Here is a 72089-nt window from a genome sequence, read left to right on the forward strand (position 1 = left end):
AATTTCTGGAACAATTAAGTGCTTAATAATTTTGTAACCTATATCCTTGAGCGGTACACTTAGGTCAGGAAACTTTCATGGACTTTGTTTTTCTTTAAAAATAGAATAATCTATTCATTTTGTAAGACTTTGAAAGGTTTCCTTTTCAAAAGGGATGCAGGCGAGATGGAGCAATAGAGCTTCCCAGCAAATGTTGGGGACTAGTGTGCAGAGTTCCCACGTCCCCTTTGGAGACTTTATCATTTAACAGCCACAACTCCCCTTTATTAGATCACTATAAAACAAGTGCCTGGAGGGAGTCAGAAATGAATTGAATTTTGTAGATTTAAATGATTGTGTGGGACCTTTTTGGTTTAATGTATACCCTGGAGAGGTTTGCTACTAGAACTTGGGAACTTTATAATAAGAATAATTCCTTAGCTAGAGATCTTTATCTTGTTACATTAATGATTCACTGGGGGGTTACACAGGAAAATGAAGGGAAATTTTTAAAAAGGTTATTAGATCAAATGTTCTTATGGAGACATAATGTTCTTATGGTCAACAAGGATTTATATGTTGGTGAGATAAGGAGTTTACTGTCCTTGTGCTGTATATACAGGGCAGCTGGCTGCTTCGGAATAAGGTCCTCTCTGCACTCAGTTGGTGTTGTCTCCAGCTCACCATCAGCAGGCAACAAGGCTTTGCAGTCTGCCTCCCAGTTATGCATTGCAAAAGACACGTGTGGTAAGGGAATTCACATAACAGTGGTTGCAACTACCTTGGCTTCAAACGTCTGGACCAAACTCTCTATCCAGACCCAGTTTTTCACATGTCTGTCTTTATCCCAGAAGTTTTACAGCATGATTGCTCAGCTCTAGCTCTGCCACATCAGTCCCAGCATGTACTATATATAGTACCCACTGTTCCTGCTGGAATTGGTGACCATTCAAAGTCTCTAAATAGCAATTGTGTGGTCTCCAAGGTTGTGCCATTTGAAGAATGCAGATTCAGCTCATTTGCTGCCCATTAAAAACATTTATCATGTTTCTGCCATTTATAGTTGCCACTGTAAAGGACTTTGAAGGCCTGTTTCCTTTACCACATGGTTTTACCTGTGATCATGACCCACCAGTTTTAATGATATTATCAGGGAATTGCAGGATCAACTACATTCCCCACAGCTGAAGCTAAGCATCAAAAAATAACAAGGCAATTAGGAACATGCAGAGTGGTGTTTTAGGCTTGAGGAGGGTGATTTTTTCATCCAGATAGGATGAATTCCACTGGTAGTCAACAGAATGGAAAATTAAACAACCCTGTAGCTTTTGCAAATCCAAACCATTGAAGCAAAAACAGGAAGAAATGGGGAATGTAGGAACTTTTGCATGCACTTTGCCATAAAGTCCCCATCAGGATCTGAGAAGGAATTGCTGGCAGTGGATATATTTATGATCACAGCCAGTGCCTGGAGCTTAAACATGGCAGTGGGGAAAGAGAAAGCATGTCAGCTTTTACTTGACAGGGGCTGATGAGAGAGTGGTAGCCACCAGGAGGTGACCAAGAAGCCCAGTTCAGCCCATCCACTAACAGCATCTGTTGCCACTTCTGTAAAAGTGTGGATGTTGTCCCAAGAACCATACACCAAGGACCCCTTTGTCCCTTCTTTGCTGTTGTTACCTTATCCCTGTGCTCATGATGGGTGAAAGGTAATGCACTCAGCTACTTCCTCTCTCCTGTGCACAAATATCTCAAGACAGCTGTGAAGAAACCCAGGGAGAGTTGTGGAGGAGAAGAGCCCAAGGCTAAACTCTGCTGCAACAGATAGGAGGAGAAGAAAATCTGTAGTGTTCCTCTGTAGCTCAGTGGGAGCTGAGGAAATCTCATACCTCTTGGGATCAAGCCTCTTGAGAAAGATTTTGGGATAATCCTGGACAAAGAACCCCCTGCACTTAACATTTTTATGAAGACAGAATGAGAGCATTGTGAAGAGACTAACATGCACTTTGCTCAGTAGAGATCTGGAAAAAAATGTCAAAGGAAGTGAATTTAAATTCCTCTAAATGCAATTAGAGGTGACAAGATTTCTCATGGTGAGAGACTGCTTTAAAGCAAAAGCTAAAAGTTCCCATCCAGTTCATAAAGCCTTAGGTAGCTATTGGTAATATGAATTAAATTAATCAAAATGGGTAAAAGCTAATGATCCTCTTGGGAACAAAATTAGCTCCTTAATGAAAGAAATGGAGTTCAGAAATTATAATAGAATATTAGCAGATGTGCCCTTTGGAAATTATAAATTTGCAAAATCCCCTTATGTAGATATTAGTTTGAGTCAAATTATCACTAAATCTGACCCTGGAGATGTGATGTGAATACGCGCACTACGATCTCTTCAGGAGGACCTGAAACCCTCTGTCAGCAGTTCTGCTGGGCTGGGTTGGGTGCCACAGAAGGCTTTCCCAAGTTAGCAACAGGGCACTCTCAAAACCCAAAACTTCTACTTGCAATCTGGTAAGGTCTTGCCAAGGAGTGTTACTGCCTTTTGTGGCCTCTGGGTTGCTGAGAATAATTATCCTACAGGAGAGATTTTTTAGGAAGACACATTTCAGTAGGACGCAAGTGGGCCTTGTCCTTGTGGCCATCCCAGGCAATGGATGTTCTGTTCTGAATGTGGGTCACTGCCTTGAAAACAAAGCATAAACAGTTTATCAGTGTGGATGAATGTGTAGAGAGGAATAAGAGACTCATTAGAGATCCAAGACATGCCAAAGTCACAGAAAGCAAACAAAATCCCAGAATACAAACAAACAAAAATATGATGAATTGCTCATGTTAAGACTACAAAGAATTTATTGCATGTTTTTATGGCTCTTTCCAGCCAAGAACTTTTCTTAGCCATTTATGGAAAACATAAAAGCCACTGGGAGTAAAATAGGATAAAAACTAGATTTAAATCATCCTTACACATGCTGCTCACATCAGCATACAGCTGTTTTTCAGCATTTGGAGTCCTTGAAACTTTTAAGCCATTTAGAACAGCATGTGATTGGTATGAAAAATAGCACAGGCTTTCTTTTTATAAAAAGAAATCACGCTCTGGGGTGCTGGATGTAGGGACTCCAGAAGCCAAGAAAGATGTTTGAAGTGCTTATTGGCATTCCAGGACCCTGAAAACTCTTCCTGCCTCACGCTATCTCATAGCAATCCCGATGCTTCCATCCTGGGAACAAAAAGAGGAAGACATTCCCTCTGGTGCAGATGGCTAGCGTACAGCACATAGCATGCTTGTGTCCACAATTTGAGGGCATAATGTGCCTAGTTTAGGGAATGACATCTTCATTTTCGTTTTGTATTTATAGCACAACTAGCAGCACTGTAAGCTTCCCTGGATTGTCCTGCCAAAGTTGATTCAGCTCTGCTCAGACTACCAGGAGTTTGCATGTTTTGCTCAGTAAGCCACTAACCATAAAAAGATCTTGGACAAGGGAAAATCCAGTACCCCCCCAGAACAGTAACTCCTCCCCTATCCCAGAAGGGAACAATTCCCAGTTTGCACAAAGGAAAAGACAAACAAAAAATATTAGACAAGAACAGAGAGAAAAGGAGAGGGGAAAAAGAAAGGCCAAAACACGTCATGGGCAGTTCTCACTGAATAAATATGCTGTACCCTTGACATTTGCAAACAAATTAATAGGGGAAAGAGGGGCACAGTTGAAAGCAGTGTGATGGGGATGATGCTTGAGATCACTCAATGTTAGCATCAGACACAGAAATGTATGATTCTTTTGGTGCTCAGTCTGAAAGGGCTTTGCAAAGATGAATCTGTGACATTATCACCACTTTTCAGATAAGCAAACCGAAAGAAAAAGAAAATAGAGAGACTGTTGGGCCAAGTTTTATAGACCAAGAGTCCTGTTTTTTAAAGGTCTTCCAGGTCTTGAAAGTTGACTTTATTCTGGATTGCAATGAAAAGCCCAAATTCTGCAATTCTCAGCAAAGGGGAATGAAAAAAACCTCAACATATTTCAAGTTGATTGACAGGTTTTGTTCTAATGGAAACTGAAACATTCTGTTTTGACTTTGACTTTCTAAAGTTAATATTATGTTGTAACAAAAAAGCTAATAAAAAGTAAAAAAAATCAAGGCAGAAAGTTGTTTCAAAATAAAAAATAGAATGGGATCTTTCAACAGTTTATTGTCAGTATTTTTTCCACTGTTCTTCCGGGAGTCTGCTGAAAACAATCCTTTTTTTGCAAAGTGTTTTGATTTCTGGTGGTAATATTGTCCGTTTGCAATTTTTCTGACCAACTGTGCCAAGAACAAAGCTCTGACAGCTCAATTCACCATCTAAGGATGTATTCTAAATGTCAGGATACTCTAATACAAGAAGTACCATGTCGTACTATCAGCATAAAGACTTTTCTCCGTGGGGTATTGAAACTGCCATATTGAATCTGACCTGAAATTGATTTGGGCCAGTTTGAATTAATCACTTCCAGTCCTGAGTTGCCTAATCTGTTTTTGAACCTATTTTTAGTTGACATCTTCAGTATTCTGTGGCAAAGAGCCCCACAGTTTAAAAGTTTATATATATTATGGGGAAAATAATAATAATATTAATATTAATATTAATAATAATAATAATAATTTTTTTAAAGCTTTTGTTTATTTCAGTCTTGCTGCTTCACAGTTTTCTTTGGTACCTCATGGGCCTTGTACCGACAGAAATAACGAATCATCATTCCAGCTCCACATCACTCTCAAATTTTGAGACTTCTCTTATATTTACCCTCAAAAGTTGTCTCATATTTTATATTCTGACTATTTTTATATTTTCTGTGGAATTTGTCACTTCATGATTCACCAGTTTTGCTGAAAAACACACAAATATGTACAGCAAGAGCAAGAACATTGCTGCCTGCTAACCTCCCTCTCTACCATGTCCCTTGCATGTGAACTCCATGAGAGCCTCCCTTCCTTAAAAACCTGTGGTCAAAGATCTTTTCAAAAGCATTATGAAGTATAAGTTCATTACTTATCAGCTGGATCACATTTATTCAGGTAATTGCTAGCTCCTCTAAGTCTCTCTGATAGGTTTTAAAGGTAAACTTTTATAAAACCTGTGCAGTTCTTCCCCAGCAACATGTATGTATTTTTGTGTATGAGAATTCTGTTTATGATTGTTTCTACAAGTTTGACTTGTCTTCAACGGAGATTTACGGATCAGTAGTTGCCAGTGATGCCTACACTCATTACTAAAGACTGCTGACACATTTGCCACTTGACGTTATTCTGGGGAAAAACTGATAGGTTACACACCACAATTAGTCGTTGAATAATTTCCTATCTGAATTCCCTTATAACTCTTCCATGACCTCTGTCTTGTGATTTGTTCAGCAATCCCCTCTATTGACACTTCTGTTTTAGATAGCTACTTAGGCTCCTCAGCATCAAACACAGTTCTGTTTTGAGTCCCTGAATCACAGGCAGTGAACAGCAAAACCAATAATTCATTTCCTCTTTCCATAACGACCTTACCTCTTTTGAATACTTCTCTTGCTTCTTGATCAGCTACTGATTTCATTCACTCTTCCTGTATCAACGGTGGTTGCACTTGTTATTGCTGATTCTGCTGCCATTATCACCACTACATTTTATGTTCTCGGCAAAGAGCTCCTAAAAATCTTTTTTGTCTGGCTTAATTTAGTTTTACATTTAGCTTTTTCTAGTTTTCTCCTTTTAATGCTTACTCTACTTCTAATATTTTTCTTTTACTTAGAACCAGAGTGGTTTTCTGAAGGGTCGCTCTTGTATTTAGCATGATATCTCTTCTTCCTGTCTGCAAACATTACTTGCTCCTTCTGTTTTTCTGTGCATGAGTGGCTTCAGTGTTAGAGCACATTTAATGACAAATACTGAAAATTACTGTTGGTATTTAGCACATGTATTACTCAATGGTTATGTTGTGACTAGTGTCACCTGAAGAGTATAAAATGTTAATAGTTACTGGATTAATTTACTTTCTTTGTCAATTGCTGACATTATTTCACTACTGTAAGTTGAGAAAGAATAAATGCAATAAATCCCTGATAAAACACACTTTGGTCTCCTAGTACTGTTACTTTTCCTCTAATCCATAACACTTTTTAACCACCTAATTTGCTTTTCCTAGCCCAGAACTCAAACATCTAGACTGTTTTCTATCTCTCTTACAGATTTTCCATCTGTCCATCATCCAACAACTGCATATATCCAGTGAGAATGATAGCACTTCCTCACTTTAGAGAGATAATTAATGTGAGGAGATATATGGTAACATGAGCCATGGAGATACCAGCTCAGTGCATGCTCTGTGTGACAAAGTCTTCATCTCTTCCCATCAGGTGATTTTTTTTTTTTTTTTTTTTTTTGAGGTTTCAAAACCCCAACTCCGTTATCTAGCACTGGACTCAGTATTTAGGTTAGTGGACTCAATGATCTTTGAGGTCTTTTCCAACAAGAAACATTTTATGATTCTGTGATCTACTTATTTTGTGAAAACAGAGTCTACTTGCAATGATATGAGGCCTGATACACATGAAAATGGATGAATATCTGCTGTTAAGGATTGCCCACAATTTGTTGTATCTGGGAGGGGAAATAATTTCTGTTGAAATGAACAAACTTGCCCTGCAGCCTAATGAAACACTGGAAACAAGTTCATACATTAGAGGAGGTGTTGAGACTCCTGCAGTTTAGGGTTTTAGGATTCCTATGAACTGCCTTTGGGAGGAATTGAAGAGTTTGTGAGCCTAGACTGAACCACCTCTGGAGCATGGAGGAGTCAGAGCTGAGGAGCACCCAGCTGGTTCTAGAAGAGCCAGCTGCACACAGGGCAGGTACTCAGGCAGAGCTTAAAAGCAGCCTATAGACAACTCTCATCTATGGCCACCTGCCAGTACCTAAGGGGCTTTCTGGCAGCAAACAACTGCTGGTTCCTCCTCACCTGGGTAGAAAGGCTTTCTCTTCTGGCAGCAAACAGCCCAGCATGGTCATGCACTGAGGTGGTGGCAAGGATTTTCTGGGGCAATGTCTATGCAGCATGAGGCTGCTCTGATCTCTGCTCAGGCTTGAGCTGCCCTCACCTGCACCACAACATGAGGAGATGCCACTTCACTGTTGTAGAGGCAGTGTCTGGAAATCAGATGCTTTGGAAGATCTACGCCAAAATGCTCATTATGGAGCACAAGTCTGAAACAGTTTATAAGTATGATTTAATGTTCATCCTAACAGCAGTACTTGAAGTATTGCCTCCAAGGAGCTCTGGGTTCCTATTACAGGCTTGGAGACTCCTAGAAGTTATTTAGATCTGACACAGGGCTGAGAGGGACAGCTAGAGAGAGTCATTTGTACTGGGAAATGCTTGCTGTCTATTCCCATTAGAAAAAAAATAGTGTGGATATATATAAGCAAAAAAAATGTTCTTAAAAGGGTCAATAACTCACAGATTCAGAGAGAATAATTCACTAAAGTATGTGCTGCTTTGTTTATCTGGAGACCCTCCGGGCAAAAAAACTTCAAGGATAACAAGCATGCTAAATACTAATAGTCACCATCATCAAAAATTACATGCATGATTAAAGTATCTGTTGCAAGGCACTCTTAGATTTGCTAATAAAACTCTCCTTACGAGTATCAAAATACAATTTTCCATACAAAAAGGACAAGCAAAAACCAAGTGACCATTCAGCCTTATTTACAGCAACCTTGCAAGATTTCAAAAAATCTGACCACCTTATCTTTTAAATGCATTGAATGTATGTAAATGATTTAGATAAGGATGTCAGATGCGAGATACCAACTTTGGTTGATAGCACCAGAACTGGAGAGAGAAAAAGTGAGTAACAAACAACAGTGTAACTGGATTCAGGGTGAAGCAGATTTTTCAGGCAACTGGGCCAGTAAAGAAAAAAACCCACTATTTAAATTTAAATTAAATGTTACATAATAATCTAGGGGCAGTGAGCCCAGGCAGCGGGAGTACATTTTAAGAAGAGTAGTTCAGAGTGAGCTGGCTAAGAAAAGAATTTTCTCCAGGGGTTACTTTAGCAAAGCCCTCTGAGCCATCCAGCTGGAGTCCGACTCCAATAGAGAAGGGGAGACTGGATGAATCAGAGAAAAGAGGCTATAAATCAGGAGAAGGGATAGCACTTCTGCACAAGGCTTTTGTATTTGAAGCACTGTGCTCGGTCACCTTTTCACACACAAAAAAGGGCATTACTGCCCTGGAGCAGGTACAGCCTCATCCAGCCAGGCAGACAGCAGATTTTTGGAAGATGACTTATGAAGGGTGCCTAGAGTAGGGGATCTGCTCGGGGGGAAGCAAGCCCTTTCCAGCAACCACATGAAATTGCCCAGATGATGAAAGAGTGGGGCCATCCTAGCTACCCCATGGCAAGCAACATGTAAGCAGAGCTGAGGATCTTCTACTTTAGGCACCGTGCAGCTTGCTACAAAGAAGCTCTCCAGGAGAGGATTCTCAGCCTCGGGTTACCAGACCAGGTCTCAGACCCTGGAAATCAGAGGCTGCAAATCCTCCCCTGGAGAGCAGGGTTTGCTCTCCTCTGATGTACTATGCCCTTTGTATCCCTTAGCTCGGGGTTTCACCAGCTGATACCAGAAGAAGACAGCTGAGAAACGGGAGGGACCAGACACCCAGAATACTCCCAGTTTTTCCTTTTACTCTCAAGCCTCTGTTACAACTCTACCAATTTGCCAGTGTAAATGCAGGCACCACCACCTTCTTCCAGATGCATGATCAGACATTTTAACATGTTCATGACTGTAGTGCAGTCTGACATTGGGATGTAAGGGGGGATACAGGCTCCTAGCTGCTATGAGCTAATTGCTCATCCCCTTTAGCCCAGACAGCAGAGACCTGTGCTAGGCAGCCAGGGTGCAGCCAAGCGTTATACTTTCAGCATATGGACCATTTAAATTCCTAGCAAAAAAGAGCAGTTTAAGCCACTCGGTGCTCGGGTAGGATTTCTGCCATCTGGTACCCCATATCTTCTTCTGGCAGAAGCTGAGGTTGGATGCAGCTCTAGGATAGTAATTGTAGTGTCATTTCCATACAAATGGTTTGTAACTGGTGAGTTTGGGACAGGCTTAACTGAAAGCATTTGCCTTGCAAACATTTCTCCTGCCTCTTGCTGTGTATTAGGAGTCCAAAGGAAACACGGGACCCTCACAAGAATACACAATGTGGACCTGGAAGGGATGAGCTGAAGATGCTGATGCTTATTCTGTTCATTCTTGCTGAATAATGAACCAGGGATGCTGAAAATATCCCTCCTTTCTGATGGGAGGAACAGCCAGTGAGACCTGAGAGGAGATTACTGACCTGGTCACTGGTGGGGTTTAAGGCTCAGAAACAGACTTGGATCCCAGATCATTCGCAATGGCTGCCAAAAAACCAGGCCTTTAAGGCAACCATAAAATCACAAATGAAACATCAGAGCTGGCACACTTCCTTAACAAGCAGATGAAACCCCTGTTTCATAATAGTAGCTCCTGGCTTCTCTAGAATAAAGCCTCTAAACGTGGTCCAAAGCCACCCTCAGACAGAGATCCCTGCTTGATGTGAACCTGAGCCCCAGCACACATGCTCAGCAGATGCACATTCATTCTCTGGAGTCCTTGATCAAGGGTGCTTTACTTCTTCGGGGCTATAGGAAAAAGAGAGTCTTGCCCTCCTGAGGTCAGTGAGGCTACCTGTGTGACCTAGTTCTCAATTAATTTGCACAGGTAAAATTGAGGTAATTAATTTTTCCTCTTTTAGGCTGAAAAGTACATATATTATACCTCCTTTCCAGTCCAGAAAGGATCTATGCATAAGACTGGTGTTACTAGCTGCATAATAGAAGCGTTTCCCAGGAATTATGCTGAGGATGCCGGGTGAGCATGAGAGTTGTCTCATAGAATGAGGGCAGAATTATGCTCTGCTCTGCTTTACAAGAACCCTGCATCCTCCTTCAGACAAATCTAGTGTCTCAGTGAGACACATCCTCAAGTGATGCCTAAAAGCTTCTCTGTGGATGGCTACATATACCTCTGAGGGCAACTCTGATCTTACATCCCTCGTCAGCTGAAGGAGGTGTACCACCTCTTACAGGATATTTACACTTAGGCCACATCTAAATGCATCCTGTTCAAAATGCAGATTGTTCCAATGTCTAACTTCAACTTAGTAAGGGCTGAACTGTATTATCAAAACAAGCTTATTTTGCATTGGTACCTTTTTCTGGAGGTCCAACGTTAGCTGTTAAATGATGTGATACACTATGGTTTTTGTCAGGGAGACTGAGGGAAGCCAATTGCTGGAGTTTGCTTTGACCACAGGACTTGCTAGAAAGCCAGGGTGACAAAACCCTCATTATTTAACAATTAATTGTTGTTTTGGCTGTTCAGAAACCAGTAATGGGATTTATCCTACTGTCTAAAACTTTATCCACCTTAAAGTTAAGCAACTAGTCAGTGCCAGCTGGTTAGGCTAGCACAATGTTGAGGGTGAGGGCAATGTGTGGAGAGTGAGTCACTACACTCTAGGGTGGGTATTTAACACAAGAGGGACATGTCTCCATGTCAGGAGGAGCAGCTTCTATCTACTGACCAGCTGGAGCCGGGACACTGGTTTGGTATTGATGCCTGCCTCATGGATTGAGTTTGATGGACCGAAGTGGAGGCAATGATTGCCATTCCCTACTGCTACCACTTTTCCCCACCTCTACCTTTGGTTACAGAGATGGGCTATAGGGAGGCCACTGTCTGAGCTCATCTCCACACCTACAACCCAAGGAACCTGAGCCTGCTCCATCACTAAAGGCTTTTTCAGTGTAGGTGGACAGAGAGGACTGCTGAGTAAGCTGCCTATAGCCTTTTCACAGTGAGAGATGCATCAAGGAGCATCCCCCTACTCTGCTAAAATCTTCCACCTATTCTCGTATCTATATGGCTATTGAAAGCTCCAGGGTTTTGTTAAGTAATTTATATTAAAGGATATGAGAGAAAGCAGCCCTTGTTCAAGACCTAAAACATCCAGGTAAACCCCAAAGGACATTTATTGTGGATGCCTGCAAGAAGTTTTCCACCAGAGAGACCCAAAGGAAGGACCCTGAAAACAAGACCTTTCATGATTCTTTACACTTAAACCCCAAACGAGTGGCAAAAGGCACAGAAATTACTCATTTCTCCCCATTTGCCTTTTCTGTCCCATGTAATGCTAGATGTTAACCTGGCACCTGAACAACCACAGCTGTATCTGCACGCCAAATGATTATCACGTGCTTTTCACCTCCAGCCAAATATAAGTGGACCTACAGTAAGAATGTAGAAAGGACTGAGACTTTAATCAATCCACCACCAAGCTTTTCTCTTTACTTTTTCAACTTCTGCTGCCTTTCCACAGAGGTACACCACTGTCACTTTTATAATTCTCTGAGGATATGTTAGATAAATAGGCAGCTTATTTAAGCAGCCCTACCATCCATTTGAAGCCGATGAAAGCTTCCTACCAGCTGGAAGGTGTTTGCTGTCAGTCCATGTCACCCTCTCTCTCTCTCAGCCCTTTGGAGGCTGCTGGCACAGGAGAAGGAGGCGTCGAGAGGATTTTCACAAGGCATCTGGCACAGTCTCTGTGTGACAGGCTGGCTGAAGGAAAGGCCACCGCACCTTGGTGGCCACTGCAATAAGAGCAGCTGTGGTTGTGTACTCCCCAGATGTGTACTTTGAACCAACTATGTATCTATTTACTTTCAATTAATTTCTCAGTTTGTGGATTTTGCTGATTTAAAAATCACATTAATTGTCCCCAGGTGTTTTTATTTTTTCAAAGATAAGTCTAAATAAAACTAATTAAATAATCCTCAACCTCCCCATCTCGAGTCCTTTTATTCAAATGACCTTAGATATCATCCCTCGTCTTCAAGTATCCTGGAATAATGTGTTATTCTGACCTGAATCTTGTCGTATTTGGTGGTTTTCCTTAGACCTCACACTACTGGAGAATCTCAGGTTCCATTAAACCTATTTTTGAGAGAGATAAGTGGTTTCAGAGAACAGCTTGAAAGCACAGTTTGAGGCCAAGCTGTGAGATCAACAGCCAGGTCTCAAAGTGATGCACGCACAGCTTTCAGCTACTAAGATGTGCTTTGCAGCAGTCTCTTCTCTTCTGAACATTTGCTGCTGGATCAGCTGCAACTCCTCCCATGCTTCAAGAAGCTGCTGTGCCCCCCTGCTCCCACCCCAGCCTTCATGGGGCACAGGCAGTCCCTCCTCTGTGCTGCCCTGACCTGCCTTTGCCAGGGGAGCTGCCAGCTCCAAACTCAAGCCACAGATGCTGAGAAGACATTTGCAACCAAAGGAGGACATTTTTGCTCTGCACTGAAGATGCCCAGCTCATTCACTGGTGCTGGAGAAATCCGGAAGAGTGGCATGGTGTAGCCTGGGAATGGCAACTGTGTTGTTAATAATAAAAGATTTTTTGCAGCCTGGGTAAGCAGATGGGTCTATCAGCTCCTATGTGCAAAGTATGGGGGTGGAGAGCAACCACTTGGTTTTCCAGAATAATTTGGAGAGGGGGCTAACAGTCTTGTCCAGAAGATGAAGTTTGTAAGGGAGGAGGTGACAAAAGTCTTGGGCTAAGGAGACCAGGAGATTTGGCCCAAGGACAGGGCAGTTTTAGTAAACTGGTTACCATAATATCCCTTCTACAAGAAAGACTATGAGTATAAACAAAGGTGTTATTAAGGAATTTCTGACTATGAATTTTTCTTTTCTAGATATGAATACATTTCTTCTACCTGGATTTGACAGGAAAAAGAAACCCAGCCCTAATCTTGGTTCTCTTGTTGCTAAACAATATGAGTTCAGGTTCCCTATTAAATGTCATACACTCAGACCCATTTCTGTGGAGCTCTGTTGACTCTACACTCTAAGGCCTTCGGCCTGGCACTGATATACTCTGCAGGAGCACACAGCTGACTTGCTACCTTTCCACCTGTGCTCATTCACAAAAAATACTACTGGGCTTGATAGTAAGATTATTAGCAGGTTGTGGTGTTGGGTTTTGTGGTTTGTGCTTTTTCTTCCCACCTTTTCTATCTTTCCTTCCTCTCTCTCCCTCTGTCAGAGTGACAGTCACCATCTCAGGGATCTGGCACGAAAGGCTGGAGCAGCATGATGTGGTATTGCCTGGTATGGGCAAGAAGCTAGGACATTTTGTGTAGGTTAACTGTCTTCCTAGGCAGAGAGCATCCCTCAGCTCAGACATAGGCCAACAGCCAGCCATTCTTCCGCTCCTTCTCCCCTCCCCAGCTAGTACTCACCTCAGACTTTCCTGCTCAGCTCAAGTCGATTAAAACATTGTTGTCATCAAAAGAAGAAAAAAGAAAAAAAGAAAAAAGAAAAAAGAAAAGGTGTGGGGGTGAATTGCATTGCAGCTGCTGCTTCTGTCAGCTGGCAAGTTGCTTTTAAACTCTGCCTGATAGAAAGCAGCAGTGCACTCTGGCTTTCCTTCACTTGCTGCTCAAGGGCTCCTGCAGGCAGACATTCCATGCCAAAGCCATTCAGAGGAGCCTGGTGATGGCAAGCAGGATGCCTGCCAACATCCTTCCCTGTTGCCTCCTGACCATTGCCCCTGACTGAACACACAGGGTGCAAGGTCCTGGTCCCACAGCACAGTGACACTGGGTGGGACATGCCAAGATATTCAGGCCCTCTGTGGGCCATCTGGTGGGGAAGGATGAGGTAGTGATGTCCTGCCTGTTGGCGTTACCACCATGGCAAAACTGGGCATGGTCATCCCTCTTCCACACCATTTCTGATACATTGAGATGGGCACAAGCAAAACCTGCGGTTGGGAACATCCCTGAGCTCTGAATGGAGCTTTTTTGGGAATGTGGACTTGGACCCAGCTGTGGAGCACACAGCTGGCATGTGTCCTTGGAGCTGGCCAAGCCCAAACCACAGATCTGTATTGTACCTCAATGTTCCTGGACCCTGCAGAACTCAACTTGAACTTTACAGCCTGAGACATCTGCTCTTGAGCTTGTTATAATGAGCACAAGAAAGTGATTCAGCTTATTGTCTCCTCTTGGGAGCAAACATCAGCCCTCCACTTGGTAGCCTGCATGAGCAGCTAGTGACCTCCACAGCATGCAAAAAAAAGGAGTTTGCTTGGAGGCTACCATTGCCTTGCTAGAACAAATAACAACAAAATATGTCCCACAGGCATCTCAAATAGAGCCTCATTTTTATAGACCAGGCAGCTGATATTCCTAAAAGGAGAAAAATTAATTTATTGAGATAACTAGCCATTCAACAAGTCAAGCTGTTGAGTTTTTCCATTAGTAGTCACTGCAGCATTTAAGATCAGAAATGTATAGGATACAGCAGATGAGAAAAAGAATAACCAATTTAGTTGCTGAAACAAGAGTAACAAATCTTTTGCTGTTTCTTCATTAATCTGCTAATAAACCATGGATTCCAATATAGCTATTGCATGATTTGCTGCCTTAAAGCTGAACTTCTCAAACCATGAAAATCCCTCTTACTTCAGTATTAATTTCTGTCCTCCATCAAAATGACAATACATGAAAATTTTCTCCTAAGAAAAATTTCACAGGAAAACAGCTCAAAATCAAATGACAAATTTCCTTTGCTAAAAGTATAGGTCATTTTACTTTCCACTTAAAAAAGAATAAAAATACCTTCTAAAACACAAAAAAATGAAAATTAAGAGTACTTAACTCTAAAATACTTTGAAATAAAATGTTCTTACATCTTCAAGACCATTTTTCTTCAATTATTTTTCAAAACAAAGTATTGTCAACCTTTGATGACAGAGTATTGCAGCACATCTTTTGTCTTTTTTTGGATACAGCAGCCCTTTCCAGGTAAGGAAGGTTGCTCTGGGCAACACTAGGCTAGATGGAGCTGCATGTGTATGGGCAAGGATGGGCAGGTGCCTTTTGACTAATAGTTCACAGGCCAAACTTTGCCCTTGGAGGATCTAAAGGGACAGACACAGATGACTGCTGGAAAAATAGTTAACGCAATTACCAGCTGACCCGTTCCAGCAGTGAGCACGTTGATGTTGGAATGATCCACACGACTGCCTGATGAAAGGACGCATTTGTTCAAAGCACATTTGCCTAGCTCACTAATCTCTGTAGCTATCCTGTCGGGAAATCCTTTGCATCCAATATCTGATAAATGAATTTGGCAAGTAAATAAACATCCCACAAGCCTATTTCTGAAATATTACACACCTGTTATGAGACTGCTGCCGTGCATTCATTTTCACACAGTACTGTTGCTCTTTAAAAGTGTTTTTGGATGATGGAGCAAGAAAAGCCATTACCAAAGCTTTAAATACCAAAACTTTAGTGTAGAGTTACAACCCATGCACTTGGATGCATCTCAAGAAAAGGCCACCCACCATGGGCTGGGATCACCATGTGTCCCTGTTTCCAGGACAGCAGAAGTCCACTGGAGGCAATGACCCTGCCCTAAACCTGGACAGACAAATCCATGAATCCTGTTGCCCATACCAAGGTCTGTGTGAACAGGATTTAGCCTAGGTGTGAAGACAGACAAAGGGAAATGCTACAAGGCCAGGGAGCAGGGCTGTTTGCTGGTAGAGGGACATTACATGTGGGATTTAGGATTTTGTGCTGCTTATGAAGATTTTTGTAGTCTTTATGATGAAAAACAGTAAGTGTCATGAATGCTTCTTGGTGGATAAATATCCACCTTTCTGACAAGGACTTCAGCAAGTAGGCACCAGATTATTGGCAATGAGTTTTATGACTTTGACTTTAACAACCGTGCCTCATGGCTGCTTTGATCAGACAATTGATATTCTGGTGAGGTTGCCTCAACGTGGACATCAGCTGAAGTAAAGGACTCTGCACAGGTCTGGTCAAGGAGAAAGAGTGGATATTCCCCAAGCACAGCAGAAGGGAAGGCTCATAAAGACACACCATGTCGGTCACAGGAGGGCAAGTGCTGGACAGACTTTCCAGACCATTGTTCTAGCAAATGGGTTCACCAGCAGAGCTATTTCTATGTCACAGTTAGTAATATTAATGGAAGTTCACCTCTACATTTGTAACAATGAACATTGGGGTTTTGAGGCACATATTAAAAGCCTGTTGTTTAATCAAGGAAGAACACTAATTCCAGTACCTCTGTCTAGTGGAAAACTAAAAGCCTGAGCTTAAATTTCTAACCACGGAGGGGTCAACTACATGTAGAGAAATAATTTTATGTCTAGCATCTGAAAGCAATAAAACCATAAACTTTTCATAGATAATTTGCAAACGAAAGAGAGGCTAAATTAATGGAATAAATTATTTCCTCTTAATCATTCACTCTGCTCTAATTAACAGAAGCTTGTGTACTCAGCTTTTTCTGCAATATCTCCATGGCTGCCCCTAAGGGTCAGAGTCCCTGAGAAATCCATCATTTTACTTTCAAATGTGTTTTGATTAAGTTATAGTTGGAAACAACAACAAAAGAGGTAGTCTGAGAAAGAAGATAAATTATCTAGGGGACTTAGTAGCGGTTCAGCTTCAATTAGGGATGGCATTCCAGTTCTTCACGGAAATATTTGGGTGCTTGTCTGAACTTCTGCTCACACCACCTGGTTGAAGGGCTTCTCAAAAGCTTTCCCCTTCCAGATGCCACAGTTCCCCTAATTAATCCTCCTTTGGACCCTCTAACCCCACAGCTAGCCTGCACACTGATGTCTCCCAGGATTGCTGCAAACGTTATTAGCCTGAACATTAGAACAGTTGCCAGGAAATTAGAAGGGCAGGCACAGATTAGCTGGTGGTGGAGGGATGGGGGAATAAGGGAACGTTAGTTCCCTTATGGGTACCAGCAGATGAGTGCCTGCCTATGCAGCACGTAACAGAGTCATTGCAATGCAGCACCTTCCCTGTCCTCACTTCCAGTTCAGTCAGAAAGGCCTTTGCCTCGATGCCATCATTGCAAAGGTTTTAGCTACAGGGGGTTTTGTTTATTCTGTATTTTTTTTTAATGGTTACATCCGATATGGGAATCACTGACATGACAATAAAGCAAATACTTCATTGCCAAAATAAAGCTTTTACTCCACAGTAATTCTGTGGGCTGGTGGACCAGAGTATTATAGTGGAGAAGCAGACAGCTCAGTTCCCTTGCTGGAGATGAGACTCTCCCCTGCAAGCCCAAACCCTGTCCCATCCAGAGGATTTGTCAGCGGATAAGAAAAGAGAGGAAGAGAAGAGGGAAGTGATGGGGCTGTCGAAAACCACCGATCCTCAATCAGGTTAAGGAATAAGCATCAAAGAGTTAAGCCAAGATCTTAGATTTCAAAGAACAGTTTGCTCCAAACTCAAGCCAGCAAACATTTGGGAATTTGCAGGGTTTTGCTCATTCTCCATCCTTACCACATGCTTCAACAGTTTTTTCCTTGACCTATTAATGACTTCCACCGGGTTTAGTGCCCCAGGGCCCTAACCCACATCAGAGCCCCACTGTGCCAGGCACGGTGGCAGAGCCTGCCCTGAAGAGCTCACACGGTAATTAGGCAAGGCAGCACCAATTTGGGAAGGGGAAGAGCAACGCAAGTCAGGCCTGGAGTTGCAGCAAGGCTGCTGCCTCTCTAACCTGCTGCAAAAGGAGCGGGGATCTGGTCCCCTGGCATGGCACCAGCTGACCTCTTCTGCCGCATCTGCAGTCACACTTCTCCACATTAAACCTTGACATGTGTTGCATGACGATGGCAGTTAAACCCTCTGCAGAAAGAGGCATCATGCAACTCCCTTCCCTGCTCCTAGGGAATGTCAGGCAGTTGTGTTGCTCGGCAGCTGGCCACAGCTGGGCAAGTTGCTTGCAGGAGCCTGGGGTTTTGCTGTTTTTCAGCACGCCGGAGTTTCTTTTCTGTCTGTTGATAGAGAGGATGTCTGAGAAGAGATTTTAAGGGCAAAAAAAAAAGGCCACACAGAAAGATAATTTCCTCTTATAAAAGGACCTTGGGAACCAGTGTTATTGTGATTGGAGAGAAAAAAAAAAAAGAAAAAAAAAAAGAAAAAATTAATTTCACTGAAAAAATGCAAAGGATTATGTTCCTGGAAAAGGCCCAGTCCCAAACAGAGGTCAAAGTAATATGAAAGTATCCATATAGGATGTGTAGAATCCAGTTAGAAATACAGGTAGCATTATAAAAACGTCTTATGACAAGAGACAAAATTATAGGTACAGGATTCCGAACCTCTCTTCCACAGAGTATTCACAATTGTGTCTAATCTGGGAAAGCTGTTGAAGGAGTACATTGGTAACAAAGCAATTATAAATAGGCCCATTGGTTTCCTTGCTTCCTCTGGTATTGCTCTGTTTACTATGGAGACTTCTTACACCTATACAAGCATGAGAGAAAAATCAGGCCATATGTTTTCCTACAAATACATGAGCATACAGGCAAAGCAGAAGTAACTTTGCTCACCAACTTTCTTCTGGCTTTAGTTTGTGTTGCTCTGACCTCATTCTGAATCTTGACCCCACTGTGCTCAGTGACACATTAACAGACAGGATGGTGTGCTTCTTTATTTACCTTAAAAGCCTGGTGTGGGTTGTTGGTTTTTTTTAACCAAAATGGCACAGAGTGAGTCAGCAGTGTACCCCAAATTTCTCCTCTTCAGAGAGACTTAAAAGGATGGTATGTGTAAGCACACATTTCCAACAACTGAAAAGTCATTTAGGGGCAACCAAGAAATCTTGGACCAACTCTCCCAGTTAATGGTTTTATAGCAAGGTCAGTCTGAGCTCTCTCTTTTGTAAATAAGATAAAATCCATATACTTGCCTTTGTTCAGATAGGTCCCATATTCTCAGGTCTCTGCTTTCCTCCAGGCTGGCTGGTGCTGATATTGAAGTTCATATTCTTCAGAATAACACAATAACATTCTGCCTGATTCAAAGGATGTGATTGGTTTTCTGTTTCTTGGTGTAACAAGTACACAAGACTCTCCTGCACTATTTATTGACCATAATCTCCTTTTCTGGGCTCAAAAATTAATAATATACTACATGGGACAGTTTTTATTCTCTTTCCAACCATTCTTTCTTCCTCTATCATGCAATTAAGTGCAAGAGTCATGGAAATATTTCTAGTTCACGTTTCGTTTAGAGAACTCAAGCTGTGTGTACATGCAAGTGGCTTTTCATGCAATTTACTAATAAACACTGAGTTTGATTTAGTAAATGCTCTAGAGACTGGAGATGTTTTAAATACCTGCATAAAGTTACACAAATAAGTGTTTTCCTGATTGCAAATGATCTAAAGTTATTTAAGTACTTTCTTCAGTACTAATCTAAATGCACAATAGAAGATCAACAACATCTATTGTGCTAATGTTCTTCCTAACTTAATAAAAAAAAAAAAAAGGGTGTGTGTGTGTGTGTGTTCGTGAATGTTTCTTCTCAGCTATGGAACAACTTATTTAAACTGAAGTGCTCCTTATTACCTTCTTTTCAGAGCCAAAATATATTTCTGGGCTTAGCAGTTATGTCTATGTTAAAAGGCTTTTGTGGTTGTCCACAACATTTGGTGTTTATTCTTAACACCCAGACAGATGAAACTCAGACTTGCCAGAGGCAGATGATTGAGGGGATATCCAAGTCAAAACTCCTCTGACTGTTTTAATATGCTCCTCCTTACTTTTTAGCTCATTGGTTTGGTGAAAGTGTGACTTTCATTATCTTGCCTTTGACTTGTGTGATTTTGTACTCAGATATAACATTTCCAATGCTGGCCACATTAAAAAACACAACAACAAACAAACCAAAAAAAAGACCCAGCAGAAAACAAGCAACCAAAACCTTACCACATTAGTAAGAATGTCTGGAAAAGATTTTTCAGATTCATATAATAATTTTTTTCAGCTTGACTTCATCGACTGAAGCCAGGGTAAAATCTGCTTCTCCCACTTGGAAATTATACAGAAAGACTAACCAGGATTTAGGACTCTTCAATATTTCCTTGCCTTCTTTACTTTCCTGATTCTTGCTAGACCTACAAGTGTATTCATTCTGTGGTATCTTTGGCACTGGGAGCCAGGACAAGATATTATTTAACACATGAAAAAGAAAAAAAAAAAAAATCACTGTTTAGTTAGGAAAAACTTATTTGCTAGACAGATTAATCTACCAGCACAAGAAGAATGTCGTGGTTTGGGCCTAGCCAGACAACAAAACTCATGGGTTGAGACAAAGGACAAGGAGGGTTCTTCACCGATTAAGATTGTGGGCAAAACAGATTCAACTTGGGGAAAAAAATAATAATTTAATTTCACACTAATCACACACACACAGGACACAGACACACACAGAGCAGGGCTTGCAGATGTTACCCCACCCCTCCCTTCTTCCTGGACCCAAATCCCTTTGTTCCCGGTTTCTCTCCCTCCTTCCCCCCAGCGGCACAGGGGGACAGGGGATGGGGTTTAGAGTCACTTCACAGGCTGGGGGTTCCTGCTGCTCCTTCCTCCTCAGGGAGAAGGATTCCTTACAGTCCTGCCCTGCTTCCCCACGGGGTCCCTCCCATGGGAGAGAGTCCTCCAGGAACCTCTCCTTCATGAGTCCTTCCCAAGAGGTCCGGAGCTGCTCCAGCCTGGGCTTCCCACAGAGTCACGGGCTGCTTCGGGAACAGCCACCTCCCCTGGCGCCGGGGTCTTCCACAGCTGCATAATCCGAGTCCACTGACAGCAAATCCTAGTCCACTAGCAGCAAAATCCCAGTCCACTGACCACAAAATCCAAGTCCACTGGCCAAGTTCCCCCTCCTGGGGCCTTCAGGGAATGTTCCACCACGTTCCTCCATGGATGCAGGGGGACAGCTGCCATCTCACCATGGGTTGCAGGGAAACTTCTGCTTGGGCACCTTCTTCCCCTTCTTCCTCACCAACCACCAGGATCTTAACCCCAGCGCTGCCTTTCACCTCTTCCAGCTCAGCTCTTCTTTTTAAACTGCTCACTCTGCTCAGGTCTTCTCTCAGTTCTTTCGTATGTTAATCGCTGAGGTGCATCTATAGTTTCTCTAATGGCTCCTTGGCTGGGTTTGGAGCAGGGGGAGCTTCTCAGCTTCTTACAGGAACCACCCCTGGGGTACTTTCCCCACTACCAAAAAATCCCACCAAACCAGCATAAAAAATCATACCAAACTTTGTACATCTCACTTCTGACAGCTGTGTCTCCATTTCCATCATGCTTCTGGGCCACGGTCCTTGCTGGCATCACAGCACCACCAACCATGCAACCATGCTTGCACTACGGCCATTTGAAAGGACTCCCAACTGCAGCCCTTCCCCTTTACTTTATATTTTTCCTCTCTTTTCAGGTGCTTTTGCCTGCCTTTCCGTTTCTGCTGCCTCAGGGCACGAAGTTCTCTCCTACCAGCCTCCCTCATCTTGTTTGTCTGCCTGTCCCTCTTAAATTCATCCCCTACTAATCCCACCAAAACCCCATCCCAGCTGGAGCTCCTCCTAAACCAAAAACTACTGTAAATACAGAAGAAAGATGGCAGAAGAGCAGTCTAGGGGTTGCTTTGAGACGGCATCATTAGTTACAACCTGCAAGCAGGATTGTAGGGTGTACTAACTACATGCTGCTTCAAATCTAATGAGAATGGCAAAGGGCTGGCATTCATAGAGGGTGGAGTCTGGCCAAAATATAAGACCCTTTGCACTGCCAGTTGTACAGAATCAGCAGAGTACAAGAACTGGCTTGTTTTCCACACAACTGAAGACACCTGGATAAAATACGCCACAAGTAAATTCTCCAGTTAGATGTTTATACAAGATTTGGTGGAGCAGAAAAGTTGCCAGAAAGACAACACTTGGAAATTGTATTGGGTGTTTCAAAGAAATTATAGACTCCCCCATGTTAATTTTTAACCAAGAATTCAATAATATTTGCACCACTATCAGCCACTTTCAGGAACAGCAATGACAGAGCACAAGCAAAAAAATATCACAAAATCATCCACTTTTTTCTCAGGTTGCCTTTTTTTCACCTCTTCTCAACTGAGCAAGTAAAACAGCAGTGATGTTGTATCTACTGGTATCACCTAACAGTACAAAGCACCAAAGTGCAGAACTGCCTCCTAAAGCATTAAGAGGCAAAGTCAAGATCCTGCAAAGCTAATTCCTATCATAAGGGATAGAAGTAGGTAGGTAGCTAGAGAAGTAGTGGTTCCAGCTGTAAGGCAAACCAGAGCCGACATTCCTCACTTTAAGCAAAGCTGATCCCTTCAGGCACAGAAACCAAACAAAGGAATCTTTTAGTTGAACATACAGGGTAGCAGTGTGGTCTCAGCCTTGCTGCAGCCAGGCCGTGGGGCTTCTGCCACTGACAGCCCCAAGAGCACCTTGCTTTCTGCAGGGCCACTCTCTGTAAAGCCATCTACAGTGAGATGATTCACTGCTGGGACATCAGTAGCCCAGAAAGCCCAGATCTTAACACAGATCTCACCTACAAAAATAAAGGTAATTTGTTTTTAATGAGTAAGGCCTTTTATACTGACAAGGTTTATTCATCCCAGCTGCTGTGCATTCTTCTAACAGAGCCCTGAGGGGTTATTTCCTCCATTTATCTGCAAAGTACAATTTCTGGGCCATTTCCGTGGAATATTTGCATCCAAACTTTAGCAGGGCTACAGTCACTCATCCTTAGCTTAGTTTATTTGTTTCTCAGCCCTGGTGTGGAAACAAATCCTCTGCCCTAGTCACCTTTTCTTTGCAAAAAAAGAGCTGGGCCATTTCCATAGAACCGCTCTCCCTTCCCCCAGCCCCTCTCAGCACCTTTTCTCCACTTCTGCCTAAGTCTGCCCTGCTAATGTGTTTATACAAAACCCTGAAAAAGAAACTTTATTGAAAAAGAAATGCTTGATGAATAACAAAAAAAACCCAAACCCAACCAACCCCAAAGTACTGAGAGCCAAACATGGAGATGAACAAACTGTATTAATGCACTAGCTAGATTGCATTGAAAGCACCTCTTTGATGGACACACATGACGTGCTAAGAAGATTAAAACGAGAAATGAAAATAAATTAGAGGGAGCAGAGAACAAAAAGTAGAGGGGGCCTGGCTCTCTCGGGGTATGTATCATGGGATAAAGAGATTTTTACCTTGAGGTCAGCCACCTGACTCCCATGCAGGCTCACAGCAGCAGAGCCCTCAGATGCCACATGTGATTGGCACTAACTACTATGAAATAAGTTGCAACCCTGAGTTTATCCTCCAAGGAATAATGCTCAGATCTCTTCATCCAGAAACACAGTGTCCCATGTCTCCTTCCTTACCTTCCAGGGGTGAGACAAGCCTGGCTGCACCAGCTACTCAAGCCAATTTAACCCACGTTCTAGTCGTGGTATTTGGTGGGTGCATCATCTCAAAGGCTGAGCACCAGCCAGGCAGTTTATGAGTGGTGCATCCAGAGCTGGCCACTAACCAGACAGAATGTAGAAGAGACCCTTTGTGTGGCAACGTGAGGGTGATGCTTTGCAGATGCTGAATAGGGACACATTCACTGAGCTGGCTAAAAACCAGAAGTTCTGGTTTTTGGGGGGAGGAAGGTGAAAAAAAGTATGATCTGGAACTTTGTAGCCAACAAATTAGGAGTGCAGAAATGCTGAGAATTTATTGTGGTGCAGAAAGTCTGAATTATTTAATTTGTGATGTAGTGAAGTTGAGTATTTAGTGTTGAAAAGCTGAAGTGACTGTATTTTCGTTCTGACCTCTTCAACTCAATTGTCCTTACATTCACTCAGGAAAGGAAGAGGAACTTCAGGTGTTTCTCACAATAACAATGTGGCATAGGCATAAGAAAAACAGATTAAAACAAAAGTAACAATCTCATAGTAAAAGGTAACAAAGTGACCACTTTATTCTGAGCTGTTCCTGTTGGCAAATTACAAGCAAAATTGAGACCAAAAAGCTTGTATTTCTGCAAAGTTTGCATTTTCCCCAGAAACCCAAATGTTTTAAACATGCTCATTTCCCCAGACCAGTGTTTAATCCCATAATAAACCACAGTCTTTCTTGTGTGATACATCACTTGAGTAATTTTAGGTGAAATCTCAGCCCTGCCAAGGTCAGGTCCAGAATTTCCATTTGTGGATTTCAGTGTAGCCTCAATTCGTCTCTAAATTTGTGCATTGTAAATCCCTGTTTGCAAAGGGGGATAATGGTACCTTCTGTAATGGACAGAGAGCTGCTATATAGCAATTAAGAAAAATTAAATAAAAGTGAGAAACTATGTTTTTACCTTATATTGCCTGTATGGGCTGGTATTGCCCTTAATGTCATAGGGAAAAAGGCACATCCTTGCTGTATAGCTCTTTCCAGCCTAGGTGCATATCAGTGGCAGAAAAACTTCCACACTGCTGAAGTGCCCCCACCTGCTGTTAAAAGAGACAAAGTCTTTCTTTCACTGCAAATTGAGAGGGGCTGACAGCAAGCAGGAGCAGTCCCAGCAGTGTGCCAGCTGCTGGGAGGCAGCAGATGTTGCCAGATTTTGGTCTAGAAGCAGCCAAGTGTTGCTGCACACACTGCCTAGCCAGCAGCCTGGTCAGTTGTAACAAGGTGAACCCTGAAAGTTATAAGCCAAGAGTAAAAGCTGCCAGACAGGATAGACAGATCATGGAGCAGGGACCTGAAATGTGCAGTGCTGGCTGTGGGTGCTGTCGATGGATGCAGGGAATAGCTGGGACTAGTGAGTGAACTTGTGGCCTGCTGGAGAACTTGGCTGTGGGTGGCTTGCTGAGGTGGTGGGGATTGAAGCTGAAGTAACCAGAGTACCCCTGGAGCCCTTGTCAGTGCCCGGATCACAGAATCACAGAACTGTGATGGTTGGAAAAGACGTCTAAGATCACAGAGTCCAAGCATCTACCCAGGAGGAGAAGAAAAAACAAACAGCCTGAACACAAACCACAACACCATCATGCCCACTAGAGCATGTCCTGAAGTGCCACATCTACATGTTTTTTGAATACCTTCAGGGATGGGGACTCCATCACCTTCCTGGGCAGCCCATTCCTGTGCCTAACTGCTCTTTTGGTGGATAATTTCTTACTAATATTACTCCCCTGATGCAACTTCAGATAAGCTAAGGCAGGAGCAAAATCCTGTTGGCCTGGGCAACCTCCAGAAGTCGAGTAATAGTTATTGTAGTGGAGGGAAAAGCAGGTGGCATGATCCTCTTTGAGTTTCACTTGTGTGTGACTGGGGATCTGGCTTAGACTGGCATTTTAACAGCCAGTGCTGTAAATTACAGCGTGGTTAGTTTTGTATGTGGTTTGGGTTTTGGTTTACTGGGAAATGTGAGAAACTAAGAGGGAAAGAGAAGCTTTTTTTTTTTTTTTTTTTTTGGTCATCTGCAAGTTGTGTTATCCTAAAATGGTTGTAGAAATGGTCTCTATATATGTGATACAAATCAGAGAAAAGAAACTGTGGCTGGGTACGTTCATGCAGGTAGATGTATATACATCTACATGTACTTGACTTTATTCATTTATATGTTTTAATGTATTTATGTGTTTAAATAAGCTAGCAATGTGTTCTTGCAGCCCAGAAAGCTAACAATATTCTGGACAGGATCAAAAAAGTATGGCCAGTGGGTCAAGTGAGGTGACTCTCTCCCTCTACTCCATTCTTGTGAGACCCTACCTGGAGTACTGTGTCCAGTTCTGGGGTTCCCAGCATAAGAATGACATGGAGCTGCTGGAGCAAGTTCCAAGAAGGGGCACAAAGATGATCAGAGGGCTGAAGCACTTCTTCTATGAAGACAGGCTGAGAGAGTTGGGGTTGTTCAGCCTGGAGAAGAGAAGGCTCTGGGGAAATCTTATAGCAGCCTTCCAGCTTTAAGCAACCTAGTCCAGTGGGAGGTGTCCCTGCCCATGGCAAGGGGGTTGGAACTAGATGATCTTTAAGGTCCCTTCCAACCCAAACCATTCTATGATCCTATGATGTGCATGCAAGACTGAGCCATGATACCATTTGTTTTAATTCTTATTTATTAAGGTACTGTAAATCAGTTCAACACAAACTACATTTTTGTATTGAGATTTTCCAAGATTTCAGGAAATCAATGTAATGATGCTGAGATTGCCATTGCTGCACAACCAGGAGCTGTGCAGGGGACTTGAACTCCCTGTTGTCACATAGAGGAAACTGCTACTTGTTGGAAAGACAGCAGGACTTCCATAACAAAAAGCTTACATTAAACACTATGATGTGCAAATCTGACCAAAACCAGGTTATCTAGCAGATGTCATTAACTCTCTTTGTTGTTACATCACTGGTGTTTTCCATGATGGAAAACTATGCAAGGCAGAATTCACTGAGACTTCCAGGGTGTTTTGAAAAAGCTTATCTATACTTCGCAGCCAGAGTGTTTGCAAAATATCTTGGGGTTTTAATGGAAAATTGCTTTGCTATTTTCAGTTTTTTATTCAAAGTGGCACTAAAAGGGACGCAGGTCACCGGTATGAAACAAATCAAGTTTTCAGCAGGTAACACAGTTTGATGACACTGATGAGAAGCGAAGCTGAAACTAGGCCTAATTTGTATCGTTTAAGTCACTTAGTATAAAACTTGTTCAGGATTTAACAAATGGCAAATCTATGCCATATGTAGCATTCACATAAGCCTCCTTGTGTCATGCACCTTTTCAGCAAGATGACAAAAGAAACTGCTTGTTTCACTGATGTAGGGATTTTTCATGCCTTGGCTGTAAGCAATTTTAATCACAATTCAGTGTTCCTGAGTAGAGCATAGCCCTGTGCAAAGAAGGACAAGGATAGCATTGCTGGCTGCGTGCCCCCACCTGAGTTCACAGATCATAACCTAAAGCCAGCTGGAGACTGACAGCACCAGTTCCCAGTATCTCTCAAGGCCTTGAAATTAGTTTTCATCCTTCTTGGGAACAAAAATGAAAAGGATCCAACATTTTTTATGGAAATGCAACAGCATCAGAACAGGCATTTGGGGGTCAAAATTTTTGTCTTCTCTTTCAGAAAAGGAGGAGGTCAGGAGAAAGGGAAAGGCCATGAGAAACTGGGTTCTTGCTCTTGCTCTTCTATGTTCAAATCAACACTTTTTCCACCTAATGCAGTGGGGAACTCAGTTTCCCTCATCCACATCTATTACACAGATCTCCAGATTAACAAGCAAGTTACTCACTGTCTTAGGTCTGTTTCTTTCCAGTCACTAACTGAGAAATTTAATCAAATCTAATTAATTGCAGGAAAATTTCACTCGGCTGTGTGTGTTCGGAGCTGCTTTGCTCTCAGCCCAGTCCCAGATGATGGGATTATCCATGCTTATTAATATGATTCCATTTAACTCTGCTACTGCTTGATGTTCTAAGGTACAAAAATTTGCACAGCAAAGCCTGTTTCAGGGTGAAAAAAATGCCTCTCTTCCATAAAGTCTTTTGTGTATTCTGAGCTTTGTTACCCTTCCTCCATACATCTTAAGTGCAGGCCTAAGCCCTCACAGGATTGGAGCCAAAATGCACCGAATTCCTGTGCTGTCTGTCAGTGTTGTTGACACACAACATGCTCCAGGCTAATGTGAGCCCGTGGAGCCTCAGCTGCTGTTCTCCATGTCCCCACTTGCCCTCTTAAGACCCCACGGACTCAGAGTCTCGATTCCTCTGGGCCTTTGCCAGTTAGGAATTGTATCTCCAGGTCATCACCAGAAGGGTAAGTTTTTCCCCTTATCTGTGCAATGGCTTTAGTCTAGTTGATTTCTTACCATTCGCTACCCAGAGATGGAGAAAAAATATAATAATAAGTGAAAGTTTACCTAGGAAATGAAACACTCTGGAAAAGATAATTAGCTGAATTAGGAAGAAAAGATAAGCTTCAAAACAGTAAGGCTAGAGCCCAAACTTCCAGATGTCTATGTTGGTTAACTCTCCCCTCCTGTGACATCATCACTGCGTGCGACATCGCGAGCTGCCACAGTAGCTGTGGGCCTTGAGCCTGCACTGAGCATCTCCTTCAGAGGTATCTTTTATCAAATGGCAGCCCAGCTCCTGTTAAAAATGTGGCAGGAAAAGGTGGCATCTGGCCTGGGATCATTCTACGCCATTTACATGGCAATAAATAAAGCTCAAGTGGTTTCCTGAGGACCCGAGGCCAGCTGAAGTCCCATGCAAGCTCCTAATTCCCTACGGGAAGAGCTGAGTGAGTGCTTTTTCCCTCCCTTTGCTGTCATGTGTTGCTATTTATTGAGCTGGGCACGGTGCGTGGTTTGGCTGCTTCTAGCCCTCCCCCAAATTAATGGCTATTAATGCCAGTAACTGCATTCCCAGAAACTCCATTTCATGTCGAATTTTAATAGGATCGGCTTCAAATACAGTAAAACCTCCCATTAGCTCAGGTACTTTTGGGAAGGCAGTGGACGGGAAGAATGCTTGTATGAGCTGAAGAACTGCCCGAGTGGGAATAGAATTAGCAGAATTCTAGATTTAGTAAAGGCTTGCCCTGATCACATCTGTCTGTAGCTAAATAAGGAATTATGGACTCACATCAACGCAACAGATAGGACAGAGGAGTTGAGGAGCTTGAGATCGGAAACATTCCCAGGCTCTCTGCTCTCAGTGCAGAAGAAAGGCACATTTAATATCTCAGTCTTCCTATTATATGATAGAGAGAGTAACACAGGCTAAACCCTGAGATCAGAAAGCAAGGGTAGTAAATATGGGTGATATACTTTGACTTAAATTGAGCTTTAAAAAAAACAGTTTTAAATAACAATGCAACGCACATTACGTATCTCTCTATTTACTTCATTATAGCTTTTAGAAATACATGTCATGGCCTTTATCTATGACTTAATTGTGCTGGTGTCACTGTGACATGATTTCATTTGAATTGTAACTTCAATGGGAAATCAGCATGTTACCCCAAAGATAGGCAAAGTCTTTGGGGATATAAGAGAGAGATGTAATCTGGGAAGGAGATTTCAGAGATTGTTTTATATAGTGACACATTTGACTTCCTGCACTGGTCAATATGATCTATAGTAGTCCAATTTTGAAACTTTCCTGTATTTTCTTGAATTCTCATATGTCACTTGACCTCCAACTGCCTCATCTTTTATCCCATGGGAATCTCCAACCTAATTTTCAGTACCAGTGCTTTTATTGTACAGTTCATTAACCTCTTAGCTGAAAAAATAAGCTCTCACAAAGTAAGTTAAAAAAGTATTTTTGTGCATCTCCGAGAAGAGTAAAAGAGGGGCAGAAAGAGGCAGAGTCAGTCTGCTGTTATTCAGTCAACAAACTCAGGAGTACTCAGTCAGGAGTAAACAATAGAAACGAAATTTTATACTACAGCAAGATACTCAATAAATACAGAATTTTGTCTTTTTTTCCATAAATTGATAGACAACCAAGAAAGATTTGAGAAAAAAAAGAAAGAAATTTGAGAGAGCAAAGACATTAAATAGGTACAAATTCTGGTATCACTTTATTGCCAGATAGAGCTACTGTATTGTTCTCTTTCTTACTGCTGTTTCTTTGTCTATAAATACTGTAACAATTAAAACTCTCAGAAAGAAGGTTGCCCTAAATATAGTTAAAATGCCAAATGGCTGGAAGTGAGCCCAGGCAAAGGAGTCTTTGCTGCGTTTCTCCTTGAATGGGTCACTCAAGACAAAGGCTGGCAAAGCACGCAGCTGCCACATGCAATCCTTTTCTTGTTCACAATTCCGTTATTTATTCCAGCATTTATAAAATGTATTATTTACAGCTTATCTGGGGATATATAAAAAATGTAAATCTACAAGTATTGTAAACCTCTTTAGACTACTTCCTCAGAAGAAAACTCTTTACATTCCTCACAATAGCTAGTCTGTAAGGCAGAAAAGGGGGAAGCAGGCAGGCTTTGTATGATGGGCTCATACTTTTTTCAGACCAATGGAAAAAGGAAATTCCAACTACTAGGGGCCACCACACCCCAGCAATGCCTCTTTTACAGCCCCAGATTCTAAGTCTAAATTGTGATGTTCATGGTTATAGTAAATATTTTAGGAATATGTTGGAATAAAAAAAAATTGTTATAAATTGGCACAGTATCTCAAAATCAATAGAGGACTATGTTGACATCTTTGAATGGCAATGTTTTTTAGCAATCTATAACATGCTTTGTATGCCTGTAATGTGATATCTATTAATCATTTATTCAACTTTTTAAACATCACCCCTGTTTAAAAATCTGAGCTAAACAACCCCATGGAAATTATAAGGAGCAGCGATAAAGGGAGGAGGAAACTCACTAATTTAATGAAGAAGTATTCTTCCTGTCTCCTACAATTTCTTGCAGTAATAAAGCTATCACCAACAACAGAAAATCTGGGGGAAAATTAGTTTTGATTTTATTCTTTTTTACAAGGTAACATGATAACTGAGGGAGAGACTGATTTGCTGCTTAATACTGGAAATCTTGAAGATGCATGTGTTTTCTGAACAATACAAATTTTTTACAAGTATTTGTCACCTGGAAAATAGCACTGCTTCATCAGTCAGACAAGGTGCTGGTGGATGAAACACAATATGCTGTTCCTGCAGAAAACAGGAGACAAATTACCACATCAAACTCAGATCTCCCACACTGTAGCACAAGAACATGACTAATAGATTGGGTCAAAATATTTACATTTGGAAATATTAATTTGCTTCTTCCAAGAGGTTCTCTAAGCCTTAATGCATTGCTATTTTTATTTCTTTGATTCATATCCTGGTAATTCCAAACAAACGTGCTTGCACATTTACAGCCAATCTAAACATCCATTAAAAGCACATATCGTGTAACCCCCTGCTTCCTTTTCCTATCCACCTTACTATTTGGATCCGTGAACTAGAGACACATCTGACCTACTTGATGGTGAAGCACCTAATTCCAACTCTGGAGCATTCAAACCAAGGAATAGCCCAGTACTTCTCTTGCACAGTGTTTCTGCAAACAATTCCTACCCAAGAAGGATGGCATGTGGTTAGACTTGGAGACACGTGTTGCTGTTTTCAAGTAACTAATGGAGAAAGTGGGAATGGGAAGAAAGGCAGGAAACATAAGCTCCCCTTGTATGGTTACCATCCAGCCATGCTGGGTTTCTGCTGATCGCAAAACAACATACCTGAGGTTATTTCCTCATGAAGAGACTACTGTGTTTGTAGACCTCTCAGTGAGTTACCTTCATAGAGCTGAAAGCAAACTCTTCAGGCTGGCTTCTTCAAAGAGATGCCAACAACAGATTGATTTGGGGTTATTTCAATGTGTTAATTAATTTTTGATTTCTGTGTCTGCCCTCTTTTCAGTCAGCTAAAGCTTGACATCTCTGTGTGTCAACTCAGTGTCATCCAATAGGCAAGAGCTGTCCTACCAGTGACCTTCTTAGTCTCTGATACCACGCTGAATGATGTCTTTGGGAAAGGTACCAAACCCAGAGGGCAATGGTATAAAATGCACTTAGAGATTTTTTTCATTCCCTCATTCAAATTAAAAGTGGATCAAGTACTATCCTGAGCAGTTACTAATCTGATGGATGTTAATTCTAACATTATTCATAGAATTATCACCCCAAAAAAGCAATTAGATCATATAAAAGATACCACTTCCAAATCAAGTAGCATGTTAAAATCAAATCACATAAAAACCTAGCTCTAAACATTTCTACAGCAGGGAACCCTGTTAGGGGTAGCCAGCAGCTCACCTTTGTATCATTTTACAAGCTCTTCTGTGAAAGATTCTCCCCAGAAAAAAACAAAACAAAGCAAAACAAAAAACAACAAACAAACCAGGAAAACCTCAGGAAGCTTAGGAAATGTTTCTGATCCCATGTCTATGGGATCAAACCCACCTCACCAATGCTAGAGTGACAGACGTGCAACAGGCCCAAGAACACAACAAAATTATTTACATATCAAGTTTGCAAGCTGGTTTGTATCTACTGCAACTTAAACCTTGCTTGTGGTGATTTTCTTTCTTTTCCTGAAAACAGTGAGTTCTCTGCTACTATGGGGAAAAAATACTTTAATGCATCAAGTCAGCTCTTTTGCTGCATCCCCAAATAGTCATCTGCGATTTGCATGAATCTTATCACATGCTTATTTTATCTTCCAATTTTGGTAACTGCTCCTAACAGGGTTACTTGGGAAAACAGCAGCCTCTTCCTTTGGGCTCCCCTTTCCAAGGCAATGAGAACAAACAGCCTCTCTGGAGTTGCCAAGTTTTCCACAACACTGGTGCATCCCAGGCCTGCCAGCAGGGTTTCAAAGCACTGGTCTACACCGCAGCTTGACAAATGATGCACAGCCTGGCCTCCTGGTTGAAGGCTTGCAGAGGCTTTTTTTCCCCTCTCTCCTGAAGCTGAGTGGCAGGATGATGGAAAGGCGCGACGGTCCTGCTCCGCATCACACGTCACTCACTGAGCTGGGGGACAACTGATGGTGAAGGCTTCAAAAATCTGCCTTTTTCCCTCCAACTGATTCTTGCCCCCTGCTCCTGAGCCTGCCCCAAGCCCTCTCAGATGTCCACACCACCAAACGCACGGGAGTGCCACACCTGTGCCCCCCTGCCTTGCTCCCAGAGGTGACCTAAAAAGGAATAATAAATTGCACGTGTGAGACCCTTACGCATCTTTATAAGGTATAAAGATGCACAAAAGGATTTGTTCCTGATCTGCTAGGTTGTAAGGATTTAATAAATACATTTTGCACCAGTGCCTTTTGCTCTCCTTGAGGGCATTTTGGGTGTTTGTTTTGGTTTTTTTTGTTAGAGGATTAGTGGAGTTAATAATATCACAAATGCAGTTAACTCTCTGCTGTCAGAGGACGTGACGACTTGCAAGGTGCTCTGTGAATGTAACTGCTCAATTTCCCATTTAAGAGTTGTAATATGACTATTATTGGAGGTTTTCCATTACTTGGTATATCCCCCTACCTTGGGAAACTAGGGAAAATCCTGAAATGAGGATGCAAAACGGGAAAGCAGTTCTACTTAAAAGGTTACAACTTTTGAGGAGTGCCTTTATGCTAGAGCATGTAGTGGAACCTCATGCCCAAGAGACACGGCAGTGGGGAGGAAGAGGAGCAGCTTCCCCTCACATGGCCACCCTGCTGCACATGCTGCTGCTGCAACCTGGAGGGATGCCTCCGTGGCTTGAGGAGGTTTTAAAAAGGAGCAGAAAGGAAACAAAACACATCACCTTAGTCTTACAAAAAACGCGTGGACCTGGCTTAGCTGCTTAGGGTGAAAAAGAGTGCAGCATCACTAACTGATGTTGATCTCATCTATGTGAGGTGGGGGGGTGTAAGGTCTTCAAGCAGAAAGTCCTCTGGAACCGTAGGCTGCTAACAGTCTACTTACAAATAGTGGCAGAGATTGGGTTAACTATGAAAAGACTTAAAGCTGGCTCCACCTTGCAAAAATTTAGTTCTTTTTTTTATGACTAAATTCTTCTTCAGCTGCAAATGTCAGCGATGTGCTCCTCACTCTAGGTATTTATCTAGTATAATTAAGCGTGGAGTAGGGTATAACATTTCTGAAATACAATATTAATTAATCCTACATTCATAATGTATAGTCACAAGAGCTTATACTCATTACTCCTCGGTTTTTAAGCACATTTTGGCACTTTTCTACAACAGTCTCTTATTTCCCTGATTCTTTGCCTGAAAAGTAACATCCAACATACAACATTTATAAATGTTTTAGTGTCATTATACCCGTATGTATCTTCTCAATTTCTATGATGCACACAGTATACATTTTCCACTTGGTAGAGAGCAATGCTTCTGCTCCTGCAGCTGTTGATTATGCAGAGGGGAGGCTGCTGCAATTTTCCCATAGGGAGTTTAGCAAGGTTTCTTTTCATTTCTTTTTTGTGGTCTGCCCCTTCAGCCAGAAATTCACTCAGCACCTTGACCATGAATCCCTTGTAAACTGGCATTTGCTCAGCCTGTTTTTAGGCACAGTACTTAACACTGGTCTTAGGACGTTTCTAATTACTGAACGAGAGGCACCATGTGACAGGTTTATAGTTTATTATACTGGGGTGGGCCAAGTTGTAACAACATTTTGGGTCAGGCCAGGGTCTCAAGAGATCATTAAAATCTGAAGTAGTCCACTTGACAGTAAATACCAGCACAGAACTGAATTTGATTCCCATCATTCTGAAAGAGAAGAAAGCCAAGTCATTAGCTAGCTGCCCGAGCTGATGACATATGGTATTATGGCTTTATTCTTTTTTCTGGCACAACAATGTGATTGGATATTTACTGGTTGTTAGAAAAGACCAAAGCAGAGAAACCTTCATGTACTGGTGGAAATCATGCCCTGGCCAGTGATAAAGCATTTATTTTCTATTTCATGTTTTTAACAACAACCCAAAAAAAAAAGAAGAAAAAAGGAAAAAAGGATAAAGATTGATTGTCCGGCTTCTATAAAAACAGAATCTTTGATTCTTTGCCCAAATTTGTACTGAATTTGCTGAGATCAGCATTTTCACTTCCTCTTTCTACACAGGTTCTCTGAATTACAGGAGGCACTGGTAGGCCTGGATTTACACCATCTCCAAAGACACTAAGCAAACACATCTTGGGGCTCGTTACTGTTGCTTGTGGGCTTCTCTAATGTCACTGGGCAAAAAGACAGGACAATTAAAAATGATACCTCTTCTGGGTACAAAGAACTGGTGTAGAGGTATGTGGAGAAATAGGATTGATTTTCATTAATGTATTCATGTTTGCTAACTTACTTTTTTAAGTTTCTAAATCAGAGGAACTATGTACAAATATATATCTGAAGCCTATTCTATAGGAAGACAGCTAAAATGGGCCTAAGTTAACAAAACAACTTTGCCTTATTTCTTGCCCACATCTGAAAGCTTTAAAATGGAAACTAAATAAATAGATAGAAAGACAGAAGGGACTAGACCATGAGGCTTCCATCTATACAGGAATTCTCTCAAAGTTGCTAAAAGCAAATCAAGAATGGATTTTTAAATTCAATTTAGAGAAATCAGGCTAGGAAGTCTTGCCGGCATCATATACTGGAAAGCTGCTTACTCAAAATACAAGTGCCCCATATAATACAACTTGTTTGGTATTAAGGTAATTAACTCATCCTTTTCTCCTGAGTCTTCCCTTTCCTCAGGCATTTCTGCATTTTCCTTTGATCTGTGCCTTCCCCTCCCAGCTGCCCTGGTCCTTTTACAGTGCATCCCTTGGCAGCTGATCCTCTCACAGATGATTTCTACCTGTTTGTCAGCCTGTGGTCATCTTTCACCTTCTGATGTCAGCTCTCTGGGGCAAGGACCTTTTCCATCACCCTGCACAATGGTGACTTCACTGATGGGTGGGCCCAGTGAACCCAAATGTTTATGCAATGATAAATCAAAAGTCACCTGAGATGGCTCTGATGGGATGACCCAACACAACACCTTACCAGTACCACATGGGGAAGCCCACTCCCATCTCCCACCTCTCCTCTCCATCCCTGCTCTCACTGCCCACCTTGTGCCTGCAGTGAAGCTGAGAAGGGGAACAGGAGCAAGTGGCTGGAGCCAGGTAGGAAAGCAAGGGAAGGGAGAGCAAGCTGGCAGCCAGCAGCACTGCCCCATGCAACGACTGGAACTGCAACCTTGCAAAGGAAAGGAGACACTGGGAAATCAGATAGGTTTTTTGTGTGGGGTTGTTTGGGTTTTTTTTTTTTTTTTTTCTCAGAGGCCTAAAATTAAAGAACTTGGAAACGTACAAAGCTATGCCTAAGTGAGAAACCAAGTCAACGGAACAAAGCCAATTTAAAATAGCTAAGTAGGTTTGGTCCCTAAAGCTCACAAGTTACTGGCACAAAGTCTCTCTCTCTCTATTCTGTGGATTTTCCTAAGGATCATTTTATCTGCCTCATTCTGCAGCACTTGGGCACTGATGCACTCTGAAGGTCCCCTTGCAGGGTAAAACCTGATAGACACTGAAGCTGAGAAATGTGCTCTTAGCTCTTATGGTTTATCTTCCAAGTGGGGCAGCAGTCTCTTTCAGTGCCAAAAAGGGAAAATCAAATTAACCCAGGAATGCACTGAAGCGCTCAGCACATCCACCGCAAACCTGGCTGAGCTCAGTTGCAAATCACAGACCTGCCTTTTTTGGCTGTCTGCAAGTATAATACAGCAATTTAGACACTGTGTATTTTTCCTGTTATGGCTGACAAAGTAGCCAACATTCCCTAAGCCTGCGAAGAGTTAACCTTGGCTACCAACAGAAGGAGGGGGAGAAAGCAAAAGACAGCTCATAGGGTAGAATTAAACCCCTGTGCTATTAAAACTAGTAAGGTCAGTAGCACTTCTCGTTGAGCTCATAACAAGCCCTAGGTTTTCCAAGCATTTTCCACGAGCTTGTCTAATCCAAGCAAGGTGCTCTTGTATCTGGTCACACTTGTACAGAAAGAGACTGGAAGTGAAAGGGAGGAGAGGGAGGGAGGAGAGGGAGTGGGAGCTTGAGCCTCACCCTGAAAAGGATTACAGCACGTGCAGTTTTATTTCATGGCCTGCCAAATGCCCCTTGCTGTGTCTCTGAATGGAAAATGGGATAGAAGAGTGAGCTGGAATTTACAGAGCCTTTGAAAAGCAACTGGTGTCAGCATGTGCTCCAAATACACCAAGTACTTCTTTCAATAGAGAGAAGGCCTCTTCTGGCTTTTATGGGGCACATGACAGTAGGCAGAAGACAACAAACATTGCACTGCTGTGACCCCAGCAGAGAGAGAAATCTTCCCACATCTCCCCACCTATGAGGCAAACAGGAGGAAATACAATCACAGCTATTTTTGTCCTGCATGCATTTCAGGGCAATACTGTAGCCAAAATCTGCTAAATACAGCTTGAAAAACACATCTCTATTGGACAAGATGGGAACATGAAGAGTAGCTTGCTGACTTCTTAACTGGGTTCTCAGATCTTCTGAGGTCGTGGGTCTGGGCTGTGCCTTAACTTTTTTCCCACAGGGACAGATTTTTTTTTGTTTCTTAAGGTGAAACATTTGTCTCATAATCCTCCACCTGGGGTTTCCAGTACCAGCCTTGAGAGGTGAGAGCTGGCAATAGGAATACCACATCCATTGTATGGGTATCCTGCATGGCATGACTGTGACCTTAGCTGGATCACATTGGTGGAAAGTGTCTAGGTGGTTTTAAAAGTCGTTTCAGCTGAACAAAGCCTTGCAAAACGCAGTGCAGAACAACACATATAAGAACCCACTGGTTCCTACTGGAAGACAAAGCCCAGTCCAATGGAAGCACCATGAACTGTGAGAGAAGGTGAGCTCTGGGGTGGCAGCTAGGCAGAAGAGGAATTCAGACAGAATGATACCCATGTGTTTATAGGGAGGTTATATGTTATTATTCCTTCTTCTTGTGAGCTTTGTTTATTGTCTTTGGAATGAGATAAAGAGAATAAAATTTGGACTTAAAAATAACTTGCGTGGTCTGATGTACAAAGATAATATACATGACTGCCTAAGACATAGATTACGGGAACACACAAATATATATATTTAACTATGTATTATTTTTAGACACATAAGGAATACAGAGAGCTTGCTCCTCTAAGCAGGGGAGTAACTGTGCTCAGGAGTGATTTATCCAACGTCAATAAAAGTCAAGCAATGTTCATGAGAGCCCTTTGCATTGAGCACCCCCTTTTTTATTGAAGGTGATTCAAGCGTGGGCTTACAATACTCTGCTGGATGGTGGCCCAGCTCACTTCAAGATCTAGCCCTGAACAAACGTGTACTTCTTCCTGCAAGTCTGAAAGGCACACATGGATGGAAACTCTCCTCTTTGTAGTGGCTCCCTGTTTCTATGGCAGTTGCTGAGCTGCTAAGGTCTTTAAAGAATGTCTCTTCAGATGATTCGCTTTCGATCACAGTGGGCATAAATGTAAAGTTACAAGGGACAGGGGTGTGTCTGTCTGCATGTATTTGTGATCCATGGCAGCCTTGATGAACACATTGTTTTACAGGGAAAAAAAAAAAAAAAAAGTTTGGATGTTCCTTTCCGAAGCAGATATGTTAAAAGCAAAAGCACAGGTGATGTTTCTAAAATTAAATATACTTAAGGAAATGAAAAGGCTGAGATTCTCCTGGCAGTTTCCTTGCACTATTTGTAGTGTAGCTGCTAAGGCATGTACGTAAGTGCACAAAACTAAGTTCCCTATGAAAAAAAGAGTGGGAGGGTGAACAGAGGATACAAATAGGTGAGAAGAAAGATTTCACCCAATTGGCATGCTTTTTCTCACCTCTTCCTAGCAAAACCCATAATGTTTTGGATGAACATGGAGTAGTTTCTGTCAAAATGGAAAACACTTTCCAAAAGCATGGAATAACTGAAAGCAATATCCTGTAACATGAACTGCAAGGCTACTTCCATTCTAGCATTGGGCAGGTCTGTGTCAGCAACTCACCTTTGTGAGAGATCCTGCTCCATAACCATCCAACAGGCAAACCACCATGCGCAAAACCAGAAAAACGCCACATTGCTAAAGGTTAAGTTCCTAAAATCATAGTCACAAAGCGGGGAAGATAGCATTTCAAACTAGGAACTTGCATTATTTTTTGCATTGAATATTTCCTATAAATAAGTCATAATTTTCTTTTCACATTGAGGTATAAAAAAAAATTACCTTCACTGTGAAACAATGATAGGGTAGTATGTTCAATGGAGAAGGTATGTTGTTATAATTGGAAACGAGTACTGGTGAAAATGGATCTAAAGAGGCTTGTGTTTCATTTGGCAAAACTTTGACTTCAATGAAATGTAATATCCTGGTACCTTTCAATGGACAGGATTAGAGTTATAGTGTGAAAGTATGGACTGGGAGGGTGGATATTCCTGAAGGTGGTCTTCACACACAAACATTTTCCTTGTTAGTCATCTTCTGTATTTCAAATACAGTTTCAGAAACGTGATCACAACAAAACACCACTGGTACTCTCTTGCTGTTTGTTTGAATTATGTAGTACAAAGGGACAAAATTTCAAGCCAAAGTAAATGATGATGATGATGACAGACAGACTTGACAGCTAAATGTGCAACAGCATCCTACAAGGGATTCACTGTCTAGTCTCTTCCAGAGCCAAGTGCTGTCAGCATACTTTAAATGTTAAGTTTCTCCACATAGTGTGTGGTTGCTATGATCAGGGTATAGGAAACTGCTCACCATGCCATCTGCACCAGAAACACATTTTACAGTGCATGCCTTGTATTTAACTCTGCTCCGTCTGGGCACGGGTGTTACATAGGTTGCATATTGCAGACACGGCCATGCAAAGACGCATGTATATTATATTACTTTCACAACTATTTTTTCCATGCTGCTATGTGGAGCTGGACACCAGTAAAAATATCAATCTGGGCTCAAGGAGAATACGTTTTTCTTAGAACTAGGTCCTGCCTCTTCACCTTAATGCAGCCTTGAAACTCACTGGTCTGAAGATGAAAAATGAAATCTAGTGTGCTTTAGTGTCTGGCTACCAGCAGTTCACGTGCGTTCAGGTTACGAGCTTCCTGGAGCCTGCTGAAAGACAGTTCTCCACTTATTTCCAGCAGCTTTAGCAGGGGCCAGACCACAGGCTTGCACTTTAGACAAGCACAGAGTCCCCCCACGATGGCACCAGCGTGCAGAGCAATTTCACAGTCCCCCCTTTGTGACTTTCTCTCCATAACAAACCTGGATTGGTTAGAAATTCCCATCTCGCTGCTTCAGCCAGACATCATTTATCACCACCTTGAATGTAATGCTAGCTTGAGACCTCAGAATAAACGAATTGCTGTGGTTAAAGCTCTGCTGAGAGCTTGCTATGCTCCAGTCAGGCTCTGTCAGCTTCTGGGGAAAAAAAATCATGCTTTCCAGAGAAGTCTTCGTTTGTCAACAGAAAACAAAATCTAAGCCATAAACTGCGCCAGGCAGGGGTTAGGGTGGAGAATGGTCAATGAGGCTTAGGGCAATTGCTTGCCTGCTAGTGTCCTTCCTGCCAGGCTGTTTGCTGTTCCCACTCCAATATTGGGAGGGGAAGGGAAAGGAAGGGAGGGAGCAAACGTTTCACCCCGGATGGCAGGCAGAACACTGCACAGTCATACTGCCTGAAGAACAAACCCAGCCTGAGCAAAACAACAACCAGGCAGCTCTTCTTGTAAAGCCCAGGCATGGATAATTCTTCTCCCTGCTAGCCAAACCCCTTCCTTGTGCTGGTTTGGGAGCTGCTGCCCTGCCTTGTCGCTCCATCCCTACGAGGCACAAGTGTGTAGCCCAGGCCAGGACTGTTGTTTCAGCATCCCAAGGTGCCTATTCCAGCTGCACAGCCTCAGCCAGAAGAGGAAAGCTTGACTGATCAGATTTAACAAGTGGGAGCCCAAATTTTCCCTCCCTCTCCTCTCCCCTCCCTCATTTTTTCTTTCTGGAGGCTTCCAGCAAGGAGGGGTTACTGATGTAGGATTTGAGGAGGCACCTGACGTACAATAACTTTTACAATGCTAGCCTGGGCTGATGACCAGCACCCCCTTGCTGCCCAGGCTCCGCAGACACTGCAGAATAAAAGTACACCACTCATGTCCAATAAACACTTTGATCTTTACAAGTTTTCAGAGCTGCTCCCCATAAACCAAAGGGCTCTCTGGAACTAAGGGAAAGCTCGATTACATGAAGTTGGTAAGTCAGCCAGGGCCAGAGGACATCTGGCCCTGGGAGGGTCAGACCCTTCCCACCATGGGCTCAGCCAAGCTGGGTGCTTTACCATGGACCCCAATGATGCTACTGCCTCACCCACAAAGTCCATTGCAGCCAACAACCACAGCAATGAGAGGTTGTATTGGGAAATTAGCCAGATCTCTGGGTACATTATCCTTTGCAAATCACAGGGTGGGGGTGAGGGGAAAGAAAGAAAGAAAGAACAGGAACCTTGACCACTTTAACAGCAGCAGGGCAGTATTTAATTTTCAATCAAGTACCTAAAAGAGACTTCAAAGGGCATTTAAGCTGACAGTTTTATTTTCTCAGGGAGTAGGAGGAAAGATGAATAAGCAAAGAGTCAGATCTTTCTCAAAATAATTGCAGCCTTGACATATCTAAATTAGTTTGTAAAAGAAAATTCAGGGGCAGTTGATCTTATTAATTAGAGATGCACCAGGACTGTAATACTCAGTTACTCAAAGGCAGCCTGGAGCTACTAAAATAAAATAAAACAATTTTTCCTTCTTCTCCAGTGAATTCAGAACATACTCCCCTCCCTCTCCCCCTTCCCCATTTTAAGTAAAAGTCATAAAAAATACCTTCAGTTTGGAGGGGGAAGGGAAGAAATGTCTATTAAAAACATGTCATGAGTTCTGCCTCCCACCTTACATGTTTCATTGCATTTATGATGGATTGTACTGTCATACATGTAATAGGTTTTGTTACAAATGAGTGAGAAAACAAGTATCTCCACATTTAAAAAAGCATTACTTAAACACTATTAAAATCCTTTGATGTTGGTTTTTGGTTGGGTTTTTTTTGTGGGGTTTTTGTGGTGGTTTTGTTGTTGTTGTTTGTGTTTGTTTGTTTTTTTCTAGGGGAAAATAAGTAGTATCCTTTCTGACTAGGCTTGCAGGTGGTCCTTCTCCACTGCAATAATTTTTCTTTGTGGTACTTGTTCACCTCTGCGCAGAGCACTCTGTGGACTTGGGAGAGAAGCCTCCACCTTGGGGAGCTCAAAGCCCAAACAGGTGGGAGAAGAACCCAAGGGGCAGGAGAAGCGCAGTGCTGAGCCTTGGTCACCCGAGGTCACAAAGAACATGGCCCTGTGGCAGAGCTTTACACTTACATGGTAGACAGGCAGAAGCACAGCTCTGCCCATAATTGCTGCACTGGGTTGGGGCTGAGTTGGCACTGCAGGGACCCCAGGGTTGCAGCACCTGCTCGGAATTGAAAAGGATGTGTCATGACTGTGTAGCACCTCTGACACATGTCCCCAGCGATCTGAAGGTCCCTGTCTTCTCCTTTTTTGTTTGAAAATTGTACTCAGAAAAAAAAAAAAAAAGTTTCATTTCTCCCCAGAGTGAAAATCTTCAGGGAAGTGAAAGGGCTAGGATAGAAAATAAACTTGTTTGATCTTTTCCCACCTTAACCCGTGATGGATGACTGGTAATGCGTAGACAAATAAAACTGTCTGCGGGCTTGGTTGGGCTTAGATAACCATGCAATCTCTTCTTGCTTTTGGAGCTCAAGGAGCAAACAGGAGGAACAGAGAAGTCAGGTCCCTCTCTTTTCATAAAAGCCAGTGTGCTGGCAGTAAAATTTCATCCCTGCAGGCTGCCTGTGTCAGGGAGATCAAGAGTAAAGAGGGAGAGCAAAGAACAGATCCTTCTAAAACAGAGACCCCCATTTCAGAGGGAGATTCTTTGCATGGATGTGCAGGCAATAAACTAACTGGAACAGGGAACAGTCAACAGTGCATTGAGCTCATGCAGCTCACTTAGTAAAATATTTAGGATTAGAACTATAGTTAAACTTATATTTATAATATTTATAAATATATTTATAATTCCAAGTGAAGGAGGGAAAAGTCTTTGATCTTTTAATCTCTTTTTTCTTTAATTGAATTACAGCTGATTTTTTTCCCCTTCCTTATCTGAAAGATTTCCAAACTACCCTGATTTTGCAACAGCCAGGAGCTACAGGCCTGACCCTGAAGAAAATGAGAACAGGTATTTGGGAGTAGCATGGAATAAAGCACATCCTATATCCTGTCCCTAAGACCTCCCTGGTACTCTGGAAGCATCTCCTTATCCCAGGGGGCAGGTGGCATTTTTGGAATCCCCTTAGGAAAACTGTGCACTAGGTTTCTCAACTGATGTGGCATCTTTAGTGAATTTTGAACAAAATTTTTAAGCAATGCTTATTAAGACTGCAAAACCTGAAATAGATCTCTGATAAACCACTGAGAGGACAGTGCAAGAGAGAGCTTGCTAGCTGTGAAGGCATCTGAGACTACTGAAGGAAGAGATGAAAATATGCATCTCAAAAAAAGAAAAGCTGTCTTTTCCCATCAACCTTAGACAATGCTTTCACAGCAGTTCAGAAAGTCCTTTGAAACCCAACACAGAATTTTCTTGGTGCTGGAGTCAAAAGGTAGACTAGAGCTGGTCAAGCTACAAGAGACAGTGCTTACATGCTGCCAGTGTACATTGATGTAATTGTAGTTACAGAGAACTAATTTGTCAATAACTTGCTATAATCCTTAAGTTAATTATTACAGAGCATTGTTGAATTTTGAGTTAGTAAACATCTCATAAACTAGACTAACAGAAATGCACTGGTACAGGAAGCATGAAAAAAGCATTTCCTGAGCTGCTGAGAATGCTGAAGGGGTTGCAGTCCTCCTGCTCACCTGGACCCAGGAGCTGCCTTTCATGAACCAGAGCAAATAGCTCTTAGTACTAATAGCTCGAGTAATTTTTCTTCACAAGAATATTGGTGATCTTTAAATTTCTAAGCTTCATTCTTGAAGAGTTAAACTTGACTCAAGCAAACCTGAAAAGTTCAAAGTACAAGTTTGTTTTTCTTTTAAATAGCACAACTCAGACTTTTAAACTAGCCTGTTATCTATTTAACAAACAAGTATTTATTAATTTTAAGCAAATGCATGAGTTTATAAGGAGGCTTTTTGACATGTTTTTTGAATGCTGATGTTAGTAAAACTGATCTGGAGAGGATATTAAACAGGAGCAAAGAGTGATTGTTGCTGGAGCATACTTTCCCAATAACTGATACTGTGTCTGTCCAGCTGTGAAAATGAGGGACTGTATATAAATATACACACAGGAATACAGAAATAAATAAGTATATACTAGAAAAATAAACTGAAATATTAAATGGATTGCAACTGTCAGAGATGGCGGGACAATCAAAGCTATTAAAGGCAAGAAGTTTCCATATATTTTGTCTGATGTTGGACAGTGTAAACAAAAAATAGTCACTCTCTGTGGAAAGCCCAGACAAGTTTCTCTGAAGCAATAAGACAAAAGGCAAACCTTTCTGCACAGCCACATTGCTTTTCTTGGATTTCATTCAAATGTAAAATGAAAACAAATTCCCATACCCAGGAAGCTGCTGGAAGCTGTGGCTGTCAGCTCTGAGTCCATCCCTGTGTGTTTTTGATGGAAGCCTCAGTCCAGGAAACTCTCAGCACGTGCTCAAGCCCCTTTCCAAATGTATGCATTGTGGACCCTTTGGGGTTATAAACCCTGGGACTAAAGAAGGACAAAAGGATATGAAAAACTATCTGCAAACATCATCTTCCTTGTATAATTCCTTACCACAAAAGGAAAAAAAAATACAAACCCCACACATACACCCTTATTGTAGTATATAACTACAGTTTGTGAGGCAAAGAAAAAGAGACTCATGGTAATTGTTCTTGAAGGAGCTGCCTGGGGGAACAAACTGAAGGATAAAAAGGTAATTGCTGTTTGTTATAAAGAGGTATTTATTAACAGTGTCTCTACCACAATGTGCTCGAGTTTTTCAGAATCCTTTCACATTGGAGGTGGACGAGCCACGGTGAGGCGTGCTCTGAGACCTTTTGCAGCCACCCTGCCAGCAGCAGTGGTGACGCACACAGCACAGCCCAGGCTGCAGTTACAGACTCTTCCCATTGCATGGTGCTGCTGTCCAGCACCCACAACAGGCCCAGGATGAACCTTCTCACTTTAGGTGATTCCCATCCATTTGTCACTGAGATTCATGTATATCTCATTATCCCATGAGATTCAGCTTGTGTCCTGCCCCAGCCAGGGCAACGGGTTTTGATGCCACCCTTGGGCTGCTGAGATTGAACCAGAGGACCTGAGGGTATGAGCATCCTTCCCAGCCTGGGACCAGGCCATGGATCCCTCCACTTAACTGTTCACTGGTAGGACTCAGCTATATCCCAGCAAGCTGGGCCTCATGAGCTGGAAATAAACAAGCTCCCTAAAGTTTGGGTCCGAGAGATGTCCTCCACAAGCTGAAGGGAATCTGGCGTGTCTCCCTGGCGATGGAGACGGTTGCCATGGTAACTTCAGGATTGCACACATCAACAGATTTTAACATGTTGGCAGTTTGGAAAGTGACTGTTTAGGCATTCCAATTAGGCCGGATATTTACACATTTAAAGGTATCACACTCTTAAAATAAAAATAAAAAAACACCAGGAAAAATCTATCTGAGAGAGCCTAAGCTGTACCAAATTAGAAAACGAGCCCTAAATATAGCTGTAACAGAGGCACATGGAAAAAAGTGTCTAAACACAAGAAGGAAAGAGGCAAAGAAGGAAAATGAAACTCCTGTTGAAAACAAACAAGAAGCTACTGCAAACAAGAAGCTGTTGCTGCCCGTGGTTCAGCAGCAGGTGACACCACTCGGCCCTGTCCCCTGCCTGCGGGTCCAGCCCTGACCCCAGCATGGGGAGGCAGCACAGCCAGAGCCACCCTGTACAGCTCCTCCTAGCCCTGGGAGAACCCCTGGGTCCCCTCAGAGCTTCGGCTGCAACTGGCTTTCATCTTGTGAAACACAACTGGTTCAGTGCTCCTCCTCTCCCCCATGCTAGGGACCCCTCTCTGCTGTCATCCCGTTTTCAGCACGTCACAGGTGTTGTGACTAATGGAGCAGTTGGGATGAAGAGACAGGTTGTGACACCTGGGCTGGAGCCACTAAGTAAGGGGTTTTAACTCCTGGGATGGCAGCATGAACTTGTGTGGTACATACCCTATCCAGAGCCTTCAGCTCCAGCTTTGACAGATAGACACATTGACTTTTAAATTGACATTTTAAGTGTCAGGTTTAGCCACTCTTAGGAGCCTATAAAGCAGTTCACACCTCTCAGACCTTTTTTTTCACAAAATGATCATGTTTACACCTAATTCAGGTTTCCAAGCTGTTTATTTGCAACTGGATAAAGCTAGAGATGTGGAGTCAGACCTCCAAACTATAAAGTGATACTAATTTATAAGGTTCTTGCAAGCTTAGATCCTGGAGCCCCATCGTGTTTTGAAAGGGTGCAAGCTCCATGCCTGCAGAGCATGACAGCTCTCCTGTCACAATTAGAGGGATGACTATGATCACTGATTCTGAGGAAGAGGAAAATGCCTCAGAATCAAGGAAATCTGAAGTAATTTATTCACACTGGGTTAGCATCTCCACGCAGGCAGGGGAGAGGAAAGATCCATGGCCACAGACATAAGCTTCAAATTTGTGGCTGCTTTCCTCGCTGCCTTGTCCACTTGCCAACCCTCATTTTGGCAGAGATCCCTCTCACCCTGACCGACAGTTCCCACAAACCCGCCCATATGCTCCCCCCAAACCTTCCCCCCCTTTCCTTCCCACTCTGCAAATTCACAGTGTCTACTTGTGCCTTCCTCTCTATTTGTGCCCTAACACCTCCTTCCCACAACTGCTTTATACCCCAGCTATTACTACCCTTAACACTACCCCCTCCCCCTGCCCCAGACTCCCTTCTAGGTGCCTCTGGCACATCCCACCTCCAAAGCCACCCATGATCCTCTCTTAACATCAGTGATCTTCCCAGCTAGACCACTCTACTACGTTACCTTGACTGGATGGTGTGCGGTGCCAGCTGTTTTCTCACCTCACTTCTTGACCCATCTCTCAAACCCTGCCTTCCTCCTGCTTGCCTTTTTCTTGCCATTCAGCATCCCGCTCTAGCCTCCTGGAGCAAAGTGGTGAAAACAGAGCAGCTTTCCAATTGTCTGACGTTCCCTTATGCCTCCTTCTGTGCAAACACTTCTCTTCTAAAATGCAGGAGTGTTTCATCCTTCCCTCTATCCCCTCCATCTATCTCATCTACCCTCTTCTCACTGTTTCCTGGCTCTTTGCTCTGCCTGCAGAAGGATGATCAGTCAGCTCACCTTAGGAAGCAGGTTGACTTTTGACTGCTCTTGCCTCTATGAATAGGGCTCCTTTCTCCTCACACACCACTCCTCTCTTAGCTATAATGTCAAACTCAACTGAGTAAAAAAACCAAAGAGTTCATTAACTCTTTTGATAGTCTCTTTTGGCTCACTCTAGTTATTGCCATGCTAGCCTCTGCTCAGACCTGTATGCTGCTATCTGGGCATTGTCTTTATTACACAGAATCAGAATCACAGAAAGGTCAGGATTGGAAGGGACCTCTCTGCTAGAGCAGGATCCCCTAGAGCAGATTACGCAGGAATGGGTCCAAGTGGGTTTTGAATGTTTCCAGGGATGGAGCCTCCAAAACCTCCTGGGCAGCTTGTTCCAGTGCTCTGTTACCCTCAGAGTAAAGAAGTATTTTCTTATATTTAGGTTAAATCTCCTGTGTACCAGCTTGTGACCATTACCCCTTGTTCTGTCACTGGACACCAACAGAACCACTGGACCATGTATCTCTGTCTTTATATTCTTGTTTCCCTTCCATGGCTGGGCCACGTACATTGTCTTTGCATGGGATCTCCGTGTCATGTCATGCTGCTAAAATTCTCATTCTGCTTCATCACTGCAACATCCTTTTATCTGGCCTCCTCAGTCTTACTCGCACAGGGTGTTCCTAGAGAGCCAGTGCACCTTGCCCTTATTTTGGTACTATCCCTCTTTCCTCTGCTGTTTTACATCTCCCTATTGCACTGAATGTGGGCTGTCTTAAATATTCAAACTGACCACCCTTATATTAATGTCTCATACTTCGTTTCAAAAGATCATAAATTTTCAAAGCAGCACTCCTTTCAGGAGTTCCTTCCTCTCATTAGCCCCCTTCTCATCTTTCAGATTCTTCCTTATCACGACATTTGTGTAAAACCTGGTAACTGGTTAGACTGTGGCTAATATCCCTGCCTATCATGCTGATTGACACCATGCAATGGCTTCTGTGGGCTCCATTATCTGTGTGTGTCTGCCTCATCTTGTAGTGACACTGAATTCCACAGGACTGTGGAATCTTTTGCCTGCACTCAGACTGACCTTGGCTACTTGTGCTTGTCATCTCTAGGAATTTTCATTGTGATAGTTATCTCAAATTAGCCACCTTGACATATAAACACAAGGTCTACCACTAATATTGATATAATGTGTCTAAAAGGTATGAAAATAATTTAATTAGATTTTTAAAGAGAACTTCCAGTCAGACTGGTCAGTATTTTTATAAAATACATAGAATTAATTATTCACTAACCCCTTTTGACTTCAAAACAAGATCTTTCTTTCCACATACCTTTCCTGCATAATTAACTATGATGTCAATAAGCCAATGAAATTATGGCAAGTTGCATTCACATAATCAAATCTATTTTAAATCAATCTAATTAAATCAGTGCATACCTCTAATGCAGACATTTAAACCAGTGTAATCCTTACATGCACTGTTTTCAGCTAGCATTGATCAATCACTGTAAACTGGTTTAAGCAAAGGATTACACTGTTTTACGTGCATCTAATTAAGATGTTTGTACTGGTTTAACTAGATCCATGTTAAACTGTTTTCTTGAAAGTGGTGCAAGTTCTTTGTATAAACAAAGCTTTGGCTTCCTTTCCCTCTGGTTCCCTTGCAAATCCCAAGTCATGGTCTGCAGGCCATTCACTGCTGGGGTCTCTACATAATACATGGTGCTAATGACCCCCAGCTCGTTTCCAGGCTTTCGGTCTCTTTATTGCTAGAAGGAACTTTAGGTTGGTAAAAGCAGCAGGAGAGAAGGAGGAGCAGTCAACCTAAGCTGACCTCTGTCTCATGAGCTCACTGGTCTGGTGAGGCTGCGTGAGTGAACCCAGTGGATGTGTCTCCCAATGCCTGTTAGTGCTCATCATCCCACAGCTCTCAGATCCTCTCCCATGAAAATTCCTTCTGAATCGGTTAAATTGTGGAATGGCTCATTTAATACCAGAACAGCGCTGTGTTCATTCCCCTGAAAGCTGCATGAGAAGCTACTCTGTTCCTCCAGATTCAGTGTGCATAAGGATCACTGAGAAGATAAAGGCTGTGCAATTTGTAGACTCTACTTTCAGTGTTTCCTTATGAATATTAGAAATCTCTTTCACACTGGGCTGCAGGTCCACTGGATACTTCTGAATTTACCCAAATTTTTATTTCCCAGATCAATTCAATTGCAGTTCAGTTTAATTTCTGTAGGTTATTAAAACAAACAAACAAACAAACAAACACCAAAAAACCACCAACAAACCCCCAACTAGTTTGGGGACAATATGGGGACAATATCTTCTATTTACAGCCATGGCTACTGTATTCAATCTGTATTAAGTTGCATCTAAGGGCTTCATTTGACTCAGCTGTAACCTTTCAGAGCATCTGAATCAATACAAGAAAAGTCAGGAATTAATCTTTATACTAAAGCTTTTTAAGCCGTTTCAATTGCAATATTTCTTAACCTATAATTTGGCACGATACTACGGGGTGCATCATGCTGTGGAACTAACTGTTCTTAAATTGTTCTATTTTAACGAGTGAATTTCTCCATTTTAAGGTTATGTCATGGTGAACAACAGTCTTAATTTTAATGAAACAAATATTTTTTCTCTCTTCATGTTTCTGTGGTGAACGTACCAGCCTAAAGCCTTGAGGGTGCCACTCTTCTTTGCAACAGAATGTCTCACTCATAATTTAATCATTCAGTTGCACAGGGTAAATCTGTAGCCCAAATTACTCTGAAGTGGCTGCCTAGCAGGAAGGACATTTATGTCCGTTACACTTCCTCATCCAATGGCTAAGCACAACTAGGGAATGAGACACAGTTTCATAGCTTTAGCTTTTAGGAAGGTCATTGGCCTAATCAAGATGCACAAAGATGACAAACAAGTGAGTGCTGGATCCCTTTCAAGCTTATAAAAACACAGCTACCACTGTTATTTCAGGGGGAATCCCACAAGTTGCACAAAACTGTGGGTTCATAGGCCAGGTGCTAGGAAGGGCTAAGATGCCTGCAATCTGACTTAGAAGCAGTATTTTCTTCTCAACGCCTCCACCTTAGTCTTTGCATGTGCGATACTTCTAATCCACTTGCCATTATATGCTTAATGCAAAATGATCTGAAGAGCTATTTGACCTTGTCACTTTACATGCAAGTGGAGATTTATGTCTGCAGAACAGGAAGTTCACTATAATGGCAAACGTTTTATGCCATTAAACGGGCTGCGAACATCGCTAAGCATACTTGGGAGGAGTTAGAATCCCCCTTTGTTGCTTACGATGATTCTTTACCATTATTACTTCCTTCGTCTTGGAACTTTTTTTTTTTTGCCAGGAGAGGGTAATTAGATACAAAATTCAACAGGTGACAGAAACCAGGTAATTGCAGCATGAAGTTCATGTTATGTACTTGAGTGTTCCGGTCAGCAAGACTAGGGCGAACACTTCTGGAGGAGTTCAGCTTGTATCTGCATCACACACACACACACACACAACCAACCACCTGAGAACAGCACGCAGACTTGTAATCTGCACTTTTTTTAATCCCCCCTGCTGCACGCTAACAAATGCCATCGGATTCAACAGATGGCAAAATCAGGTAGACAAAACACAGAAACCTTCTTGAAAATTTGCCAAAACAGAGTCATCCTGAGGTCTAGCTGCCATTGAGCGCACAGACTATTTTGTGTGACAGGGATGCAGACAAAATCATGCAAAGCAAACAGCTTCATCTGGATACTTTCCTAATCAATTTGTCTGAATCCACAGCTGCAGATGAAACAGTGATTAGCAGAGTCCTCTGCAAAACTAAATGTAGATCAATAAACTACTTATAAGCTGGTGAAATAAATCTTTGCAGGGAATCAAGATTTATGCTAATCTGAGAGGGATCCTTGGCAAGGATGCTTTCATATTAATTGCTTCTTTTGTAAGGGTACATTTTATAACATCCCTTTATAAAAGAGAAAGCTGAGTTCTACTTAGGAGATTGCTGGTGGGGGCAGAGTCTTTCCCCTGTGCTCATATCACAGGAAGATGTTACCTACCTCTGCTCCAGCAGTTCAGAGCTGCACAGTATTTAGAAATGTCACCTGCAGTTTCCAAAACCTTGAGCTTATTTGGAGATTTGTCCTTTGAAACATGTCTCATATATTGACAGCTTGTGTTGGATAGGATACAATGTGCTTTAAAAAACCTATTTAAGTACCATTTTGAAACTCTGGTCTAGGCAGAGTAAGTTACCTTTTGATGTGATGACTATGATTCATACAAACAATGTCATAAGCAATACATATAGATTTGTAATGTAGATATTTCTGTATATCTAAATATAAACATATATATTTTCTAGGTATGCAACACACACACAAAAGTATCTATTGATATATAAATACATACTGTTGAAAACAAACCAATAGCTCCCTCAGTTGGGTATGTGACTATGCAGGCACTTTGTGTTCTGAGTGTTACTCAAAGGTGTGAAATTTTGTCACTGTGATTTATTTGGGAAATAAAACTCCACAAGACCTGCTGTTCTTGTCCAGTGGGATTTTTTTCCTGCTCTACCCACTCCTCAGGGCTGTCTCTGCTCCATGCTAGGCTGGATGCTATTTCACTGTCCCCTTAAGCTTCAAATCCCAAGTTTATTATAATAATTTGTCTTTTGGCTCACTGCCATATTCCCTGTGCAACTCAAGAACCCTGTTTCACTGATACTTTTGGGAGTTTCCTTGAGGACAGGGGCACTGGAAATCCTCCATACAATAGGATTTTCTTAGCTTCCATTCAATAGCTGAGCATCTGAAATTCCAGCACCTTATCTCAAAGCTAGATACTTCCAGGACTAAAAGACATTTGCATTTATTTTAATTTTTTTTAATTCTCCTTATGGTTGTTGCTAGATGCCATAGTGGAAAGGGAGACGGAAACCCCTGTTGTTCAACCAAGCCTTTGTGAAGATGTTATCCCAACTCCTGCCCGTCAGTGAGCAGTTTAAGCCACAGGACCCTAAAGCTTTATATTTCTTCCTGGGAGCATTTGCTTTAAGTACAGCCCCTCTTGATAGTCTTTGGCATATAAAAGTGCAATCCCTATCTGAAAGTCGCTGAATTCTTGGCTTTAGTGATTTTCTCTGTTAACCAAGTTTCTACATTCTGTTTACGGGGAAAAAAATACCATTTTTTCTGCTTTCGAATTTACCGCTTTTTGATTCAGTTACTATTTCAGCATTTTTATTTCAGTGGACAGGGAAAAGATGCTCCCATTTAACTTTTTCTATGCTGTTCATTCTTTCATAGATTTCTATCCTGAGCCCTCTTATTTATCTTCTTGCCAGGTGAAACAACCTCAGTCTTCTCAATTTCAACCATGTAAATATTACATTATATAGCATAAGACCAGCATCTACCTAAGCAGCAGCAGATAGAAAACACGAATAAGATTCCTGAATTTAAGTACACAGTCTGCACCACCTGCTGTAAATTTTAAGAAGTCAATAAACAAGTTCTTCAGCCAGTACCAGTATTGTGAAATGGGAGCATTTACTTGATTGCTAATGGCTGGGTTTACATGATGTCTCAAAGCATCAGTTGTGAGGAGTGGCAGCAGCACAGCATTAGGACTGTGATCATCACTATAAATTCAGTTTATGTTGCAGCTGCAAGTTAAAGTAATATTTATATTGTTCCTAGTACAATCAATGCTGTACCAGTGAAAACAAACTCCAAAAGTTCGTGCAGCCTGTGTCATGGGATTCTCGCTGTTTGCTTGTTTCAAAAGAAGGGAAGAAGCTCAGCAGTTCAGCTGTTGCTCAGGGCCTCTGCAGGGGCAAGTCCTGCTCCTTCAAGTCTTTTTTCTGGGTGGGGGGAATGGGGAAAGCCCCAGGGGAATCTACCCTTGAGCACCAAGCAAGAACTGTACAAATGTGATGTCTATGTGTGTTTGCTTTAGGCCTTCTCTGGCTGCATTTACAGAGTGTTGACTGTGCTCATGTTGCTAACACACAGCGAGTGGTTCTCTCTAAGCCAGTTTGGCCAGGATTGGGAAGAGGGCAGCCTGCAGCCTTGCCACCAGCTAGGAGCACACAAGACTAGATGGCCACACTCCTCTCTCTGGCTTGCACCTGTGTTTGATTAGTTTGCTCAGGGACAGAGCTACTCCTTGAAACCAGATCATTTGCTATTTGGATTGCTTCACCTCTTCCAGAAAGCTGTCTCTTTGTTTAACAGGAGTTTAAAACTTTGTGCTTTTGGTTCTCCACAATGCCTCACAAGACATCCCTTCACTTTGGTACAAACCCCAGTGCTGGCAGCAGTTTACGTTAAGCCTCAGCTTAATTGCACTGTATAAATAACATTTATACTGCAGGAATAGATACAGGCCCCAACTAAGCTGGGGCCCTCTGGTGCCAGCCCCTGAACAAAGAGTGAGTTAATAATAGCCCCCAGAACAAACAACTTAGTGTCTTAATGCCAGGTACCTGAGGCATGGGACTTGCTCAGACAAGTCTCAAGTTACATTTCTGCGGCTCTTTGAGGGTCTGAGATGAAAGTTACTGAGGAGCTGCTGCCTTACCAGCAAAGCCAGCAGAGGGCCCAGAGACCAGCTGCAGACTCATTACTGGGTCCATGGGGTGATGGCACCCTGGGCAGCACGTCACACCAAGCTGCCCACAGCCTGGGCTAAACCTTGCCTTTGGATGAGACCTCGGGTTTCATAATTCCTGAACAAAGGAGAGGATGTGTAGCAATAGCATATTTTTTGTTTCGTTTTTGACAGCTACAAACAACGTGATGTATGAAGAAGACATTAACAAAAAAACAACAACAAAAAACACAACCCAAAAAACCCAACCAACCCACAACACATAATTATTTTAAATTGAAACAGCTAAAAAGCAAAACAACAACAATAATCAGGCTGAGCACACTCTTCAAATTGGAACAAAAACAGGAAGCTAAACTCTCTGCTGGCTGAACTCCACCGAAGTCAATGTTTTGCCAGCAAAGAATTTGGTTCCAAGTTTTCCAACAGCAATAATAAAGCAATAGATTTATTGCCTAAGTAGAAGAGCAGACACTGCTTTATGTATTTCAGTGTTCTGCTCCCAAAGGCTTCCTCCAGGTGAGCCAGTGTGACTGCGATGATATGCTGCTAGTCCCTAAGGAATGTGCTGATGATGGTCAAGTGAAACAAACCAGTAAAATCAGCTTCAGGCAAAGCAGAAAAGAAATCTGCAACTAAAGTTCCAGGTAAATACATGGCTACGATGGTGGAAGGATAAAAAATGTTCCTGATGGTTTTTACTGTGTATGGCACAGAGCAGACTGGGATTTGGATGGAGGGGTGCCGTCTACCTCTAATTACCAAAATCAGAAATAATCCCCTTCTCCATGCTGTGCCTGCACAGGCACGATTCACGTCATACTCACAGAAATAGCTCTGACAAGAGCCCAGCATCCATGTCACCAGCTCCATTGCACAGCCCACATAATGAGGTTTTTTTTCCTGCATCTGCTCTTCCACTTGGCCAGTAAATCTGTTGTTTCACCATCACACTGCTGTTGGGAGAGCTTGAGCTTCACTCAGGCTTCCTGAGGGTCTTGTGTTGCTGTTTGTGAGAGAACAGCCCGCACGCGGGGAAAAGGGAGGTCTTTAGTGAAAATACAGCACATCCAATCTCTTTTCACCTAGAGAGATACTAAGAACTGAATGAGAGTAAAAAGCACTGCTGTCCGTGGGTGCAGGAATGCAAATACTAATTCCCACCTCATCGGGGTTGCTGAACTTCCTGGAGACAGCGAAGGTGGTGTGAACGTGGGCGAGTGGAACATGGCTCAGGCAGGGGCCTGATACTGCCGTGGTCCCTGCAGCTCAGGTGAAAGCAGGAACAGCCACTTTGTGATTTGGCCATGGTCCCACCCCATCCCTCCACTGTACACCCCTCTGGAGCGGGGCAGCTGTCAGTCTCTGCTGAGTCACCAGGGGAAGCTGTTGCAGGGCTTGCTGACCACAGCCAACACTTCTTCAGAACAGCCAGGTCACTGATAATATAGGGAAATTATGATGTCAGCTGTTTCAAGATCCAGAGCATTTTATTCTCTCTCTTAAAACATAGCCAAGGGAGCAATTCTGAGCCTTGTTAATCAGAAACGGCCTCTTAAAGTGTCGCACTGTCAATATAAAACTTTATAAAATTGCGTTATAAATGCCAGGTTTAGACAACTAGCGCATTTTAATAATTTTTTTAAATGCAATCTTAATTTTACCCTTGCTACTGAAAGGCAGATAACTGAGGATGGACCAAATCCTAAAAAGATGCAGAGATGTGACCCACTTCTATGGGGCTGGAGATACCCTTCCAGCACCAGCCCCCCCACCCGTACCCAGGAGGCCCGGCTCTGCGCTGGCTGTCAGGTTTTGTGCCTCTGCTGAGAGGGGCAACAGGCTGCTTAATGGGTGTATAATCTTTCCATGAGCAAAGGGATTTGCCAATGTTTAAAAAGGGCTTTTAGGTGTTATGGTCAATGAAAGTGTTTCTAGCGTGCTTAGGATCCCCTTCTGCAATAAGTAAGATGTTTCAGGTCCCAAGCTAGCAGTTACACTGCTCAGCAGAGTCTCATGTAGACACTGCCTGGCTGTAACTTGGCTTCAAAGGCTGTTTCCTAACACAGAAAATAAAACCTCTTCCTTTGCTCGGAAGCGAGCAGCAGCAGAGGGTGGCAAACAGGGAGGAGGCAGCCTGGTACACTTTCCTCCCTGGGAACAAGCCTTTCCCAGTGCTCCAAACTGGGAACCATTTGTGTTTTACCCTCTGATGCCTGCAGCATTCCTGGCAATTCTGATGTCCAACCAATGTGTAATTCAGAAGTTACTGTGCTGCACACAGAGAAATACCACCAAGTGGAAGCAATAGGTCTCCACTGTTCAGCTAATTATTCATGCACATTAAATACACGATAAAAGCATTATACTGATATAGAAAAAATGAGGCTAATCACAAACCACTTCCTGCTTATGAAGAAGTTGGAAGGAAGTCTGTAAACAGAGACCAGTGTGACCCCAGTGTCCTTTACTCTCCCCACATATCTCAGAGGTGAGACGTGATGCATTCCAGAGTTGGAAAACGAGAACACATAGACATGGACACACACAGATACATTCAATGTGCAGGGAACTTTACTGGTATATAGAGTTTTCCATGGTTAAAGTGTAGAGGACAATGTAGGTAAATTCAGGGCTGAACTAAGTCTTGATTTCCAAACAAGATGCAGCTGAGAAATTGTGCAGCCCCATGCAGAATGGGTTCCTGCCTAAACAGGGACAAACAGAAATGACCACAACAAACTGCTGAGGACTTTGCGTGGCAGCTGGCTCACGCAGTCAAGAGGAGACTCCGTTGCCGTGCAGATATTTATCCAGAGGATGTTTGTGAGCATCTATAAAGATCTGTTTATGCTCGGAAATTGTCACTGCTCATCTCTGGATTAAATTTGACTTTGTATGGGGATAAAAAGCCTTTTCCTTCTAAATAAAAAATATCCTACTTTCTTCCCCAACCCTTTTTTTTTTTTTTTTTTTTTCCTCTTCAGATGATCTGTGAGTTTCAGGCTGCTTCAGCTAACTTACAAACAGATGTATTTCGGCTTGGAACCAGCTCCTCTGCACCAGGCTGGAGATGGTAGCTGCCCCATTTTCTCCAAATGGCTTTGCTCCTGCCGGTTATCCCTCTGCCACTGCACACTGCCCTGTGCTCCCCCTTGTACCTGTTCATCTCCAGTGCTTCAAAGCCCCCTGGCATGAGGAGGGGCTGCATGAGAAGGAAGAAATGGAGGTCTGGAGGTCTTGTAGCGGGTGCTGGGGGCTTTGCCCTCCGGAGCAGCGAAGTGTATGATTTCCACCCCTTACCCCCTCAATCTGCCTTTACACAAAATCCCCCTTCCCAGGAGGGTGAAAGGACATTTTATAAATACAATTACGAAACTGTTGTGATCAATACCACAAGGCAGATGGATAGCTCAGCAGAAACAGATAGATTAGATGGCGAGATAAAATAGATTAGTCAAATTGATCCAGGTCCAGTGAGATAAGGCCCTTCCGGAGCCGGCGACAATGGTGCATGGGAAGGATGCCTCTGTGACCCCCACACCGCTCTGCTGCTTTCCCGTCTCCTCTCCCTTCGTCCTGCTTCATGCTACACTGAACCAGAAGAAAAAAAAAAAAAGGAAAAAGCAGAGATAAACGCTTCTAGTTGACTCAAAGCCCTCTCCTCCCCATCCTCCTGCCTTCCCAGCTGCTGAGCAGGAGCTTTCAGCTGGGTGCTTTTCTTCTCCTTTCTAAGTCAGGGTCCCAAAGTTTGCCACTGACAAGAGGAACAATAGAAGGAGCTGGGAGCTGTGGCTTTGAGTGCAACAAAAACGGGGCTGGCCAAGCATTCCCTTTCTCAAGAGTGAGCGTGGTATAAAAATACTGGCTTGAATTAGCTAGGCCCAGCTAGGAGAACTGCGTGAAACCCTGTTTTACTAGGAAACTGGGCTGGGAGGTGTGCAATGTATACACATACTATAAGCACGCTGGCCTTTCGTCTTCATTGCAACACATCTGTGCACACACATCCCTTCCAGCAAGACTGTTGGGAATGACAAATCTACTCAAAACCATACCTGCCCATCAAAACCCAAGAAAATAATAGCAAATACTCCCTAGGTATCACATAGACAATTTACCATTGCAGGAGGAATCTTAACTTCTGGAACACTTTCAAGTGCTAAATTTCACAATCTCTACAGCTTTACACTGAAATTCCTTCTACTCTTCTCTTTCTTTCTTTCTTTCTTTCTTTCTTTCTTTCTTTCTTTCTTTCTTTCTTTCTTTCTTTCCTTTCTTTCTTTCTTTCTTTCTTTCTTTCTTTCTTTCTTTCTTTCTTTCTTTCTTTCTTTCTTTCTTTCTTTCTTTCTTTCTTTCTTTCTTTCTTTCTTTCTTTCTTTCTTTCTTTCTTTCTTTCTTTCCTTTCTTTCCTTTCTTTCCTTTCTTTCCTTTCTTTCTTTTCACCCTAGGGAAAAAAGGAGAGAAAATGAAAAATTCAGAGACACTGTTTTTATAAATGCAGGTCCATCAGAGTGCTTGTAAATTCTTTTAATTTTTTGGCTATTTGGCTCATATGACTGATGTGCCTCATGTTGGGAAAAAGCCACTGTTGAGAGGAAAACAAACATGCTACTTTTTTTCACATTCAAACCGTCTCTGCCCTAAGGCTTGTGCCACAGCCAGGAATAAACGGATGGGCATTCAGGGAGGCTGGAGGGAGATAGCCCAGCCTTGCTTTATGCCCTGAAGGGCTGAGACCTTTGTGTGCAGATTTTGCCAAATGGTCAGGCCCAATTTATCAAACAGGCTTAATGAAGTGCCTTATTTTGTGTTAACAGCAGTCCATGGAATTGCATCTTTCCACCGCATGTGTCTGCAGTCTGCTGGCTCTTCTTTCTTTTGACCTCATGGTGAGCTGATCTGAGGGGCTCAGCTGGGAAAAAACTAACTGTGCTGCAAGAAAAGAGGCCTTTGGTGCCGGTTCAGCCCTCTGAGGTGGATCTTTGTGGACTCAGAGAGAGCCAGATGGGAGGGGATGGATAGCCAGGGACAAGAGAGGTAAAGGAGGAGTAATATTGCCCCTTTGACCAGCTCATAGGTGATTAGTTCAGCTTAGCTATAGCCTTAAATTACACCCTAAGCCTTAAAGAGCCCAAACCAGGTGTCTGTTATGGGGAATTGATAAACTTGAGCCCTGGTCTTGCAGTGAGATATGCTATTCTTTATAAAACAGCACCAGTTGAAAAAAAAAGAATTTTTTGTATGACTAATTACCTTACAAAAAGGATTTAATTGATCAAAGTTTTCCTTTGAAAGGAAAGACGGGATGCAAAAAGTCCCAAGTCAAAATATTTCTATCCAGAAATCTTAAAACTGCAGATTTCCACAGTACTCAAGATACCTTTGTCCAGAGCCCTGCCCTGAGGCAGGATCAGCTGAGCTCAGAGTCTTCCCTGACGAACATTTATCTGGCCTCCAATGGGGAAGACATTGCTCTAGGAAAAGGTTAGCCAAAAGTCTCATGCTTCCATTCTCCTTCATGGCTTAGGCTGTTCAGAACACATCTCTCACAATATGTGCAGTTGTTGTGAGTAGAGACAGGAGCTGGTTTAATTAGGAAAAATCTGTGAGAAGCATTGTGGAAGACCTCGTACCTCTGGATAGTCAAAGTTCTCCAGCAGCAGAAGCATGGGGAGAAGTTCACAGTGTGGTAAAGCAGACACAGTGAAGTGCATCTGGAGGATTGGCCTAAATATTTTTTGATATTGACACCCAGCTCTGCTTTTCCAGCATTAACTCTCTTAGCTGTATCTAACAGGCAAGCACAGGTAGGAAGCCCGTAGTGACACCTTCTATCACATGTATGGATTGTCACAGTCTCCTGCTGGTGGAAAAGTAAATGCATCAGTAACTTGGCTTACTGGCTAACTTGAGCAGCTGGTAGCCCGGAAGGTGTGGAAAGTGGCTTTTGCCCCTGGGTAGAGCAGAAGTATGCAACGAGTCTCCACATGATCAACAGAGTTCCTTCTTGGCCGGTGTTGACTGGCAGAGCAGCATTTTGTTCTCCAGAATTTAAGCTGCAGAGAACCTGAGCCATTATATTAAAAACATTATTCATATCTGGTTATATAATAAATTGAAACTTTTCCCTCCCCGTACAAATACAGTTTTGATCTGATTCAGAGCAGTTAATACACAGGAAAAGTTACATTAGGGAAAAAAAGAAAGGCTAGTCAGCTGTTCAGAGGTGTGACATCTATGAAAGAAGCCAAGGCAGAGAAGTGTAAGCAACTGAAGAGGCCAAGTTAAACAAGACACAATTAAAGCCACTGCTTCCCCACCATCTCCCCAAAACTTCCAAGTAAGGCTTTACAAATCCCAGGGGACCAGGGTAGCCCTAATTGTATCTTGTGTAACTTGGCCAGTTAAACAGCAAACGCCTCTTGGAGTTGGCCCTGTCTGCAGATATCACACCTTCTTTGCTTCTGACTGCTTTCTTCACTTTTTGAAGCATATACACCATATATTTTTATTAGCTCTTAGGAATGTGTTTCTAAAAACGCCCTTCGTTAGGACCAATTGCAACTAGATGAACAGCATTTTCAGCTGTGTGCCACTGCCCTGGAATAGTGGGAATTGTCACCCTGAGCTGTGATACCCTCACCTGTAACTCTTTAAAGAGTGGACATTGATTGACTTTTCAGAAGGATTTGGGAAAAGACCAGAAACTCTTGCCCAAGTCCCCATTGGCAGCAGACTGGAACTGAGCTGAATGCAAGGAAAATGAGCTGCTGCTGCAGATGTTTAGGACAGACAGAGCTGTTAATTTTCAGAGGAGACAAAGACTAACATCTGAATGGAAGAAGAGGGAACTCCATTTCCTCTGGGATAAGAGAGCAAGCAAGAGAGAGGGAAATGGCCTCCTTCCCCTGTAGATTACCAAAAGTTAGAAGGGAAATGAGGAATTTGTTACCGCTTTTCAATAATTAATTAAACTGAACATTTGGAATTTTATATGCTTCTATCTCAATTAATAATGTTTTTAGAGGTCAAACTGGTCTTCTACCTGCAACAGGGTGTTTTGTTGTGTTTTGATAAAAAAGTGGAGAAAACTGTCATTGTGGTTATATGAACACCTCAGAGAAAAATCAAGGATCTGAAGATTCAGAAGCTCATTTAGTGCTCAGGTTTACTAGTAGCTACTCCACATTTGCATGAGGACTACACCACTGCACATAAGACCAGCCTCAAAAGATCCCCAGGTCAGGGGAAACCCTGTAAAACAAAATCATACAGAAAAACTCAGCTCTTAGAGAGGAGCAAAGTAATTGTTCTTGCTGCTTTTGAGAGAGGAAATGGGCAACATTACTGGCAAAAATCATGACAGAAGCACGTCAAGCCCCAAAGCAGCTTCACAGCACCACATTGTGCCACAAAAGGGCACATCCCGAGGGACAACACGTCCTGGTTTTGGGCAGGAGAAGAGAAATGGGCAGACGTGACTCTAACTCCAGCCTTTTTCAAGACTCATCTCAAACAAGCACCTCCGACTCATTTTTCTATAACTAACACAGGGACAAGGCTTTTGTAAGTCACTGAGGAGCAGCAGCTGACTGTGTTTGATCACCACCTTGAAAAGCCAGGTGCCACACACCTATGTATGGGATGCTAGCAACATACCTACAGCACTTCCAGGGTACTAAGAAGAGCATGTGCCTTCGTCCAAGGGTGCAGCACCAGCACAACCAGGCTCCAGACAAATTATGAATGATTAGGAGACACTCTCTCTAGTGCTGCTTTGCCTTCCATTTCTTAAAATCAAACTGCCACTGATAAAACTGATTAAGGGTTCATTTGGAAAACATTTTGATTGCTGTTTTTTGAAGTTTCCTAAGCATTACATGCTAAAGAGTTAAAACAACAACAACAACAACAAAAAACAACACCAGACGTGACAAGCTGCCTAAGGAAGTATGCTTAGCAATGCAGAACAGTAATAATGCTGCTTGGAGCACCCGATGAGGGAGCTTCACCCACTCGTATGGGGGAATCACCAGATGGCACTGTAACAACACATAGTTTTCCGAATTCTTTCTCGAACTGGGCAAAAAAGTGCCGCATTAAGTGGGTTAATGGAAGAAACAAAACCTTCGTGTTGTTATTGTGAGTAAGTAGTTTTGGGGGTGGTGGTGAGAGGGGGAGCTATGATTGAAGGTTGCTGCTTCCGACCTACCTTCACCCAAACACCCTGGTTGACCCGTGGGTGGCAACTCCGTACCTGCCTTGTTATTACTTGAGTAACTCTGGCTTATGTGTTGAAAAAAGAAAGTATGCTAACAAGTGGAGTGTCTCTGTCATCTTCATTTCATTTTTTGTAAACATTCTTTTAGCAGGAAATGACTATATATAGTTATGTATGTATGTATGTACAGACATACACGTATGCACATAATTTGAATTAATCAAAACACAGAGACTGCCCTAAGGTTATGAAGCGAGGCAGTAGCAGAGCAAGAAATGGAAGCCAAGAAAACTCTCTAATAAACAGCTGTAACAGAACTACCTTATGCATGTGTGAGTCACTAACACACTCTGATAACAAATAACGCATTCTTGGAGAGAGTCTCAGTTTTGATTTATGTCACAGTTTCATTAAATATAGAGGAGCTGCCAAATTTGCCTATATAAATCCAGTGATCTCATATATTTTAATCAGAAGTTTTGAGAAAATTAGACAAAATTAGCTCTCCCCTCCCCCCCCCCCCTTTTTGTTTTTTTTACCTTATTAATACGGTGCTCTGGCATAATGCTCTATTTTGAGCTCTGCTGGAGGAGTGAGCATTTCTGAGGCCTGTTTACGACAACACATAATTAATACTAGCAAGGAATTAAAGGAGATTTAGAGAAAAAATATTGTTCACATTTGGAGTTAAATAACAATTTGGCCTCATTAAAACAGGTTTCCATTTGTGACTAATTTTATTCCTGGTTACAAAGGCCACCGTTTGTCTGAGCAAAGATGAAAAAGTAGCTGTTAACATAGTGCAAATGAGAGTGAAATTGGAAGAGACATGTATGCTAATGAGCATCCGAGTGCTCTACAGTGTGCAAAAACAAGGAAAAAAAAAAAAAAGAAGAAGAAAATATTTCCCCTGATCTTTTTTAAAAGCTAATGATTATTTAACATGGCAAGGAATGCCCTGAACCTGCAGACTGCTTTACATGAAGATACAGTTGCTTGCAAGATCAGGGTCTACTTTGAGGACAATACTAATTTCTTGGTAGGATATTAATTATTCATTTGCAATTTTGGAAAGAATACAATTTCCTTGCAAGGGAGGATCTGGCAAGGAGTGGCCATTAACTGTACACTTAGAACCTATCCTGGGTATGTGAGCTCTGGTGTCTATATGTGGCAATGTGCTTAGCTAAATCCCTGGATGCATATGCAAGCTGTTGGTTCTCTCCCTGAGTGCAGAATGTATCATTGGGCTCGTGTATAAAGCAGGGAGAGAGAGGGTGCCACATTTCAAGCAGATTTATGCAGTGAGCACACTCATCAGTGCCAGAGGCTCCACATCGTTCTAAAGCCTGAACAGAATTTGGCCTATCAGATTTGCATAAAAACTGTACTGCATGGGTTTGTGTATGGGACTCTGAAATCAGTACTGAGACACCCTTTCGGTTAAAGAAAACTAGTTGAAATCCCCTCTTACCAACAGCCACTTGGACAGCAAAGGGGCCAGAGGAGCCATGTCCCCCTGGCAGTGACTTAAGCAATAATAGATCTGTCCCTTTTGAACAGAAAGCCTGTAAGCAGGAGGGCAGTGTTGAGGGCAAAAGATGTGCAGGAAGGACACCATTTGCTGGTCCCAGCAACAAGCTCCATTTGTCTTGAGAGTACCCAGAACAGTTGCTAAGTACTCCCAAGTGCTGCCCACTGGCACCTTAAACTATTTTGTGTGGAGCCTTGTGGCTGCCTTGTACACATACACAAACAAGCTGAGCATTTTTAACACCTCTGCCCATTGTAAAAAAACCCCACAATCCTCTCCATCTACTTGGAAAATACTATGGAAAATTTGTCTTCAATTTCCAGTCAAATGTGTTTGCAGCAGCCTGAATTTGCAAGGGCTCTCTTGTCTGGGACAACCTCTGTCTGCTGTGAAGGCAAGAGAAGTGACACTTGGAGCTCAGAGAAAAAAGCCTGGGCAGGAGTTAAGCCTGGGAAGGCATTTCTGCTCCCTTCCAAGTGACGCTACAATGAGAAGGAGAGCTCTTGGACATACAGTCAACATAAAAATCACTGTTATCTCTAAAGCAATCGTTTTGCCTGGTTGCTGAAAATCTAAATGTGGGTCAGTAATGTCTCAATCCAAGCCGCTCTATTGTTTTGGACATTGCTGTGTTTATTTCATCCCTCCCATTCATTATGCAAAGAAACACTGTGAGATAAACAAGCAGCATGAATAGTTGCATGGAGCCTGCCAGAATTCCCAAATATTTCATATTTTGGCCCCCGAGATGAATTCAGTCTCCAGACCACCTAACTAGAGAATGAGCTGGATGTTACAAATGCATTTGGCCAAGGTTATACAAACTTTTGAGTTAAATAACAGTGCTCTGCTCTGCTAACAAAATTTCCTCAGTATCTGCCTTTTTGTTATTATTATTACACCTTGCCAGAGTGGTCTTGTGCTTGCACACCTGCCAGGAGCCCATGGAAATACTGATTCAGTGATGGCATTTGCACTGTCTGCTAGATATGGGCCTTTTAGACAGCCCCTGGGTACCACTGAGATAACTGACTGGGGCATCACCCTGGCAAAGGTTTCGGAGATAGAAAGCCATAAGGGGTTTAACTAACACTGCTCACCAGCCATTGTGCAACCAAAAGACCTTTCTTTGAGCTTCATTATCTATAACATGCAATTGTTGGAAAAAAAAAAAATGGCAGTCCAGGTGAGGACTCTTTATTGGAACAAGTAATTCAACAATGTAGGGTATGAGATAATTTACCTGAGGACCACATCCACAAGGTATCAGTCCTACCAGTGTGGCATTAGATGTTAGATACAATGCCCTGCTGAGATAAACTTTTCCTTTTTTTCTTTTTCCCCCACCCCCATTTTTTCTTTCTCTTTTTCTTTATCTTTTTCTTTTTCTTTTTCTTTTTCTTTTTCTTTTTCTTTTTCTCTTTCTTTTTCTCTTTTTCTTTTTCTCTTTCTCTTTCTTTTTCTTTTTCTTTTTCTTTTTCTTTTTCTTTTTCTTTTTCTTTTTCTTTTTCTTTTTCTTTTTCTTTTTCTTTTTCTTTTTCTTTTTCTTTTTCTTTTTCTTTTTCTTTTTCTTTTTCTTTTTCTTTTCCCTTCCTTTTCCTTTTCCTTTTTCTTTTTTTTCTTTTTTTTGTATCCCTTTCTCCTCTGCCTTTAGCACCACTGCTTCCTCTATGCAGAGTCCACAGGCTAATCATGTGCTTCGCTTCCTTTGTGTTTTCTAACTCAGTCTTTTTTCTACATCTACTCTCTATCGGGCCTATTTTAGAGTAAGTTTCTTCTTTTTTTGTATTCGTTGGATTTTTTGCACTGGCTACGCAGAAGTGCTCCACATACTCTGACTTACAGTGTTGTCATATATTCTCTGCAGATTCTATATTTTTGTATGCCAAAGCAATAGGCTATTAAAGTTGGTATGTCTAAAACTATGGGTTCATCTTTCTTCCATTCAACTGTCTGCTTGGCCATTCAGCTCCCTGGTTCTACTGAAGGATTTAAAGTGATGATGTCAATCAAATGTTGATGGCGTATCTTCATGGCAATTGTTTTACTGTGATCTAAACTGTTGTACGTAGTGCCCATGTTTCAGTCAACATTCACAAATGCTCCATTTCTGTCACTGTATTGATATGTGGTTGCTCATCCTTCCTTGCTGAAAAATGAGAGGAAAAGCTCTGGTTGTGTTCCCGTGCTAAGCTGCATAAACACAGTATTTCCAGCAAACTGGGAGGGAGTTTGTGGCTTCATCCTGGAGAAGGAGAGGGTGAAGAAGTATCCCTTTCTTAAACTCACTGCTCTCAGCTCTGATTTTCCAGCAGCTGGCAAAGCAAGGCAAGTCACAGTAGAAAAACTTCAGTAGAAAAATTAACTCTTTTATGTTAAGACATTCCGTTTTCATAGTGAATATACTGACAGTCACTGGTACCTACTCCTGCAGCAGACAGTGCCCACTTGTATGTAGACACAAAGCAGCACCGCATTAGCAGACCTACAAAAGACTTTAGAGGGCCTGGCCTATGTGCCAGTGAGCCTACAGCCCAGAAACAAGGGGGAAAAAAAACAGTAAACAAACCAGTTTAAAAATAAATAAATAAATAAAATAAAACAAAGCCTTAAGAAGAAGAACCTGTGTAGTGTAATCACAGGCCACACTTCCGACCATCCCATCTCTCAGAGAAACTGCGGCTGTCCTCACGTGCTTCTCAGCCAAGGTATGGAAAATCACATTAGGTCTTCTAAGAACTGATTGCTGTCTTTCACCTTAGTTTTTACACATAAACAAGAGAAGTTGCACTGCAGGTACTTACGGCATCACCATCACCACATATACTAGAACTAGAGAGCCCAAAGGCACCCCCAGGGAAACATTTGCCACAGGTCTGCACTAAAGTACTTCTGCTCCTAAGCCACCTCTCCACCTTCCACCTCCGTCCCCTCACATAGTCACACAGGAACACACAAACACAGCTGAGGGTCCTGCTCCGAAGACAAGAAAAAAAAACAAACCAAGTTCCACTTCAGCTTTGCATTGCAATTTGTCTTTCAATAGTTGTTAGGTAGCAGCATGCAAAACATCACCCTCAAACCTGATTCAGCAGAAGCTCTTCACAGCCAGAAGAACACAAAGCCCTGCATGAGCCTCGCAGGGAAGAAGGAAGGCTTTTAGCTGTGGTGTTTTATGATAGGGCAAGCCTGGCTCCTTACAGAGTTTATATGGAGCCACCAGGGGAGCAAGAGAAAGGAAAGAGGATTGCTAAAAACATACTGTCTCTCAGAGGTTCTTTCTCAGCATATCCTTGTCCTGGAAAACATGTATTTATTTTTCTGACTTTAAAAATTCATCCTTTTTCACAAGCAATTTAGTAGCAGCCAAGAATCCTGCTTAATATTTGCAGAAGTGGAGCAGGTTTACCTTTATTTCCAGATGACAGGACTGGATGGGGGCCCACACAAAAGTAATCCAGTGTTGTTATTGTTACTAAGCTGTCCTACAGAAAGTTGGAGGTGGTTTATCTTTTACAGCACTCTTTTCTAATGAATTGGCAACACATCTGACTTGGGTACTTGTTTAGGGCCTCCCTTGAGGCCTCTCACCCCTACTTGTTACTGGCCTCCTGCTGATTTACAACAAAATTTGACATTTGGTCTGCTCCTTAATAAGGGCCTGTGACATTGCCCAGGTATGAAAAAAGGGGAACAAAATTATGTTGGTTAAAAATTATATAGCTCTTTGAAGGTGGAGACAGCAGATCAGGGCTTCAAAGTTCAGAGAGAAAAATGATACCCACATAAGGCTCTTTGTTCAGATGGCTTGGCTGGCATAAATCTCCTGGCTGTGGTCCTTTATACCACCTCTAATTATTTGAAACTCATTTATCATTTTAGCATCAAATAATTAGAACTGGTGTAAAGAAACAGAGAAGAAGAAAGAAGGCAGGCAGGAAGAAAGGAACGGAAGGAACAGACACTGTAGACCATTCAATTGGGTGATTTTGAACAGGAAGACCTTATTGAATTATCTTGATAAAGTGACTTGAATAATTCCTAAAGTTCAAGGAAAAGCAAACCAGGCTCCTTTTATTGTCTATATCCCAGGAGTATCAGAAAGCCTTGGTCAGCAAAAGAGAGGTGAGATGCTGCTGAATGCAAACTTAGCAAAGAAGATTCAAATTAAGCATCAGAGCCATGATAACTCCCTGTAGTTCCTATTTGAAAAAGCAGTGCTGTCTAGAAGCACTGCCTGCAATTCAATGCAGGGTTACAGCTCTCTGGTGTCAGAGAGACCTGAAAAGGAGCAAAATCAAGCACTTTGTTTAAAATTTCCTACCCTAACTTACCCTTTTTTTGTCAAACCATCAGCTTCAAAAGGATTGCCTGGGTTAGCAGCAAAAACAGAGTATTTCACGCTGGGTGGTACTTTATTGGTCTGGCCAGGAGCCAGTGCAAAAGTAACCTGGTGTTGTTATTGTTATTCAAATGCTCTTAAGCTCTATTGAATTACACTGTGCTGTTCACTCCCCTTGGTCTTAACTTTTTAAATTATTTCTCTGCTTTCTGCAAAATTTTAATAATACAAAGTGAAGTTGGGCATGACTTTTATAGAAAAAATCTGTGCCTCAGTAACATGACATTTGCATCTAGACAGGTGGCAACAAACAGTGGACAAAAGCAAAGTTATAATTATTTTTCCATTTATAAAAGTTCCCTAGAAACAAAGAAAAGGATGAGGGGGTAAAAAGATTAAGATGGAGGAGCGGGGAAAAAAAAAAGAAAAAAAAAAAAAAAGAACATAAAAAGAAGGGAAAAAGGCACAAAGTTGGATGAGAAGCAGAAAACACACACGAGGAACCAATTTCCAGAGTGTTTCCAGATCTGTGTTATCAGGTACAGGGGTCAACATGCTGTAGCAACAGGTGCCAAAGATATCAGGCAAAGATTTCCAATGACCCTCAGGAGGATGGGGAAGGAGCAGAAGTCACGCATCTGCAAGAGGCAGCTGCTCTCTGCTCCCACCAAGCTCAGTCCCAAGGGGAACTGGGAGGTTGCCTGGCCCCATGTCCTTACCTCATGCCAATGAGGCGATGGGTGGCATCTTGCCTTGTTGAGCAACACTGTTTGGTGTCTACAAAGTTTCTATCACTGTTTTAAAACTGTAATTTGGGAAAGCAAGCACTGACTGGTATGCCACCATGGGCCAGCAGTGCCCGTGACTAGCCTGGAAAGGTGAGTTAAGTTGAGTAAAGACAGAAAAAAGACTCCAGGGATACCTGTGAGGGACTGGAGGGGAAGTCAGGACAGGAGGCATGCTGATACAGAAAGGTTGCTGGTTTTGATGGACATCTGCTGGGACCATGAGCAGTGGCCCAGGCAAGGGAGGAGATGCTCAGATGCTGACAACAGCAAAGAATGGAGCAAATATCCTGCAGCAGAGGTCTGGAGTCAGCATCTTCTCCGGTGCCGGTCTGGGAACCTGAGCCCCACAGACGAATTGCAGAAGTGCTGGGTTTGGTGGCCAGCCCCTGCTGTCCTTCCTCTCCAGTATCTGTGCCTCTAGCTTGCCTTGCAACCCCCTCCTTCTAACTCCCTTCCTCCACGCAGTGACCCCCTGCGCTATAAATACCCCCCGGCAGCACTTGGTACAATAGATAAGCCTGGCAAAGCTCTTGTGGGAGACGCTGTGGCTTCACATCTGCTTGTTAAAAATATCACATATTATTAAAAAAAAAAAAAAAGTTTCTTGTGACTAATTTCAACAGCAAACCATATGGTCTTTTTACTTCTCCTGCACTCATAATAATTAAATGGCTAATTTCCCCTCTTAAACTACCTTCGGCCCACAGAAAGAAACAAAGGAAATCACAGCTATTCAGCTACAAAACATCTTGTTAAAGCACAGCAAAGAGTTATGCAATTAACCCCACAAAAGCCGGAATTTCACAGTTATATCTAACACTCTGAGTTAACAAGAACAGGCTTTAAATGGAGCGGGTTTTTTGTTGTTGTTGTTGTTGGTTTTTTTCCCCCTGTTGCTGTTTCTGTTTGCTGCCACGGCAGTCACAGCTAAGGTCAGGTGTCAGACCAGATTTAAGCCATAAACGTCTGCTCCCTCGGTTGTTGGTTTGTTGGTTTTTTCGGGTTGTTTTTTTTTTTTTTTTTTTTGCGAGCCGGAGTCAGCGCCTTATTGTGATTTAAATCAGCCGCTGGGTGCTTTGGAGGAGGCTTCCATTCAACCGGGAAACAAAGGCTACGATTGCTCTCAGGGCACGGGCGCCTGCCCCATCTCCCCGCGCATCTTACGCACCGCGGCGAGAGCCCCGGAGGCTGCCGCGCCGCGGCTGCTTCGGCTCGGGGCTGCTTCGCGGCATTCCCAGCCTCGCCCATGGCACTTGCCGGCTCCTGCCCGCGGGGGGATTGCCCAGCCCGACCCAAGCGGGCTCCTCTGCCCTTCACGGCACCGAAAAAACGTCTGGTTTTGCAATCCCACGTGGAGTCCGTCAGGGATGCTAGGGATTTTTTGAGTTTCTTTTTGGAAAAGCAGCAGGGAGCTCTCGTGTGTTACACAAACTCAAGAAAATACTTTAAAATGTGCTGGGCTTGAAGCATGGGACTGGTTCAATTTATATATAAGGAGCTGGGATGATGGTCCTAGAGAGATTAAATATAATTGGCTGAGAAGGTGCTTGAAGCAGAGCAGCAGCCATAGAATCATAGAATGGTTTGGGTTGGAAGAGAGACCTTAAAGATCATCTGGATCCAACCCCCCTGCATTGGCGGGGACACCTCCTACGAGATCAGGTTGCCCCATCCAACCTGGCCTTGAACACTTCCAGGAATGGAGCACCCACAACTTCCCTGGGCAAACGTGTTCCAGGGTCTCACCCAGTGCCTCTCCAGTCCTTCCTGCTACAGCCTCAGAGCACATCAAGAGACCACGCTGCAGACTGATACTCCTGGCTGATGCTTTGAGCGTTGTCTCCTCTTGTGTGGTGTGGGCCTCAGCAGCTGCCCACTTTGGCAACTTTGCTGCCAAGCCCAGAGCACTCAGGTTAGCTTTCAGCTCTCTTCTGTCTCCTCCTGTTCCTGATCAGACAACGCCAAGGTCTGCAGGGTGGGATGTGCTGGTGGAGCCTGGGGATCCCGGTGAGGGACAGTGGGATGCTGCACGGGGACACATCCCAGTACCCAGCCAAGCCATGAGCTCTGCTGGAGGACCCACAGTTCCCTGGTGAGGACACTGGTGGCACGGAACAGTGAACAGCCAGATAATTGCAATTCAATGAGACAGAACAAGGTTTCTGAACGTGACGGTTTAGGAAAGGGTGCCCATTTGCCTGCTGTATTGGAGAGATCATATTGGCACTTAGGAGATTAAAACAGGTATTTGGGTGCCTAAGTGCCTGTCTGAAAATTAAAATTTAGAACGGGGTGCCTTCATTTAGACAATCAGGTTTGAAAATTAGAGTGAGAGATTGCATGCTTGAGTATAATTTAGAGCATGGACTCATTATGGATATTTTTATTGTTTAAGAAAATCCTTTCTGACTGGAAATGAGGCAATGACCAGGACTGCGAAGACTGAAGAAAACTATGATGGTGCTGGGCAATTTTCATGATAAGATGAGCCACTAGATGACACTTTGCATAATAATATGACGGACTGAACATTTCCATGCTACATTTTAATTTTCTGGCTTGGTAAAGCTTATTATGGGCTGCTGCCAGGCAGCCCACAGACCATAAAGCTAAGTAGGGCCTTCCTAAAGTACATGCCTTCTTGATAAAGCAGGTGGCCATTAGCTCTGTCTCATGCAGCCAAGCAGAAGGAGGAAAATAAAAGCAGAGAGAAACTTAGTGGGACACTAAGAGATAAGAAAAGGTGAACAAAGTATCAGTAGGGTCTGAAAAAATTAAAAACTGATGACAACAATAGGAGTGGGAATGGGAAGGAAAAGGATAGTGGAGCTGAGGAAGATTGAGCAGAGCAGAAGTGAGAAGAGTGCCACTCAGGAGTAATTAGAAACTAAATATCCACTCATAAATTCATAGCAATAAAAACCACCAATATTTCAGTCAGGAAGTATGCTCCACATGTTTTCCTAAGCAGCGGCCTTCAAAGCCAAGACAGAAGAAAGAACAGAGGAGAGCAGACAACATGACCGTGTGTTTCAAGTTGGTTTCATATATTTCAGACGGTTTATTTATGTATCTAGCATTAAATATAAAACCACAGAAGAACATCTTTAGATTGTGCTATGAGGGACAGCTGCCAGTGATTAAAGAATTACATTTAGAAGAAGATGTAGTGCTTTGTACAAATAGAAAATAGTTGATTTAGATTTCTTATATTACACTACTGATCTATCCCTGTTTAAGAAAACAAATACACACATCCACTGGAATTTTCTTGACCATTTATCAGTATTTCTCCCTGTGATGTGGATCTAAACACTAGTTTTTCCTGTGGTTTCTTTCTTTATGCTTCAGCTGGGAAATGTCCAAGACCTTTATCCTAAAAATTTGCCAATTACTTGGACCAAACTTGCGGGTTGTTTTTTTTTTGTTGTTGGTTGGGGCTTTTTGGGGTTGGTTTGTTGGTTGGTTTTTTGTTTGTTTCTCGTTTGTTTGTTTTCAATTCATTATCTGAATGGCTTGTCAGTTTTCAGTGAAAGCAGCTAGTTCCAATTAAGTTGGTTGTTGTGAAG

Source organism: Apus apus, chromosome 2, assembly GCF_020740795.1.
Source record: "Apus apus isolate bApuApu2 chromosome 2, bApuApu2.pri.cur, whole genome shotgun sequence".
NCBI classification, from domain to species: Eukaryota; Metazoa; Chordata; class Aves; order Apodiformes; family Apodidae; genus Apus; species Apus apus.